At 51.7% G+C, this 69340-nt stretch overlaps 2 protein-coding genes and 1 long non-coding RNA gene across 4 annotated transcripts in view; all 3 read right to left on the reverse strand.

Moving 5' to 3' along the window:
- The window catches only part of AVIL (advillin), a 20216-nt gene extending 3908 nt beyond the window's left edge, over positions 1-16308 (reverse strand). Inside the window, exons 1-18 of the mRNA XM_049625860.1 lie at positions 15412-16308; positions 13025-13109; positions 11651-11725; positions 10765-10961; positions 9202-9310; positions 9012-9122; positions 8543-8745; positions 7999-8077; positions 7794-7892; positions 6951-7104; positions 6747-6847; positions 6104-6241; positions 5839-5997; positions 4631-4810; positions 3068-3213; positions 2784-2928; positions 1204-1392; positions 492-560 (exon numbers count right to left, since the gene is read on the reverse strand). Of these exons, the coding sequence (XP_049481817.1) occupies positions 492-560; positions 1204-1392; positions 2784-2928; positions 3068-3213; positions 4631-4810; positions 5839-5997; positions 6104-6241; positions 6747-6847; positions 6951-7104; positions 7794-7892; positions 7999-8077; positions 8543-8745; positions 9012-9122; positions 9202-9310; positions 10765-10961; positions 11651-11725; positions 13025-13090 (2220 nt within the window). The 5' untranslated portion in view covers positions 13091-13109; positions 15412-16308. The remainder of the gene's footprint in view (positions 1-491; positions 561-1203; positions 1393-2783; positions 2929-3067; positions 3214-4630; positions 4811-5838; positions 5998-6103; positions 6242-6746; positions 6848-6950; positions 7105-7793; positions 7893-7998; positions 8078-8542; positions 8746-9011; positions 9123-9201; positions 9311-10764; positions 10962-11650; positions 11726-13024; positions 13110-15411) is intronic.
- Positions 16309-19272: 2964 nt separating this feature from the next.
- Positions 19273-40462, reverse strand: CTDSP2 (CTD small phosphatase 2). Of its 2 annotated transcripts, none has more exons than XM_049625864.1 (8): positions 39884-40462; positions 25940-26088; positions 24048-24086; positions 23528-23656; positions 22867-22923; positions 20767-20859; positions 20425-20610; positions 19273-20225 (listed from the first exon to the last, which is right to left on the reverse strand). In XM_049625864.1, the coding sequence occupies exons 1-8, from the start codon at positions 39945-39947 to the stop codon at positions 20100-20102; spliced, it is 843 nt and encodes a 280-aa protein (XP_049481821.1). In that variant the 5' UTR covers positions 39948-40462; the 3' UTR covers positions 19273-20099. The 2 variants fall into 2 exon arrangements, with proteins under 2 accessions (XP_049481821.1, XP_049481822.1); XM_049625865.1 differs by having other exon boundaries at positions 23528-23629; positions 39884-40459.
- Positions 40463-50255: 9793 nt separating this feature from the next.
- On the reverse strand, positions 50256-54028 carry LOC125919267 (uncharacterized). Its single transcript, XR_007456697.1, has 2 exons — positions 53773-54028; positions 50256-50893 (listed from the first exon to the last, which is right to left on the reverse strand). It is a non-coding gene; the product is annotated as an uncharacterized LOC125919267 (long non-coding RNA).
- Positions 54029-69340: the final 15312 nt, after the last annotated feature.

Genomic DNA, 69340 nt, shown 5'->3' on the forward strand with positions numbered 1-69340 from the left:
AAATAAACAAGCATTAAAAAAAATAAATGAATAAAAATATGTTTGTTTTTTTTAAAGCAGCAAGTCTCTTCTAAATTCTGGAAGGCAGTAAAATGAGGGACTTGGCTTTGAGACCTGCTTTTCTGTTGATTAAAACAATCCTAAATCTGGGGGCACCTGGGTGGTTCAGTCAGTTAAGCGTCTGACTCTTGATTTCCCCTCAGGTTGTGATCTCTTGGGTTTGTGGGTTCGAGTTCTACTTTGGGTTCTGCGCTTACAGTGCAGAAACTGGGATTCTCTCTGTCTCCCTCTTCCTGCCCCTCTCCCACTTGCATCCTCGTGCTCTCTCTCAAAATAAATAAACTTAAAAAACACCCCAACAATCTTAAATCAAAATGGACCACTAGAGCGATACTAAGAAGGACGAGATAGGGTTTTGCCCACACGACGTCTGTAGCATTTGCGGTTTCTCTCGGGCTCTGCTTGCTTCTCCAAGAGTAAACCCAACTCACTGCGGTGATTCTTGTGATAGCAGCAGTGTCTCCCAGCTCTTCTTTTAACTGTTCATACGATTTCCCTGCCTGAAACAGATACAAAACAGGATGCGGTACTGTTTCTGCGGGGAGTGACACCTCAGGCCTAGGCTGTACCCTCAAGGAGAGCAAACAGGTGAGAGAATCAGGGAATCAGAAGACATTGTGGGGGGCGGGGGGAGCACAGATGAAAATTCCCCCTTCTGGTCAAGGCCAGGCTGGAAGGTACTTAAACATGATCTGCGCTCTTTGCTGGTGTTTCCTAATCCTCTGTATGAGACTGAAGACAGAGAGGTCGGCTAGGAGTCAGAAATCCTAGCTTCTTCCTATTGGTTAATAGTGACTTTAGACAAAACCCCTCTCCTCTAAGCCTCCTCATTCATAACATGGGAAACAGGTTACAAATGCCCCAGCTGTCAGGGTGGCTGTGAACCTCAAAAAGGTGATGTGTGTGGATAAACATTATAAACTATTGCCTCCACGCACTGCTTATTCCTGAGACAAGCTGTGAGTTTCCCTAACTGGTGGGTGGAAAAGAGAAGGAAAGTAAAAGCAGGGAGTGGGGAGGGGGCGGGGGGAATGTGGTCCTGGATTTACTCAGCCCTTAAGTCGGGACCCCACTTTCCCCCTGAGCTACCAGCGCTCAGCTCCCAGGCGGTAGGGATATCTCGCCCATGCTCTCTGTTCTTACACTCCACATATGCGAGTCCCAGGCCAAGAACCATCCTGTGAAGGTGGGAGGCTCAAACCCCTGTTTAATGATCAGGATCGGTGTGTCAGCATCTCGGCCACTGGGGTGAGTGTGCAGGTACTCCGCGGCCGTCGTGAGGGCTCTCTCCCTCTCTGTGGCATTGGCCTCAGCCCCGATCCACAAGAATACCTGTTGGAGAGGTGGAACATTCATGTGCTTATATCAAGGACAAGGTACCAGACCATATACCCTGCCCTATCTTGCCCCCTCAGCAAGTCACAGCCTCAGAGAACTTTCCCAGCTTGATTTGTTCAGCAGAGAGAAAAGTTTTCCCAGAATTCTAATTGTACATGTATCTCCTAGATCTCGTTAAGCTTCAGCTTCCTGAACCCAACTTCTTGCAGGACCCCCCTCATCGTGGTCTCCGAGCACCTCAGCTACAACACCCCCAAAGGCAGCTCTTCTCTTCTAGACTTGGGTCTGTGTCTCCATTCTTGGTGAATGGCATCCATTGGGTCACCTCGGGCAGTGCCCCGGGAGTCATCCCAGATGCCCCTGTATCCGGCATTTGGCAAATCTGTCACCATCCCACTGCCCCTGTGCAGCTTATGGTGGCTCTTACTTGACTGTTACAATACTCTCCTGGCTGGCTTCCCAGTGTGCAGTGTTCTGTTGTCCCGTCCCCCCCGCCGCCATCCCTCCTCTCCTACTTTCCAGAATGATCTGTTGAAAGCACAGTGACCATGTCACTCACCTGCCTAAATTTCATTAGCTTTCCAGGATGAAATTCAAACTGGGCCTGGTGGGTACGGCAGGTAATCTACTTCTTAGCTTCATCTCTAACTCCTTAACTCTATGGCTTGATGGGATATCGATGGTAGTTCCCTGTGTATTAGACTCTTACGTGCCTTGCTTTTACTTGTGCTGTTTCCTTTGCCCAGGATGCTCCCTCTACCTCTCTACCGAGCCTACTTGTCCTTGGAGATTCAGCCTGGGAGCCATCTTTTCTAGGGAGTCTTCTCTGAGCCCCTAAACGGTGTTGCGTGCCCCTAATTTGTGCTCCCGCGGCACCTCACACCCCCATCATAGCAAAAGGATGTTTCTGTGTCCAGCTCCTCCATCGGTCTGTAAACTCTGAGAGCAGGGGCCCTTCACCTTGGTGACACTACACCCACCCCAGGGGCTGGCATGAAGGAGGGGCTGAGTATGTGTGCTGAGCTGAATGTCAGGGAGGGGTTGCCCCGAAGATATCCCCTTTACACCCCTGTATTCCCTAAAAGGCCCATATCTCCGAGTGTGGAGCCTGTTGGCGGAAGAGAAAGGAGCGCATGACGATAAGATGGCCTGATTTTCCCAGGGCAAAGTGGGAAAATCCCCAAGGTGGCAGTTCTAAACAACCTTCTGATTTCTCCATCCCTGGCAAAGAGTGGGCTCTTCCTTTGGTTACCCTTGACGAATGTTTGGTTGACTCGAGGGTGGGCCAGAGCTACCCTGGGTTTATCCTTGACAGGGGAGGCACTACACAAAAAATAGCCTCAACTGTGGGGATCTCTGCCACTCGTTCTCTGGCTGCGTCTTACCTGGTCCCAGGTATCCAGGAGCATCACATCACCTGGGTTCAGGTCATCCTGGGTGAAGTCTGTGATCTCAGTGACAACGAACCGCCCTGTCTTATTGGAACATTCAAAGAGACGGGGCTGCGCGTCTAGGATTTCCTGCTGTAGTCTGCAATACAGTCCGTTCAGAAGGAACTGAGCGACGTGGAAATCAGGTTTTTAAAACGGAAAGGCATCCTAGAGTTTGTGCAGTTCCCAAGCCTGGGCGGCAGGGGGAGCCCAGACGAGGGGGCGCTGTGTTCCCCTACCTTTTGTCATTGGCGTAGGCAGTCTTGCCTCCCAGCAGGTCCCAGAACTCAGCCGGCTCCTGGCCCTCGGCCACAGTGTCCTCAGTGCCCTCGCAGAGAAGGCTGGCCAGCTCCTTGGCCATTGCCCGCTCATCCCCACTAGACCCCTGAGTGGGGTGAGGAGAGCACAGGGGTTAGTCATACATAGATGCGTTGATGTAGGGGGCGAAGCTACACTGAGAGTGTCCTGGGATCAGCTACCAAAGCCACAGCACCTCAGGAGGGGGAGAGGGGTTTGTTCTAGTGCTGGGAGAGGAGGGGCGGGGGAGAGGAAAGCAGCGTGGTGGCAGAGAGCAGGACTGGACTCTGAAACCCACACAGAAGTCGGCAAGAGCCCCCTTGGTTTTGGCTTCACTTGGAATTTTAGCACCGACTTCGGATTCTTTTTTAAGAGAAAAAAACTTAAATTTGAAAAGTTACTTATTCAAGAAAATTCACTCTTTTTGGTGTACACTTCTATGAGCCTTGACAAACACACAGAATCACGTTACCACCATCAAAACGGAAGGTCTAGAACATTTGCCTCAGCCCCGCCAAAAATTCCCTCGGACTACCCCTCTGTGGTCGGATGCTCCCCACGTCCCTAACCTCCGGCAACCGTCTGTTCTCCATCACTACACTGTTGCCTTTTCCAGAATGTTACACATGGAATCACGCACTGTGTAGCCTTTGAGGCTGGCTTCCTTAGCACAGCGCATTTGAGATTCAGCTTTGTCTTGAGTATCGACAGCTTTTTTCTTTGCGTTGCCGAGAAGTATTCTACTATGAATAGTAGTATGAATATACCACTGTTTTCATTTTCTAGTTGAGTTGCTTCCAATTTTGGGTGCCAGTGAATAAAGGTGCTATGCCTATTTGTGTGAAGGTAGTTTTATTATCTCACATGGGTAAAACCGGGCGTGGGGCTGCCGGATCGTATGTGTGTGTTTTATAAGATTAACCGTCAAATTGTTTCCCAAAGGCCGTATTTGCACTGCCAGCAGCAATGCCCACGAGTTCCTGTTGCTCTGTGCCCTCATCTGCACTTGATATTGTCTACTTTTTTTTTTTCTTTTTTTTTTAGCCACTCTCCTAGCTGTACAGTAGCATCTCTGTGGTTTTCACTTGCACTTCCCCGGTGAGTGTGGCATTGAGCATCTTTCCCAGCTCCGTTCTCTTTTGTAAGTGTTAGTGCTTTTTAACGTAGATGCGATCTGAATGGACAGAATCGCAGTTCTAGCGCTTTTGCTCAATGTTCATGCCTGTCCTGTTACATTCCACCAGACCGGTGTGGAAAGATTGGCTTATCCAGTCTCCGTCTGTGTAGAAGCTTATGGAATGTCTCCTGGGTGTGAGCAATGTGGTCAGTGAGTTTCTAATTGCAAGAAACACTCGCAGTCCCTTTGAAGATCCTTTAGGGAAAGGCTCATCTTCTTGAGGACTGCTCCGGCCTACTGTTTAGTTCCTCTGGGCTCGCTGACGGGAGGGAGGGCCCAGGGCAGGGCTCCCAGGGGCTGGTGTGTCCACCGGGGCCAGACGTCTTACCTTGCCATACCACAGGTAGTGTTCTGCTTGGGCCCGCAGCAGAAAGACATCATTGGAGTTTAGGGAGGAGGCCAAGGCTGGAACCTCCACCGCTTTGGTGTTGGATTTGTCATTTCCTTGAATCCGGAAGAGCCTCACTGGAGGGTCGGGCTCAGCGTTTCCCTTTCTGGAAGTCCCACCCTAGAGAGGAGAAGAGCAGAATCTGGTTCTCTGGAGCCCCACGTGAGCGGAGCTCTGGGGTCGCCGTTGTAGAGACTGTGGATGAATTCAACACTGCTTTTGCCCACTGGGAGCTGCCATGCACACTGGAAGAGGTCAGGTGAACTGGCATCACTGAGCCAATAATATTAGCTCCCACTCTGAGACTTTTATTGTCTGTTAGGCTCTGTGGTTAGCACCTCACCTACATTATTTCACGGAACCTCAGAATAACCATGTGAAGTAGGTATGATTATCCTGCAGTACAGATGGGAAAACTGAGGCTTAGCAATCTGGTTAATAAATGACAAGGCTAGGACTTGACCACAGGCTTGTGTGATATCAAGCAAATGACATTACACATTCCTGGTGTTGCTTCGGCCAGAGCTTCATGGAGGAAGTGGGACTTGAGTTCGAAAGGGCACATCCAGTGGGGGAGGGAGGGTTGGACATGGCGGGGCTGGACGCGTGGCACACGTGAGGTCTCATGAGGAGACTCACCTCACTAGAGTGAAGTGTGTAGGTTAGGGAGCTGAGGGTAATACATCTGCAGAGGTAATATGGGTCAGATCATGAAGGACCTTGAACATTAATTGGGCAGTGGTTTGGACTTAAAGTCCTAGGCAGTTGGGATTCACCTGAATGGCTTGGAGAGATTAACCCTCTTCCCCTTCTTCTTCTTTGTAAAAAATGTTTATTTTTGAGAGAGAAAGAGAGAGAGAGAGGAGAGGGAGAGAGAGAGAACACGAGCGGGGGAGGGGCAGAGAGAGAGGGAGAGAGGGAATCCCAGGTAGGCTCCATGCACTCATTGCCAGTGCTGAGCCCGGCATGGGGCTCAAACTCATGAACTGTGCTGAGCCACCCAGGTGCCCCGAGATTAACCCGCTTCTTGTCTGTGTCTGCCCCAAGCCCTGGTCTCCCTCCCTCCTCTCCGATTCGGTAGCCTCTTGCTGACCTGCGAGTTCTGGGCATTCCTGCTCATGGTGTAATCTTATCTGAGGGGGTCTCACCTCAAAGATAACGAGCTTCCCTTTGAAGATGGCCATGAAGTGGCGTGGCTCCTTCCCCATGGTAACTCGAACCTGCACAGGGGCCCCAGCAAACTCCTGATCCACCTCCACGGCCTGGTATGCCGAGGCTGCCAGCTCATCCTTTGAGGCGTGGCGGCCCTGCGGTGGTTAGAGGGGGAGAAATGGGTCCCCACCACCCCTTGCCCCCACTCAGGGGCCAGAGGAAGCATCAGCAGCCAGAGCTAAGAGCCTGCTTCAGGCCTACCTGCCAGGTGTACAAGACGTAATGTGGCTTCCCATTCACCTCGTACGTGTAGAGGACCAGATAGCAGTCTCCCCCATAAAAGAAGCCATACCACCGATGCTCCACAGGGACCAGCTCCAGGTTTTCAATTCTCCAGACCTGGGCGCAGAAGGAGACACAATTTCCCAGGGATGGGAAATTTCCCAGGGATGGGGCTCCTGTTCGAAGGGACAGCTGCGGAAGGGATTGGGCCGTACTCAGCAGAGAACGCGGCAGGAAAGACACTAACGTCCACTGAAAAGTACACCTTCCCTCCCTGGTTCTTCTTTCCTCGCCGTGAGGGCTTTTCACACTTGCAGGATCCGAATCCCGAGGAGAACCGGATCATTACCGCTCAGGTGCATCCCATCACGGCTCGGGGATGATTTGAATCTATCTGCCAGGTGAGTTATTGACAGCACACTGGGCTGTCAGCCTTTCACGTCCCTGAGGAACTGTGGGAAAGCTTTGCAGACTCAGACACCTCTTAGAGACTGCTCCTGAGGTGCCAGAGGGGTGCCAAGGCAGACACGGAATCACCTGCTCCCACCTCTCCAGCAGAACAGCTGGGAGGGCCGGTGCCTCCTGCCCCCCCACCCCCCCGAGGTGTGAATCGCTGACTCACCTCAACTTTTCCATTGCCATCATCGACCATCCTTTCCTGGGCAGCCACCTCTGGCTTGGCGTGCAGCAGGGTCACATCAAATTTCTCCTGGAAAACTTTAGCTGCAGAGAAGGGGTTGGGAGAAGCCGAGTGAGTGAACGGCACCCGTGGCTGCCTTTCTAGAGAGTCCCAGCCGTGAGAAGGCGATCTGAGGAGCAGCCTCACCGATTTTGCCAATGCCAAATGTTTTCCCCAGGCCGGTGGTCTGGTCCTTCACTGACCACTTCTGGAACAACTGCTTAAACATGGCCGACTCGGCACCATCATTGACGGTCTCCACGTTGGTGCTGCTGGGGTAGCCCTTCATCTGGATGAAGCTCTGCAGACACCCCCAACCCCGGAAGGCAGGCCAATCAGGGAATACACTGGGTTCTTTGCTTGGCTGCTGACTCACCCCTTTGAAGCCAGTTGATAGGACTGCTCCCTGCTGGGAGTCAGAATCAAATCCTAACTCACTTATGTGTAGTGGCCAAGTTACCTGCCTCAAGGGAAGGACAGAGGGAACAGTCCCAGTATCTCTTGATTGGCCTGTCATGATTATGACTAATTTTTTTTTTTTTTCAAGATCGTCTATACTATGTGCTTGCAGCACTCACGTACTCCACTGATTTCGTGTCAAATTCGTTTGCTCGTTTACTGCTTTGTAAGTGCATCCTGCTGGGCTCATCTGCATGGGCCTGCACGGCATCATAAGCTTCTTGAGGACAGGGCTGTCAAGCGTGATGGGACATCCCCTTTGATAACAGCAGCCGTATTTTCTGAGCAGGGGTAGGGGCCAGGTACTGTTCTAAGTGCTTTGCAAATGTTATTTAATCCTCAGAACCCTCAGAATCCTCCGAATATACCGGAGATATATAGCAAACCTGGATTTGAATCCCAGTTTGTCTATCAGACTGAAGTTCACATACGTGACTGTGATGTTCTATGCCCCGGTTCCGAATATGGCTACATGTCTGAAGTGTTACTACCAGAATTTTGGGGACAATAACATATGCCTGTGGCTCCTACCAGGGCTTTAGACATGGCTGTCTGTTTCTCAATCTTTGTGGCCCCTCTTCCTTTCCACACGTAGATCTTGGTTCCACTTTGGTCTAAGATGTAGCAGTCCTGAAGCAGTCGGGGATAAAAGTGGTTACTGCCACTGAGGAACATAAGGAAGATCTCTAAAGCCAGGGCTGGCCCCAGACGCCAAGCCCACCCAAGCTCTACTTACATCATGGTTCAGTAAGTCCTGGACCAGTGGTCTTGTTGCTACCTCTGTGACCGCCAGCTGCCCAGCTGAGTCTGAGACACTGGAAAAGGGGAGAAATTAGCCTGTGCTTTCTCTTCTACAAAGCATCTTGTAGTCAATTTGGTATTTTTGCTGGCTTTTAGTGTGGAGTTTCTGGATAAATTTTGACTTCTTATGACAGGGGTGGCTTAAATGCAGACAAGAATGTAATGGACTCTGTTCTCTAGAAGACTGCTGTGCATCTCTCTCCCAAACATTATCTCCTCCACCTTCCGGGGCATGTATAGACTCAAGTAAAGGAAGACCTTCCTCAAGAGACGAGGAAGGGTTGCTGACAAGAATAGACAGTAGCTGCCTCCTTGGGTGGGGAACACTGAGCTCCGTCTAGAAGCTGCATATGAAAAGGGTTAAAAGAAAGCCAGACGCCTGTACCCAAAATGAGGAGCCAAGCACAGGTGCTTGGTTTTCCAGGAGACATCGTCCCCCTACCCCGGCTTCCAGCCAGCATGTAGGTTTAGTTACTCACTGATACAACATGACGTTTGATTTCTGCTGCTGATCTATGATCTCATCGGGGACTGCAGGCTTGATAATGGAGCGTTGGCCGAGGGTGTCCTGAAGGACCTTCATCAGCTCCGGACTCGCTGCCTCCTTGTCTCCCTCGATCACACCTATTTCAGCACGGCCCCCTCGCTCTCTGTCCCGAATATCCTTTGCCAGAAGCATAGCCTATCAAAGAAGCCCAAGGAAGCAGTTAGCCCCACCGGGGCCCCTTCTGCACCTGCTGGCTTTGGGAGGAGCAACCCGGGTCCCAGACATAGGGGTTATTCTGATGCTTAGGACCCTGGAGTGAGTCACAGACTCACGCACTTGGCCTGTCTCTGAAACAGATTCTACTCAAAGGCAGAGGTCTGTCTTGCATCTCAAGGGAAGAGCCAGTGGAAGAAAGAAAAAGGAAAAGGCAACTGAGAGATTGCAAGCCCCATGAACCACACCTTCAGGCGCTCTCCGCTGTTGCTCTCTGGGCCATTCCATTGGATGATGACCTTCCCAAGGTCCAGCAAGAAGACATCACCTTGGTTAAAACTGTCCCAGCTCATTTCCACCTGCAGATGGGAAGCAGACATCGTTCAGGAGGAATTCTTAGGCGCCAGGTGGAGCAGACAGATGGTGGGGAGGACTTACCTCGGTGGCCCTGATGTTTCTTTTCCCCTTCACGTGTAGCAGCCGCTTCACATCATAGGTGTTGGTCTCCACATGCTTCATCCCGGAGGCCACACCCCCCTTCTTGTAGCTGTGGGAATATCCAAATAACAGCCAGTTATTTACCGAGCACCTGCCACGTGCTGGGTACTGGGGGGGACTGTTGTAAACTACACAGCTGCGGCCTCTGCCTGTAGGGGCGACGACAGGACATAAGCAGGTAAACATGAGTGATGGTCATGGCTGCCACAGAAGTAGACTGAGTGACAGACTTTTTGACAGAGTGGTCAGAGCAGTCTTCTCTAAAGGAATGTCAATCAAGCTAATGTATTAAGAGGGATAGGAACCTGCCAGACAGAGGGCTAGAGTTCCAGAGGGTTCATCATCAGTGCGGAAGACCCTGTGGCATGAACTTGCTTTGTTCTAGCAACTGTCTGAAGATCAGTGTGTGACAAAGAAAGGGGCACAAGTCGGGAAGCAGCAGAAGCATCAATGACACTCGGGCCTTAAGACAAATCCTCTCTCCAGGAATCAGCCCTCCTATCCCTGGTGTTTGTCCCAACCCGGCCTCCATCCCAGGGTCCTCCACCTGAAGGGCATGCAGAAAGCCACCCCGGAGCCGAAGGTTTGTCTTTGGGCTCCCTGGTGACACCTTGTGGTGCTCTGTGCCCAGCAGGTCCCCAGTCAGTGGGGACTGCCAGCCTGCAAGAGGCGAGCCTTGGACCAGCCTCAGATTTCTCCAGCTCGTTTGAATTCCTCTTGTTTTTGATCTCAAGTGCAAAGTTTGGAGTTAATTAAACTCCTCCATTTATGGGACATTATCAGTACTGTCCTTTACAAGACCCCCTCGCTCGTTTTCAGTATTTATGTATTCCCTTTTATCTGCATATGCTCGCCCATTCCTCTCCCTCCCACAGGCATCCCTTCCAACAGTGGAACAACTATCTTTTTCTTTTCATCCTGATAAGTGTGTCCTGTTGTTTGGTGGGCATATATTTTTTAAAAACAGAAACTGGCATTGTCACGTAGTTCAAGTCTGTGTCTTTGTTCAGGAGCACCATGGATGTAAGACCCGCCCACACGTTAGGCGTGTGTCTGACCCATTTTCTCCAGCTGCCACACAGTGCTCCTTGGCGTCCTGGAGTATTTCTCCTGTCCAGTCTCCCAGGGGTGGGCACTCTACCTGGCCTACAGCTTCCTGCCACCACTAATGGCACTGCTGTGGACATTCTGGCTCACGAGCTCTTGCAGACCCGGGTATATGAGAAGTCCTCTGAGTCATGCCCCCAGAAGTGGGATTTGCCTCCGCGGAGCAGACTGCTCTCCAGAACGCTATGGCGGTCCCCCTGCCAGGGCGGCACGAGGGCTCCTGTTTCCCCACGGCCTTGCCACCACCCGGCCCTCTGATCCGGCCTATTCCGACAGGTGGAAGTGATAGCTTTGTTTTGATTTGCATTTCTCAGACCCTTCACGTATTTATTGGCCTTTGTGGTTTCCTGCTGGGTAAGCTGCCACTTATGTCCTTGCTCTGGCGTAACTACTCACACGATGCCCTGCTTGAAGTAGCCGTGGAAGGTGTCAGACTCATGGTACTGGACCTCTCGGTGCTGCACGGGGCTGCCCCCCAGGTAGTCGTCCAGCTGTGTAGTGTAGATGGCCGCACAGCTCTGCTCATCCTGGGAGGAGTCCTTCCCGATCCAGAAGTGGATGTCCTGGGAGAGGAGGCTGCCCACTCTTCGTGTCTGGGATGTCCAGAGAGATCGCGTCGGGGGCCGGCTCACCCACCCCGCCCCTGCTCTGCTGCTGGCCCCTCCGGTGTGGGAGGGACACGGCATAGGGTGGCTCGTGTCCCGCCCTAGGGGGGCTCGGGGCCTCTCTCCCTTGCGGCAGTGGCCTCTGTGCAGACCTGCTGTGTGGCCCAAGCTCCAGCAGCCCACATTCCTCCCACCTTGGGGGCAAGTTGACAGCTTACTGTTCTCAAACTACATGGAGACCAGTGAGGATCCTTTCCAAGGCAGGGGGCAGACTTACCTTGCTGCCCCCTGCCCTTACACAGCTGGCACAGCGCTGGTCTGTCCATCTGCGTGGCTCTGTTGGCATCGTTCTTTGGGATATTGTTTCCTCAACTAGAACGAGCACTTTGAGGCACGGCCTTGTATTTACCTGGCCTTCCTCCACACCACTTTAATGTGGGGTCTGAGCCCCGGGAGGGAGAAGTGATGCTTGCGGGCTACCCGCTGAGGTTCAGACTGAGGGCTCCATCCCCTAAGAATGGCCTTTGAGACTCAAGCTGGAGGCCTGTTCTGTAAAACACTGAGGAAAGACCAAGACGGATACCAAGGACCTGATTAGCGTCAGCAGCAGATCTCAGCGGAACCGGGGAACTGGCTCTCAGGGGAGAAGTTCTTGGGAATAAGGAGACGGTGCTCACCGAGAGGATGACGTAGCAGTCCCCCTCATAGAAGTTGCCATGGGCACTCAGGGGCACCAGCGCCAGCTCCAGTTTCTGGAAGGACAAGGGGTGTGTGTAGTCTGCAATCTACCCCACCCCTCCAGCCTCCCTCTCCTCTCCATCTTTTGGCACATGTGGCAGGGGAGAGGTAGGGGAGATGTCACCACTGATCCTACGGGGCATAGCGGCCGGCCACAGGATCCAGGGGGCCGCCCCCCTTGCTTTTGCTCGGCACTGCCTGCATGGTCCCAGCTCTGAATCTGGGTCCCCCTCTTCACCCCGTCCTCCTCCCCACCACCTGCATGGTCTCGTCTCACTACACTGTGAGGAGCCTTTGCAGGCTTTGCAGGCAAAAGAGCTGGATATAAGCTGACAAGTGAAATCCCACCTCGGAGCAGCCGCTCCAGTGCCTCCAGCACTGTTCTCCAGCCCTGACCGCCCAGCGCTGGCCAAGGTCTGCAAACGGGACGTGGGGATACCATGGGGCTGTGGGAGGCGAGTGCCAGCAGGTGCAAAGGGGCTCCATGCCCGGTGTTCTGTATTGCAGCCTGGGGTGGGGGCCTGAGCTGCCACCTGCACGCATGGCTTGCCCCAGGAGAGCCATGCACCTGGCCTCACACGTGCATTTCCATCACTCTCGCCAAGTGAGGTAAACCTGAGTCATACTTGTGTGTGTTCTATGTAAAATGTGCGTGTCAAATGTAAAAATGCTAAATAGACCATACTTTTGGTAACGTTTAGTACCTAAATTGAAACGAACAGGTAGCCTTAAGTGCTTTGGGTTTTCTGCAGCAGCCCCTCTCTGGGCTCGGAGCAGGGACGTGGGGGCTCGGGGAGGGGGTCTTTACATCTGGCAGGTGGAGCTGCCCCGGGGCCAGGGCTGTTCCCAGCTACAGACTGTTGGAGCTGGAGCTGGGCGGGAGAGGCGCCCCCCCCCCCCCCGAGGCAACCACGCCCCCCTACCTCCGCTACCACTTGGCTGGAGCCAAAGTGCCCTGTGGAAGACAGGTTCTGGTTTTCCCACAGAAGCAGCCAGGAGTCGCAGGTCTCCAGGGTGGGCCCAGGCCCCACCCATCGCCCCAGGGCATTTACGGGAAGTGCAGACTCACGGAGCAGATGGCGGGATAAAGGGCAAGCTTATTTTTGCTTGGGGCCCTGCTCTCCAGGGCTAAAAGCGTTTCTTCCACCTGCCGCCACCTGCTTTGAGCACCCAGGAGGGGTCAAGGATAGGAAAAGGTGGCTCCGAAGCCGCCCCTTGCTGTTCCCAAAGACGGGAGGCTCGGGAGTGCCAGAGGGCCGCCAGAGCCGTGCCCCGCGGTACAGGGAGGAAGGTGTGCCTCCGGCCCAGCTCACCTCGATCCGCCAGGTGATGATCCCAGGCTCGTCGCCCACGGCCCTGAAGGCGCCGCTCAGAGACATGGTGCTGGTCTTCGCAAGGCTGCCACGGCACAGAGTGAGCAGGGGAGACGAGGCCCCTCACGGGGGGCAGGCACCCACCCAGCTTTTCTCCTAGGTCATTTCCTAGCTTCTCATCAGCCATCCTGCCACGTCCTTGTGGTGCGCCCTGCGGCTCCACGGTGCGGGGGCGGGGAATGACTCATCGGAGTTCTCGAGCGAAGCCTGGCTGGTCTGGGGGTCCCCACCCAGAAGGTCTGCTCCCCCCTTGCCACTTCCCTTGTCAAGAGCTCTGGTCAGAGTCACTGTCATTTACTGAAGGGATCATAAATATGTCAAGCCCTGTGTTGGCTCACGTTATGTCACTTAATTCTTATAAACGGAGTATATTTTATCTTACATTGCAGGCGAGTTGAGGTTCAGAGAGGTTAAATAATTTGCCTAGGGTCACACACTAGAGCGAAATCCGTATCTGACCCTAAAGCCTGTGCTTTTTAGTCACTTCGATGTCGCGTAACCCTTCCTAAACGCACCTTCCTTCAGTGGCTAACGGGGAGAAAAGCTTACGTCGGAATATTTCCAAGCTGGGCTGCCTTCTCTCACTCATTCCTTCCAGCTCTTTCCAGAGGTCCTGCTTGCCAGGTCCTCTGCGGGGTCAACTCTCTTTCTCATTGGGCTTTTACTTTCCAGACTTTTCTAAGTAAACTATCCTAAAACTTGAACAGCTTGTCTTGCTTTTGTCTGATGACTAATATGTTCTCTGGGCCTCGCAGAAGAGGGAAAGTAAAATGGCAGAGCCTGGGCAGGGAGAGGGGGAACAGAGTTCAGGGAGCCAGCAGGGAAAGGCTGGGTGGCCGGGTCTTCCTGGGGGCTGATGCCCTCCTTCCCCCTCTCACACAGATCCACAGGAGCCAGTGGTTCAGTGGCTGCCCACGAGGCAGGGTGGGGAGAGGGAGGAAGTGGTGAAGAGAAGTCCGGTCCCCACCATCTGTATTCAGGGCGTGTCCAGGGTTATCAAGTACTTACACACATGCATGGTCACCTAGGGGCTTTGTATAAATAAAATGCCTGCCTGTTGTCTGGTTCTTGCTCTCAAGGAGCTTGCATTCCGATACGGATAACTGATGAATGTTCTCAAGGGGCAAAGGAAAAAAGATGTGCTTGATGGATTTACAGAAGCAAAAAAAACCAAACCAAAACAAACAAACAAAAAAACCCCAACAAAATAAAAACAGAAACAAAAAACAAAACATGAAACAACCCACCCAGAAAGGGCCGTATGGAGTTTTGCTACTTGGAGGCATACTGTGCTTGTTAAGAGCATGTCTGCCCATTCTATCCTTGAGCCTTGGTGGATGAAGCCAGGTTTGGAGAGCTTGTGCCATTATGTAGTGTGTGGACTTTGGCAAAAAGCGCAAAAGAAACAAAAAAAAACAACAAAAAACCCAGACTCCCTTTGTGTACTGCTGGAGCAAGACTAAAGCAGGGCACAGACCCGGAGTAGCCGGCGTCTGAGGATTTCATTGGATAACTCGTGCTGCCCCACCCTACCTGGTGCTGCTCAGAACTGCCAGGAAATATTTGTTCAAGTTCTCTTCAGACCCTAGATTTCATTCATTAAACGCAAATGCCATGACCCAAATAGGGGAAGGGGACAAGGGCCAGTGAATTCATTTGTTGAAAATAGACAAGCTTCCACCTGGTAGAATCGGCATTCATCAGGGCTGTGAGTCTGAGAGGCCAAAAGCAGTCCCATTTCCCAGCAGGGACTTAGCAACAGGGAAGGAGCTCACTGGGCCAAGGTCCCCCACTTAAGGAGAGGACATGCTCAAGGAAGGGACTTCCTGCCTCCCTGGGACACCCAGAAAAGTTGATGGCAGCTGTGACATCAAAGTCCCCCAAAGCTCAATCTCTTCCTCCCTCTTCTCCAAGTCCTTAATTCAGCACTTTTGAGGCCCCTGCAGAAACCCTTGGGGTGGGGTGTTTTGGAGGCCCAGGCTAAAAGCCAGCGGCCCTTAATTCTCACAGATCCCCCTGTGAACGGAGCCCAAGCAGAGGAAGCAGTTCTAACCTCCGCCTTGGCCCAAGGCGACGTGTGAAAGGGGTAGTCTCCACACTTCCCAGCTTTTGAAAACAGTGCTCTATCTTTTCAGTGGTTTCTAACAAGGGCCTTAACTTCGCAGCAGGAAGTTTGCACAACTCGTTACAAACTCCTGGTTTAATCCTTTAAAAGCCTCATCCAAGAAGACAAAGGCACAGAAACGTCGATCTCCTCTTCCCTTGTTTCTTCCTTGCTCAGTAGGATTGCTCTGCTGATGGACACCCACACACCAAATAGACCTTACCTTGCCTTCTCTCCCACCGGTCTTCCAGGTTTTCTGGCGAGAAAGTAGCAGCAGTTCCGGAGAACCAACCCAAAGCAGAAGGTGCCAGGTTCCGCTGCCTTAGCCTAGTAATGGCTGCACAGACACTGCCTTATATTTGCTTGTGTTTGCATCTTAACCTCATTTTCCCAGTCCTGGCCAATCACCGCCAACCTAGCCCTGGGCTTGACTTATTCAAACCAGAGGGGAAGCTTTATCTGTTCCTATTCAAAACAGCAGAAAGAAGTGCAGACTTTTAAAGGCTTCTTTTCTCTTTTAACTCCAGCTCCACGCCCTGATCTAATTGATTTTTTTTTTTAAGTGCATCGCCCATCAATAATGCAGGGAAGAGGGTGGGAGGATATGAAATTTGCCATATTGTAGATATGGATGCATTATGCTGATGACAGGAGGCAGGGGCCAGAGCTGCCCCCTGAGTGCCTGTGATGTCCAGGCTAGCAAATGCCTCCCTGAGAAGCTTCTGGGCATTTCTCAGAGGGAGGGAAGTCTAGGATAGGGGCGATCAGGTCATCCTGTTTTGCTCCTTAGGGTCTCCTTTGGGGTCCAAACATTACTGGAGTGCCTATTATGTGCCAAGAACCATGCTGGACTCCCAAGTTCTAGGGATCCCGCTTTGGGAGCATCAGTAAGGAACATGGGAGAGTGATGACTCCCAGTCCCTCGGGGCTTCCGGTTCGCCCTCAGAAGTCGGTAGGACACCAAGTATATGATTATTAAGCACCTGGATGGCAATGGAGTTGGTTCCAAACAGGGGCCAAGAAAGAACTAATGCAGCCCGACTTCTGTAACCTTGAGCAGAAGCCCAGTGCTGAGTCTGCAGCTGGTCTCCCAGCCGGAGGCAGCCGCTTGGCCAGCCTGGGTGCGCCAGCTTCATCGTGACAGAAGGGGCTGCAAGGCAAGACGAGTGTGCCTGCTAAGTGCCCAAATGAACAACAGCAAGGTCAAGAAGCAGCTCCCATTCCTGGATGGGTTTTTTAAAACCCGCTTTTATTAATTAATTGTAAGTAATACAAATATTCCAAAAATATAAACAGACACTTAATGGCGTCCTACATTTCAAGTTTTTGAATACAACAAATTTATCAAACCATGAATCTGTAAGCAAGGTAGTCAGAGTCCCATAGCCCAGTCACAGTGGGGAGCAGATGCCCTGCCCTCCAAATGGCATCTTGAGGGGGAAAGTGGCATGACCTGGAATGTGTCAAACTTGGGATACTATACGCAAAGCTCAAGGGGCCCAAAGAGGGTCTGCTCTGGGGCCGACCCCTACAGCGGGCACGGGACACTGGGTCAGACCTCCGCCTTCCCTCCCCTGCTCGAATGCAAATATTTATTGGCATTTTAAAAAAGAAAAAGATAAAACGAACTCCATTTTACAAAAAATGACTGAGGAACAAGAGTGGTAACCGATTGAAGACCTGAAGGGGGAAATAGGCTTACCTTCCACAGACACTTGGCCTGGCTGGGAATGGGAGGGAGGACAGCCTTCCCTGGGGGCTGCCCTACTGAAGGAGGCCTCAGGAACAGGGTAGGGGGAGCAGATTTAAATGGGATCCATTTCCCAGGGAATGACTGCCTGTCTACACTTCCCACGCTTTTAGCACAAAGATGCTTCTGGGCCACTGTTTATAGAGGTGAGTTTATACATTTACAAAATGGTCAAAATCTTTGGGAGGCAGGAGGAACTAAACGGAAGGTCCCAGGTTAACTGAAGGCAAATGTACTCAACCTCTCTATAGTAAGGGACCCCTGGGCCTACAGAGCGTCCCCTCTACAATGTGCAGAGTGACAACTCTTACCTTGACCGTTTCCAGACTGGTCCTGTGTCCAAAGCTCCCCCTATGAGAGGGACACGAACATCAGGCTTTTGATTTAGAAGCCCAATCAGAGAGACACAGTGTGTCCCTGAAGAGGCACCTTAAAGAACTGACCCTGGCAGTTGGGCAGGTTCCTGGCATGGCTTGGACGGGGGCTGACCAGGCACAGCGGCCGACTGCCTCCTGAAGACAGTCTCGGACAGGAAGGGCTGCTGGGAAGCCCCAGAACACATCCTGGGCTGAACTGGCTCCCTCCCAATCCTGCCCTCCTCCAAAATGGAGTCTGGCCTGATTCCTCTAAGGAGCGAGTTTTGCAATCATCACTTGCCCCTAACACACTGTGGAACTGGAAACCAGACAGCAAAGGACTTCAGGTTGGCTCTGGTCCACACGGACGGACCCTGTTTAGGCTTATTTGGCTGAGCTGCTTCTCCGCAGACGGCAGGAGAAAGGGGACAGTGGGAATATGGTATTTCTGTTGAGGAACTGCAGGTGGGCGGGGCTTCACATAGAAGCAGCAGGGACACCCCTCACCAAGCTGACCGGGGGCTCTGGTCATGAGTCACACTCGGGGCATTTGGATAGGCCTGGTAGGAAAGGGGGAGGCACAGGCTCTTCCTTCACCTGGAGAAACATGGGAGACCCAAAGGAGGGCAGAGAGGGACCGAAGAACTGGATCAGCTTAGAGCCTCTTATTGCTTATTTAGTCAGAAAAGCTTGGCTGGGCCCAGATGGCAGATGTGGCCCAGGGGCTAACACTTAGGGTGGGGCTTGGGAGAGAGACCCCAAGGCATTAGGGTAGAGGCCGAGCCAGGGCCTTAGAATCAGAAGCTCCCATCTTCCTTCAGGAGGTACCCCTCCCTGGCTAGCACCGGAGCCCTCTTCCCCTGCTTGCAGTACCCCGGGGGCCCCGGAGAAGGATACTGACGGAAAGGGCCACATGAGCTTTGGGGACCTCTGTTCCACTTCTGTGACACCAAAGGGAAAGACCAGGCCCTTTGGCCTCGGGACGAGGAGGGGAGGTGGTAACAAACAATGCTGGAGAAAGACGCTCGTCAGCCCAGTGCCACTCAGGACACCAAGCTGCTGCCCTACCGCCTGCTTTGCTCAAAACTGGTCAATTCCTCAGGCCGGACCCAGTGTGGATCCAGTGTGGACACTGCAAAGGGTAACAGGGCTAAGAGTCCTGAGTGGGGGGGGGGGGGTGTCCTCATACCTGAAGCAACTCACAAAGGCTCTGTGACACCTGCCTCCAGGGAAAACAGAACTGGGGAGGGGAGAGGAACTCCCTCCTGCCCTAGAAGGAGAAGGGAGGGGAGGCCGTGATTAAGGCAGTGATGCTGAGGTGGGGCTCAGCTCCTGAGGGGAACCCCTTGTGCTCCCAATTCCAGCAGTACTTCCTTCCCCTTTTGTTTTCCATCCTCAGGAAACTTCCATTTTGTGGCTATTTTTTGTCTTTTAAAGCATTCACTACTGAGAAAGTCTGAAAGCTGGGGGGTGGGGCGGGGGAAGCAAAGTGCAGGTGTGTCAAGGGCTCACTCACACCTGTTACGAGAGGCGAGCGGCGCGTGCATTATGTTGGCAAATGAAATGACGACAACGCCCGTTCCCCTCAGCCCAGGGAAAGCAGGAGTGCCTCTGTGGCCCTGGAGGAAAAAAAGCAACAGCCAGAAGGGAGGAAGACAGGAGTAGACTGAGAGAGGCACAGGCCAGGCCCAGGGAAAGACACAATGGGAAAGAGCCCTGCCCAAGAAGTGGGAGGGGCCGGGCCGGGAGCGCCCTTCCCGGACTTTGGAACACAAGCCCTCGCACCAGCACCAGCAGAGAATCCCTGAAGCACAGACTTAGGGACGCAGTCCCATACTCAGCTGATCTACAAGCCAAGGGGACACACACATTCATGCTTGGGGGGGGGGGTCTTCCTCCTCCCTGCACCCCCAGAGCCTCCCACATTCATCACAGGCCCAGGGCTGCAGCTCTGTCAGAAACAAAACAGGCCCAACACTCCATGTTTAGAAAGAATTTTAAAACAGAGTCGAAAGAACGGAAATCAGTTATCTGTCCTCTTCCAGGGCAGGGAGAAGACCTCCTTCCCCACAGGTTCAAGACTATGGCTGGGTAGTGAGGAAGGCAGGCCCGGAGCCCGAGCCTTGGGGAGACACAGAAAGGGCCCGTGCCAGGCACTTGGCTGGAGGCGAGCGCAGCCCTCGGACCACAGGACGTGATGGCCACTGGGGCTACCGGTTCTGGAAACAAGCTTTCATCTTTCCAGAAACGTTGTCTTTCTGTATGCAGAAAGCTGGCTAGAGAAAGGTTTCAGAAAGGTGTGTGCCTGGGACACCAGACGGCAGCCTTGGACTCCCTTTCTCCTTGGCACGAGCTTTACAACACTGAGGAAAGGCGCTGGGTTTGGCAGCAAAAGCCTTCAATCGTCTTCATCCCTATCGAGCTCAGTGGCTCCCAGGGTGACCGGACAGGAGACAGACTAACTCCGGGAGTCTTCATCTTTCAGTTTCTCCCTCAACGTGAAACACTTATATCCCGGGGCCGCAGTTCAAGGGGAGACACACATATACACACAGACACACACAGACACAGACACACACACACTCACATCTGGGAGCCCAACTCAGGGAGCAGGCAGCTCTAGGTGCTGTCGGTCTGGGACGTGCCTGCTTGGCATCTATCCTGTCCTAAAGCTCTTTCCAACCACTTCTATTCCCAGGCCCCGTTTGGTGAGATGCTCCAGCTTCCGCTCTGTCAGGCTGGTCATAAAGGCACAGTGTAGGAAAGTCCCCTACTGGGATGGCCATTGCTCGGAAGCAGGGAAGGCTAAGGGGCCCGCAGCTGCCCGAGGCTGGTGTAGACATCCTCTGCTCCGCTCAATTCCTCAAAGATTGGGATTAGGTTCAGCAACTCAGTGTCTGCCATGTCATCAAACCAAGACTGCACGGGCACCTAGGGCAGGGAAGAGGCAGCGTAAATCTCCTGCCAGTTCCTCCCTCCCTTGCCCCAAAGCCCCAGGAAGCTGGCTGGGTACACCTGGGTGCCATGCTCCTCTGGAGAAGCCCGGGCTTCCGATGCCCACTCCCTCCCCCCTCTGCCCGGGACTGGGGCTCCCCAGTCCCTGCGGTGTGGCTGTGTCCGGACCACTCACTGCGTTTTCTGGGTGGAAGATGTAAGAAGCAGGAGAGTTGTCCAGAATGAGGGTTTTCCTCAGATCCCTTCCCAGGCGGCTGAGGTCCTTGACATAGCAGCCTTGGTGGAACACACAGGACTCCCGGAACAGGCGGGCCCGGAACACCCCGCACCTGTCCAGCAGGTCCGTCACTGGGTCGGCATACTAGAAGAGAAGGTGCTTTTGCTCAGATGCAGTCCTGGCTCCCCCCGCCCCCACCACCGTGGCTTCCCGTGGCCCAGGAAGGGGCTGTGGGACGCCCCCGCCCTGAGGCTGCCACAGCCGCTCTTGGCGCCTGACTTCCCTTCCGCCCTCAGGTACCTTGGCCAGGCTGGCAGTGAAGAGAACACATTCAAAGAGCTCCCCCATTCGTCTCAGGAACTCATCCACGTAAGGCCTCTTGAGCACATACACCTGAGGAAAAGCAGAGAGGCTTGTTGGAGGCAGCCCCGTGAGGGTGAAGCACTGCTCATGTGTCAACGTCACCACGTCCACAAAGACCGGCAGGTAGGTTCACACCATTCCTGGTCCGGCCCCTCCGCCCCAACCTCTGGGGCCACCTGGCTGGAAACCTTCTGCCCCCCCCCCCCCCCCCCCCCCCCACACACAAGGGCACTGTATCACCTCCTCACCAGGCTTCTGCGGGCTTAGCGGCCCAACCTTGACCCAGCTCAGGAAGAAATGCACGTGCCTCTGTCCCAGAAGCCATCTCTGTTTCGGGCGGCGAACCATCAGCTGCCTCCAGAAACAAGTAATCAAGAATAGGCCTCACAGACGGAAACAGCCTATCCTGGATTACTTGAATCCAGCCACAGCCTCAGTGGGAGCTTCCTGTCCTTGGCTCTGGCAGGACACTCTGTCCAGGTCACCATCACGCGAGCCTTGGTGGAAACCAAGGCTGAAATCACACGCCCTCACACAGCTTCTCTGAAATGCGCCAGGGAGAAGGGACTTCTCTCCGTCAGTGACCAGGTCAGATGCTCTGTGTCTTGCTCAAGCCCCACACCTGTCTGTGCTTGCTCCAGCCAGCCACCCTGAACGCTCATGCCCACCTTTCATCATCTCGCACGTTTCCGCCTGAAAGTCTCATGGGCCACATGTACCTCATCGCTCTGCATCTACCGCTTCCCTGCCTCCGGGATCTCCCTCTCCCCTAGCCTTGATGCTACCAGAACCATTCCTTCAATGCTCTTGTTATCCACGGCACTCCCTGCTCAACGAGCACGTGCCTGCCATGACTCTCCCTCCTTGGAGGTGGCCCGAACCGGCCACTGACTCACCACACCGCTGGTGGCTTTGCCACAGGAACCCTCGGCTCCGAGCAGCCACAACTAGGTTCCCCTGGATTTGCCGTTTCTTCAAACTTCAACAAGTCCCTCCCTCTTCCTGGCTGTTTATCAAGCCAGGCATCCCCCTGCCCCTCTTCTGCAGGTAGCCGCGCACCAATTTTAATCTCAGCTGTTTTTCACGATTCATGCTGCTCCTTGTTAATCAGGAGTTCACAGTGCATATCTGCCCGTTTGCAAATATGCCTTCGTCTGGTCTCTGTGGGTTTTGTACATCTCCACACGTGCAAATGGACCGTAAAGGGTAGCTGGGCAGAGGCTGACCAGTCCAAGGGCAGAGGTGGTGTTAGGGATGAAAGCCTCTAAGGGACAGAGGACAGTGGTGACTTGTCAGGGAAGCCTCAATCCCCTCCTTCTCTACACATAAGTCTTCTATTTGACCAGGCCATGTGAGCAGGTATCAGGGCAACCCGGGCGTTGTTCCTGGTGCTTCCTGACGCTCAAGCAGGTCTTCTGGGCAAGCATTTGGAGTAAATGCTTTTTCGCTATCAACACCTCATGATCCTGGACTGAGTAGGCTATGCAGGGCCAGAGCCTAAGCTTACTTGGATTTAAGTGCTCTTTGAATAACATTTACTGGGGGAGAATCCAGTGTAGGGACCCAAGGGGAGGGGGAGTAGAAAAGCTTCACAGAGGGAAGTGGAGAAGCCAGGGCTGGGGAGGAAGAAATTCCTTAGCCAGGAGGAGTGGGTGGGCCCGGGGAGAACAGGAAACAGCTAGTACTGGCTTCCTTGCCTGTTAACAGGCAGAGACACCACCTCTTCAGGATTAGAGGAAGTATCATCGTTTAATAGCACTGGCCACATTGGCCAGGAGGTGGTATTCAGTAGATCACAGCTATTACTATTATTAAATGATACTTTAATTTTAAACAGCTTGGCTTCAAAGCAAAAAAAGACAGCTGGATGGAGATGAGAAGCGGATTTTTTTTTTTAAGATCAGAAAGCCTGGAGTGTGAGAGGTTCCGATACAGAAAGGAGGCTGAAGTTGCAGGAGAGGGACCACTGACGGAGCACACCAGAGGGGTGGGGGCCCTGAGGCCTCTAGGCTGGCTGTGGCCTGGCAGGCAGCTCACCTGGTGAGTGGTCCCCTCAATCTCGACAGGCACTATGAAATCGGCGTTGTTGATTGGCTGGAAAGCAGAAAAGTTAATGAGGTCAGCATGGTAGGAGGGAGACAAAAAGCCTCGGCCACACCCCCACACGCATGAGCACACGGTCCCTGCCACAGCACCACTGCGCTGTCCCCTGGGAGGGGCGGGGAGAAACAGGTCTCAGAGACTCCAGGAAGCTCCTCCCACCACCCTACTAAGAAGCACGCACAGTATCCCCTCCAGGTTTTCCTTACTGCCACCACCCCCAATTTTACCCGAGCTGACAGAATTTCAGGACCTTCTTGAGTTAACGAACATCCTGACAAAATGGAGGGGGGGCAAGGTCCAAGGCTGATTCAAACCCTCTTATGTAGGCCTGCCCTGTACAGAGCCCTGGTGGCTCTCTGGGCTGTGTGACAGACAAAGCCCGTTGGCAGTGACTGGGTGGAGCAGGGATTCCTATTCAACATTCTTCCGTGTGGCCCCCGAGTATGTGTGATGCCAGTGTGGCCAAAATGGCAGAGCCCCCATCCCTCACCCAGCTCCCCTGCCTCATCAACTTTATGCTGCCTCCGAGCACCTTCAGTTAGACGGGCAAGACAGCCCGAGATGGGCGTAGGGAGGACTCCAGATACAGAGTTACCTTAAAGGAGCTATGCACAAGGGTTTCATCCAAGTCGATGACCACGCAGATCCTTCCTTGATCTTCCTCTGTCACCTCTGGGAGCAGGCAGGTCCCCGGGATCTGAAACCAGAGCCAGGCTGCCGAGGTCTGCCACCAGGAAAGCCCAAGTGTTCTCTTCAGCAGAACTCTGGGAAGAACCAGGCTCATCGAGAACACAGAAGACCCCCGAGTTCGACCCAGAAGAGGTGCCGTTTGAAGGCCAAGAAGTACACAAAGAGATGGAGTCAGCTCCTCGGCTCCAGCCTCCCACTGGACTATGGAATGATCTGGACACTGAGATGCAGGCCAGGGCGGCTGTGGGACGGATGTCAGCTGTCCCCCTCAAAAGCTAATGTCTTTGCAGAGTGGGCCCTCAGCAAATATCTGGGACAAATGGCTTCCCGGGGTGGGGCCAGCCAGGCACTGAGGAATAAGGGCGTCACCCAATGTGATCACAGGGTCTGGGGCTTTTGGGCATGTACCTGTCAGATTCCCATACCTGATAAAACTGGTACTGGAGACAGTGGAGCAGATCCGACTGTGGGAGGAAAGGAAGCAGTCAGTACCGACCGGCCAGTGCCGTCCTACCTGAAGCCCACTGCTTCTGCCTCAGGCCTGGTGGGTAAAATTCTCCCCAAGTTCCCAGCCCCCTGGAACGTAGGGCATAACAAAAGTGACTTTTCTTTCCTTCCCTTTCCATTTATTCTGAGAGAACAAGCATGTCACGAGTAGGGGGAGGGGCAGAGAGAGAATCTTAAGCAGACTCTGCGCCCAGCACAGAGTCCTACCGGGGGCTCAGTCTCCCAATGGTGAGATCATGACCTGAGCCGAAATTAAGAGTCAGACGCTTGACCCACTGAGCCACCCAGGCGCACCTCTTTTTTTTTTTAAAGTAAGCTCTACACCCAACGTGGGGCTTGAATTCATGACCCTGAGGTCAAGAGTCACATGCTCTGCCACTAAGTCAGTCAGGTGCCCCAAAAGTGACTTTTCTTAAGAGCTGCACAGGAAAGGGGAAAGGCCAGAGCTGCCTTTCAACATCAGGTCTGATGAAGGATGGAGAAGGCAGTGTCTCAGTTGGACAAACCGAGGGACGGGGAACTCAGTGGCTGATGCAGGGACACGGGAATCAGACACAGAACCAAAATCAGAACTCCTCACTGTAGTGGTTCAGCGTCTTTGTGAGTCCTGGAACCCAGGCTTCTCTTTGAGAACATGTGTTTTCTATACTCTCTTCTGGGGGTGACACACGGTGCGGGGAGGGCGCCAAGCCCCTAAGATACATCAAAGTATGCCAACGTGAGCCCACACTGTGGGTCCTGAAACGTGAGGGGGGGGTGGAGTACAGAAAGGTCAGAAAGGCTTCCCTGGCCTTTTGCTAATAATAGAGATGTTGTTATGACTGTAAAACGTGATACCTTGAGGCAACATTAAAATCCTAGCATTTAGAAAAAATTCACGTTGGCATTTTAGTGTATTTCCTTCAAGTCTATTTTAGCAGCCCTTCCCCCCATAATATGTAATTTCACATTCTGCTTTTAGACTTAATGTTGCAACTCAATACTTTTTCCGTGTTACTGTGAACTTTGTAAGAATCAATTGCTAAGTAATACTGTCACGTTGCACTTTATTTAAGTGCACTTCCGCCTACTGAGTAATGCACTGATGCATGTCTTCAGCCTGGTTTTGAGAGAGGAATGGGACAGCTAGACCTTGGTTATGTCGGAAAGAAGTAACCAATGGCATTGGGGGCAGATGGGTTTTTGGTCAGGGCTGTGCCTACCCTTGAAATGCCAGACATACCTTCTGTTCACTGGGAGGCTCAAAGACACCCATGAATTTCCCAATGTCCCCCCAAGACAGGTGAGAGTGCTGGAGTGTGGCAGAATTTCAAGAAGTCAAGTAACTTGGAAGACAGCTTTGCATAGTAAACAACAACAACAAACACAGGTGTCACAGCCAGAGAGATGGGGGCTTGCACTCTGATACTACTTACTATTTATTAACCACTAACTCTTCGGGGGCTACACAGACCCTCTGGATCTCTGTTTCCAGGTGTGTAAGTGGGAAGAGCCTGTGACCCTCCCTGCCGGGCTGCCGGTTGCACCACATGAGACAGTGTATGCAAAGCGCCTTGTATGGTTCCTGGAACATGGGAGGATCTGGACCAGAGGGGCTCTCAGAGACCACAGGGGTACCTGCATGGCCCACATTGCAAATGGGAGCCAGTAGAAAGAAAATGGGCCACTCTAGGAAAGCCAGAGGAGGGGCCTCTGAGCCAGAGGTCTTTGAGACTTCAGGGAGGACTACCTTTGCCCACATGCCACGGCTGCAGGGGCCCCCACTAGCAGTCCCCTCCTTGCTGGCGTCCTGCCACCCTGATCTAGCTACCTTAGCAATGGTGTTGGCTTCCTCCTTGTATGCGGAGAGCTCAGTGGAGGAGCTGGACTGGCCAACATGCTGGGCGCGAAAACAGCAGAAAAAGGCCTTGAAGATGTTCCGTCCACGAGGTTTCTTAGGAGATGACTTGGAGACCAGGCCTAGGGCAGAGGGAACGATGAGGCATTAGCTACCGGGTGGCTCTGTCCACAGGTGGCCCCGTGCCCGTATCCCCTCCAGTCCGGAAGCCCCACCAGGGCACAAGCCACGTGCTGGGCAGATCACCAAATACAGTCAACACTGAAACACACACGCTTATTCTGACGGTTCTCTAAAGCAGAGGCAGGAATCCCCACTCTCTGGTTTAGGAAATGAGCTGCAGAGGATTCGGTCTTCACTCCCTGGTTGGGGAGGGGCACCAGGTATCGAGTCCAGGTGTCCTGCACTCTGGAAGCGGCACACTGAAGGAACCCTCAGGAGTAAAATTCACCAGCGCAAAAATCCTCCTCGACCAACCCCAGTTCACAGAACTAGCCGTTCTACACGAGGGAGAAACCTAGGCCCCTGCAAGTCCGTGGAGCTGTGGTTCTGTTCAGGGTCAGCTTCCCTAGAAGCTGGGTCAGTGGTGGCAGGACTGAGGCCAGACTGGAAACAACAGGCTAGAAAACAGAGCAGCTGCAGCCCAAGGAAGAAGCTGTGCTCCTCCTTCAGTGCCCCAGCCACTGTCCCTGCTGCTCTCCCCTCAAAGGCACGAGGCCTGATCCGTAAGCACAGGCACGCTGACCCCTGGGAAACACAACTGGTGTCGCGTTCTAAGCTAACGGCCTTGCTTCTAGACCAGAGCTGCCCCGTCAGTCTTGCCTTTGTAACTCAGGCTTTGGATATACAAAGCCATGTTAACAGGACGCTCAGCAAGGCAGCCCCAGAAAAGCCAAGCTGATACAAAAAGCTATGGGCATTACAGGATCAACCAGAAATGGACTTCAGGGTATCTTTCCAGTGCCTCTTGCTTTTACAGGAACTATTCTGGCAACTGTTCAGCAAGTGTAGGAAGACACGGTGGGTCCTGTGGCCAGGAGGTGGCGCCACATAACTGCTGCCAGACTGGTCCCCAGCCACAGGTCTCCACCTAGGCGGGAGGGGCTGAGGATTAAACCCAGCCCACTTCACCATAAAGCATGGGGCAAACTACAGTGCAGGAAACAAAATGAATCTGGAAACGCTTGTCTTTGTGGGGGGTTAAAAAGGCAAACAGAATGTGGCACCAAGGACAACCCTCCTCTGGCTGTTCCCTTTATGAAGGGAAGGGGGAGGCAAGCAGGTGGGGCCCACCCCAAAGCAAGGTAGGGGTTAGTCGTTTGAGCACAGAGGCCCTTGCAGAGAGGCGGTGGGACAGCCATTTAATACCCAGTTGCGGCCGCCTGGAACCCTGCAGAGGAGAGAAAACCAAACTCTATTCCCCATGACCCAGGGTGAGGAAATGGCCGCTGAACAGCAGTCAGTCAAGTGGTAGCCAGCACTGCCCCGGCCAACCTACTCCCTCCGACTCAACAGAAGCAGAGGGCTTCCTGCAGGTGCAGGCTGGCATCTCTGTCCTTCAGAGCTCGCTCTCCCTCCCTGGGTGAGGCCAGACCCCCTGACACTGGTATGATCATTAGAAACCTTCCAGTAAGTGACCAGGCCTCCCTGGCAATTCGCCTACATACCCGCGGATCACTCTTGAGCTCTTGGCCCCAGTGGAAAAAGCAAGATTTCCAGGGACTGGGGATTCTGTGATAAAAGGAAGAAATTGCACTGGGGCCCCCTCACCACGCCCCCACCAAGGCCCCTGTATCAAAGAGACAAACCTCAGAGCAGAGCCCAGTACTAAAGAGCAGGATGCGTGGCTCCTTGGACTTTTTCCTACTCTTAATAATCTATGCAGGAATCAGAGGGCAAGGGCGGCTTCTCCACCTGCCTGTATGGCCCACATTCAATTCCGAGCCCGGGGACTCCAGCAGACGCTGACACAAAGCTCCAAGACCAAAGCTGAACCATCACTTTTCCTTTGGTTTATGGTTTCTTCACGCAGAACCACATTCAGAGGCTTAACCCGGGCACGGAGCCTTTCTTAAAAGGCCACACAGCCTGAGCCTTTCCTGAAGAGAGGCCGTCAAGAACGCAGTCAGCATCTTAGTGACAGACGATGTGAAGGCTGAGTAATCTTAAGAGGCAGGGGGGTGAAAGGGGCAGCTGGCTGGGGCCACAGAGAGGCCTGGTCGGTGCCCACTGTGGGAGGCCCAACAGGCAGAGGCGCTTGGGCCTTAGACGCAGAGCTTGGTGGGGTGGGGGGCAGGGCCCCTCAGCTTCATCTGGACTCAGCAGGGGATGAAGGTCTTCTCAAAAACACAATGTGACCAGGCAGCCCCTGGGCCTCAGGGACCACAAATGCCTTGACCTCGGGGGCAGGCGCCTGGAGCAGAGCACAGAGCTGTGGCGCCTGGGGAGGGTATCCCAGGCCAACAGCAGCAAGGTCAATACCCTGCATGCCCCTCTGTTGGGGCCCTACCTCCCTCAATCCTTCTCCAGCCTGTCTGTCCTCCTTATATTTACCAACACTGCCTCTGAGAATCTATCTGGGCCTCTTTAGCCTCCCCTCAACATGGCTGCCTCCTGACGGGGCCTGTAATGGCCTTGGCCGAGAGCATTCACCAGCCTCTGGAGCTCAGCACAGCAGGTACTCAGTAACTGTAACTGGCTCAGTGAACGACTGCGGGAACTCCAGGGCCCTGGGTGTCACTACTACGGAGCCCGGCCCCGTGGAAGCCTTCGCTGGTTTGCAACAACCCGGAAGACTTAGAAACAGAAAAGCATTCTCTATGTGAGGACAGTGAGGCAGGCACTGGAGGAGCGGAGCACCTGAGGCAATCCCGTTCGTCGTTCCGTGCCTTAGTCATGTTTACCACGAACTGATGACGTGCCAGCCCTTTCTTAGGACACTTGACACCATTACTTCATTTAATCCTCACTACAAACCCATTTGTAGGCACTAATGCCCCGTTTTACAGAAGCAAGACTGAAGCAGAGAGGTTAAGCAACTACTCCAGGTTACACAGGTAGTATGAGAGCAGAGCCATTGAACCTAGATCTGCTAACCCAGTGCCAGAGCTCTTACCCACTACCCCACAGGGCCCCTGACAGGGGGCATCGTGTACATTTATTCATATGACAGCAGGGATGCTTGTTTGTTCTACTCCTCTCTAGGCTAGGATGGTAAAGGATTAGTTTGGGGCCCACGCCCCTCTTTCACTGTCCTCTTGGGCAGGCCATGAAAGGTGCAAGGCTCTGGGATTCCACCCCAGGGCTCGCTTCACCCCCATCCCAGTCCTGCACCTGCGCTGACAGATACCTCTGGGAAATCAAGAGGACAATGGCAGAGGGAGAAGGGTAAGGGCTGGAGACAGGGCCTCTGGACTGAGACCTGCTTTGTTCAGTGGGTTTAAGGGTAAGGGGGAACACTCATCAGAGTGGGATCTGAAACTTGTGTCAAAGAGTCTTTCAGAAGCTCCTTTCAGCCGGCACTCAGTATTATGCCCCTGACGGCCAGGGGCCCCTAAACCCCTTTCCGGGGCCGGGAAGATGGGGCACGAGAGGACTTCCAGGTCCCTGGGGATTTCATTGCACACGGTCTCCCAAACAGGGAGGGCAGGATTCCAGGGGGTGCCATGGAGCCCCATAACTAGCTGCTATCCCTCATTCATTCCTCCTGCTACCTGCTTTGTGGACACCCAGCCTTCCTCTCCTGCCCGGCCACCGACCCGCATCTGCTCTCCCTGCTCTAAACATCTGGTGCGGGCCTGAGCGTCAGAGAGGACCAGCACAGACCTAATGAGAGGACCTCTGGCTTAAGAAGAAAGCGAGCAGGTGGCTGGGAACAGGGAAGCCAAGCCACTCCTCCAGTTCACTGGTGCAAGGCTTCCTGCCAAGGCAGGGTGTGAAGAGAAGGTGGGGTATGGCAGGGACCCCCGCTCCGAGTATCGCCTGGGCTGGAGGCCAGACCCTGCCAGTTACTGACTCTGACGTACAGTCTCTTTGACCCTCAGTTTCCTCATCCACTACCTGGGATAACACCGAGACCTCCCTCCTGAGTGAAGGGAGAAACAAAACCTGCCCTTCGCACGGCAACGTGCCGCGCAAACTCTACAACTCAATGCTGTGCTCGTTTTAATCATCTAAAGGGAGATGACCACTAGTGAGCAACACTGTGACCTCACTGCGGGAGACCGACAACAGGGGACCAGGGGCCCTCCCGCTCCCAGCATGTGGCTGAAGCTCCAGAGGAGATTTGTGAGCGAGGTGCCAAAGGACCCTGATCGTGAGCAGGTTTCACGAAGTCTAAACAGCCCCTACCTTCTTCCAAATCCACTACAAAAGTTGTTTCCCAGCTTGCAAACACCCTGGCTAATATTCTACAAATAACAGGAAAGCAGGTGAGGCTGCTCCACTTGAAATAAACAGTGCCCTCTCTCCGTCTGTCTACCACCGCTGCCCCCAAGAAGCACCAGATGGGGACACTATTTGCCTCTGCCTCTTAAGAAGCTTGTGCATGTACAGGTCTGTGCGCACACACACGCGCACGCACACACACACATACAGATGAAGATTGGCTTTGCCAGGACAACACTATTTATAACCCTCTTCTGAAGGTCAGGTTCAGATATCACCGTTGCCAACAACACAGCTTCGTGTCCCAGCAAAGGAACTCCTCACACATCCGCCTAGGAGTCGGCAGAAGGCAAGCTCTCAGGCAATCGGGTTTTAACAAGCCCATTCACGTAGAAGGATGCTTTCTTGGTTCCCTCAGAAGTACTTCCTTCCCCACCATTTCCCATCCCCCCATAAGCAAAGGATTTAGTCTGGCTATCACTATAAAATGGCCTCTCTGAGGGGCCTCCCTCCCCTTAGCTATTGGAGGAAGGAGAGTATTTGGAGCATTTCCGGCCCTTCTTGGCCAGCTGCCTGGGCCCTGCAGCCAAGACACGTCTGATTGGGGCTCCCCATGGAGAGGAGTCCTCCCAGGTCCACAGCAAGGGGCTCCTGGGCCTTGGCTGGGGATAGGCCCTGAAGTGCCAGGTGGACGGAAGGGCTCCTTGGACCAGCAGGTGAGTCGGCAGGGGAACAAGAGGCTGAGAGATGCCTAGACATCCCCCACACAGAAAAGACTGGAAACAATGGGGAGGGTATACCAGTTTTCACAATGTCAATTGCTGACACTGTTTTCTGCAGGTGACAAGGCAGGCAGGGTTTCACGCAGTTCAGCACCAGCTCCCGAAGTTCCAAAGAGCATCTGTGACTGTGACGGCACAGATTTTTAAAAGTTGTTTTAGGGGTGCCTGGGTGGCTCAGTCAGTTAAGTGTCCGACTTCAGCTCAGGTCGTGATCTCGCGGTCCGTGGGTTCAAGCCCCGCGTCGGGCTCTGTGCTGACAGCTCAGAGCCTGGAGCCTGTTTGATTCTGTGTCTCCCTCTCTCTGACCCTCCCCCGTTCATGCTCTGTCTCTCTCTGTCTCAAAAATAAATAAAGGCTAAAAAAAAAAAAAAAAAAAAAAAAAAAAGTAGTTTTAGCCAGGCTCTTTAGCTCACACCAGCATGTTCTATGCTGGTGCCCTCCCTGCCCTCCCGTATCCAGGCTGATTTATTCATGTGGTGTCTCTGTTAGTCCCCTTCTCTGAGCGGGACAGCTCCTTGTATCTCCGTTTCTTCTAAGAAAGAAGAGCTTTTTTCAGTCCCAGGTCTTTAATGCCACCTGTAGGGTGGGGGTCACAGGTCACTAGCTATTCACCTCCTGCCCTTCCCCCTGCCTTTTACCCCCAACAATTTGGTCACCGATCTCAACACAGGGCCTCAATTTTAGGGACCTCCCTCAAGAAAGACAGTCTTAGGAGCAGAGGATTCCTGGTAACTTCTCAAACATGATCAAGATACTCTACCAAGCAACCTTTATACAAGTCATGGCCAAGACACCCACCTAGGCAGCTCTAACATACTTTAAAACCACACTGGGGTGGGGCTGGGGTTCCCAGAAGCAGCAGCAGGTCCTGGACTAGGGCCGAAGAAGCCGTTTCCTCACATAGGTGTCAGCGGAAGGCTCAGCCCCCAGCCGCACACCAGAGGGCTCTCAGTGGACAAGCGAGCGATGGCCCACAGTGGTAGCTGAGACAGACAAGAGATACCATCCGGGAGAACCCAGAGAGCTGGATTCTGCCCCTGCCTCTGCCGGAGGCCTCGCCCCACGCACGCCAACTAGGGCAGAGATGTCATCGTGGGGGCCTGGAAACCACCCTTGCCCACCTTGAGCCTCTCTCTCCCCGTGGAGGTGCTGAGCAGGCCCCTGCGGGAGGCTGGGAAGCTAAGAGAAATCTGCCCAGCAGGACAGAAACACCTTGGTGGCTGTTTCAGCCCTGGTCTTGGCTCTCTGGCCGACTCCTGGAATGCTGGATTTGGTGGAAGGCCCCGAAGAACCCGGTGCCTCTTCCCCCCAGCTCCGTAAGCCCGCCTTCCGTGACATACGCATGAGCGAGCTGAAGAGCAGTGAAGGCACAGGATAAAACGAGGGACCCTCAACCACCTTTCCTCCGACGGGTGAAAAAGACAGTGGTTACCCAAAGGGCCACGGACTTGGGTTTACATCCTGGCTCTACCACATATAAGGTATGTGGCCTTGGGCCTCAGTCTCTTCATCTGTAGATGGGAACTAACTACCTATTCCACCGAGCTGTGAGAATTGTAAGGAGCCTGGGGTGTGGCCTGGCTCTAGTGTCAGCTGCTAGTCGTTCAGGGTAAGGCACTTTCATATCCTAATCTCGATCTCAAAATGTTCCCACTGACACAGACCATAGAGATTTCTTCTCATCCCAGAGGTCACACAGAGGTAGTGACAGGGCCAAGCCTGGGAAGTGGCCTTCTCGGGGACTCCACAAAAACCAATCAGTCTCTCTGTCTCTCTCACATACACACACACACTCACTCACTGAGGTTGACCAACCAGTTCCTTCCTTCCTCTAGTCGCTTGGCCTCTGCAGAAAGACTGGAAGGAGTCTGCCAGGGAAGGACTGCCAGGGAGTCTGTCCGCCTCCAGGGAAACTCACCTGCTCCTACCACACCCCTTGGCTTCACCTGGGATCAGCCAACCGGTATAGGTGTGTCCAACTGAGAAAGCACTGAGCTAGAAGTCAAGAAACCCCACCCCACTTCGCTTCTCAACCAGCTTTGTGGTCTTGCCTGAGGCGCAACCTCTCTGGCTCAGTTTCCTCCCAGGTCAATGGGAAAAGGTCGACACTACAGGGTCCCTTACAAGGTGGCTTCAGATTACCTGAAACTTGTGCTTTTAGAAAGTGGAATGCACAATGCAAATAAATGAGAGGCAGTGCGGGTCATGGTTAAGGCTTGACTCTGGAGTCAGGGTCCTGGCTGACACTCACTAGCCGTGTGTCCTTGGACAAGGTGCTTCAGCTCTCAGCAGAGTTTTCCTCATCTGTGAAGTAGAGATAATTCCTATCTCTCATCTCCCAAGTCATTGTGAGGATTAAGTGAGATGCTAGATATAAAAAACCAGGAACAGTGTCTGGTCCATGGTAAGTACTCTATAAATCTCATCTGGGATCATTACTCTGTCCGTTCACACTCAGAAAACTTTAGGATTCCCCTTTACGAGCCACCAGATCTTTAACAAACAGCAAAACTGGATCCCTCCGGGGGACTCTTCCTGCTCAGGGCTAAGCAGGCAGTTGGGGCCATTGCTGTGTTTACCTGGCTCTTCTCCAGGGACACTTGTCAGAATCATAGGGAGCATTTGGAACACACACATGCCTGGCCCACCTGCTCATGCTCTGATTCGGCAGGACCCAGGTGGGGTCTATATTTTTAGTAAGTGTCACAGGAGATCCTGATGTGTGTCCCTGGCTGAGGGACAATACCTAAAGGTTGCCAGTGGTCCTTGACTAACCCTTCCAGGACTGGAGGATGATTCAGCCAGCGGCCCCTTGGTCCCTCTTCCCACCATGTCTCACTGGCTCAGTGTCTCCGCTATCTCAGAGGACTTGTACCAGTGGGGTCTGGTTTTCCTCTCTAGGAGTACTTGCTCTATCATGGAGTCAAAAAGCCTGCTATCTCTTTTTGCAGACCCCTGTTCCTGTGAAGGAGGGGCCCCAACCCCATTCTGCTATGGAAACAGAGGAGCTGGGACTCACCACACTGGGAAGGCGCTCCCACAGCCTGTGTTGTGCCATTTGAGCCTTCCCATGAATATGCCTGGCTCTCACTAGGAATGGGGCTACACTTGTTCCCCGAGAACGGTGCAGGTGGGGAAGAGCAAATTCTACAGGATGCAAAAGCTATTCGTTCCTCAAGAAACGAGAGTAGCTATAAAGACAGAGTATGAGCAAAGTCTCAATTTTAGGGGGCAAAAGAAGGACTAGGGGCACCTGGAAAGGGAAGGCAACTGTCAGGAGATGTACTCAGAGATCAGGTTCAGGGCTGACCCCTAGAAGAGGTGACCAATAAAACAGGACATACACACCTACTGCCTAGAGGGAGGCTGGGTGCTCCCTGGAGTACTCATTCTGTAATAACAGACCTGATGCAGGCACACAGACCTGAAAGGGCTGGGCCCTTTGCTGGACAAAGAAACTCTGTTCTAGTTGGTTTCTGGTCCAGAGAGGCTTCTAGTTCTAAGTCAATGTCTCCACTTTGATTTCTACTGGTTCCTTCATAAGGGTTGCACATTAATAAGCTCATCTATAGTTCCCAGTTGGGAACTATGCCTCCATTTCAGAAGAGGGAGGGAATTATGTCAGGGCCACACCCAATCCCATGACCCCAAGACAAGTGAGTTAATTCTGTGCTTTGCGAGCAGGCTGGCCTGAGATAGGATGAAAAGCAATTTAAGGCTGCTTTTTGTGCTTTCTCAATGCTGTACCCCCAAACCACAGCAGCAAAGACACAGCTTAAGAGCATCTATTTCTTTCCGAAATCCCAGTTTTTATTTCTCTCCTTGTTACTAGAATTCCCTAAAAGAAATGTGAATCTCACTGCGTCCATTAACCTTCCTACAACGCAGCACAGAGTTGTCCTAAGTGTTCATTATATCCATTTCTGAGAGGCTGAGCAACTGCTCAGAAGGCTTGGACTTCAGAAACTCTTCACAGGAGGGGCATGGCTCCCTGGCCTCCCATCCCCAGATGCCCAGACGCCAGGCAGAGCGGCAGATGCCCTAAGGCACACGCTACTCGCATTAGTGCAGATAAAATCCCATTCCAAGTCACACAGGCACAAAGAAGGGGTCTATGCAGCAAGGCTGTTTGCAAGCCTCAGAGGTTGATCCTTCCAGAAGGCCCAAGCCCCCACATCAGTGTCCCCTCTGACCCCCAGCCACCTGTCTTTAACAATAAAACTCACATGACCCTGTGCTGTTTGCACTCTGTCCTTGGGGGAATGGAGGAGGAATGAGTAGTGGTCTGGCTGTGTAAAAAAAAAGGACATTAATGTTTATCAATCATCTCCTAAGTACTAGGCATTACAGAAGTATAAATATCAATATTCCTATTTCACAGATAAGTCACTCAGAACACTAAAGTGATTTGTTAAGTCTCACTGTGAATAAGAAAAGCAGGGATGTGCACCCAGGCCTGAAGCAAGGAACTCTGCTTCTGGAACAATTCTTTTTTTTTTTTTTTAATTAAAAAAAAAAATGTTTGTTTATTCTTGACATAGAGAGTGTGAGAGAGCAGGGGAGGGGCAGACAGAGAGGGAGACACAGAATCTGAAGCAGGCTCCAGGCTCTGAGCTGTCAGCACAGAGCCCAACGCAGGGCTCAAACCCACTAACTGTGAGATCATGACCTGAGCTGAAGTTGGACGCTTAGCCAACTGAGCCACCCAGGCGCCCCAACAATTCTTTGAAGTAACAATGAACACCTTGCTGCCCCTGCCCTCCACCCCTTCCCATTTCACCCAACACAACAAGCAAACTTCCCAAGATGGGAATAAAAGACACTATTCCTAAATGACCCAAAAGTTAGCAGGAAGAAAGCTGACGAGGAAGAGGCAGGGATATACATTTGCATATAGATATGTATACTTTTGCATATTGTCTGTCTTTCCTTTTCCTTTCTTATAAATACTGCTATTATTTAATTCTCCACCGAGGGGCTGGGAGCATCAATCCACCTTGGCTAGAAACGTTACTTCTACAGTATTCACCATCTTGACAAAGCCCACGATCATAAAAGATGTGGCCATTCCCACACAGGACGAAACAGCATCTCCACTGCCAGTTTCGGTAAGACCCCTATAGCGGAGAAGGGAGGAGACAGAAATACCACCACCCGTGCCATCTCTGAAGGGTGTTTCACAGCAATTCCGAAGTCCTTCTCCACAGAGAGCTATGCCAGTCAAAAGCAGCAGCAGAATGGCAAACTCCCAGCCTCAGGATGTTAAAAATTTACAAACTTGGTTGCGGAGTTAGCAGCACTCTCCTGGGCTATTCCAGAGGGAGCAAACACAGTCTTTAAGTCACCACACAGGCCCCTATCCCACTCCAAGATGGAGGAAAAACTCCAAAGGGAGCCTCAGAGCCTCAAAGAGGCCAAGACTGAGAGTGGATGGGGACACATGCATCCCGGACCCACAAAGAGCAAACTGAGGAAGAAAGCCCCAACGACATTTGTTCGGAGCTTTTCAAGTGAAGGGCCTGCCTCCGACATGAGAAGTGTTTGAGCTTTTTCATGAGAGAATAGGGCAGAATTTCCTCCTTATGGGGAGAAAGCAAGAGCTAGAAAAATGTGCCACCGTCCTGATTCTGGGGGATGGTCAGCTACCAGAACCTGTGCAGTTTCTCATGTGAGAAGACAATCCCCACACTCTCCCTGAGAGGAAGGGTCATTAGGTCTCATGGAAAACAAAAAAGGACCTGATTCCTCCCTGGCCCCCCTCCCCCCCCCCCAACTGTGGGTCACTTTGAGCCCTGGAAGAGGCTGCCTCCACTCCCTCCTCTTACACGGAGAGGTGACAAGTTTGGTCCTGTTTCCTGGGCTTTTCCCCCATCTAACTCTAAAGCCCCATGGCACAACCTCCCAGCAGCAGGGCCTGCACTCTCGTATGGGGCTGTAATAAATGGCTGTTCTCTGGCCAAACTGGTATTAACTTTTCCTTTCTCCTTTTGATGTTACACACAACCCTGTCCTTGCTGTACCAGGAAGCCATTTCACCCATCTGGCTGGGAAGATGATCCAATTTTGGTCCTTTTATCATCAATGCTTTCAGTAACTTTTTTCTACTTCCCTTGCTGTAATTACTTTTGAATCATCAACACACCCAGCCAGCCCTAAAGCTCCAAGAACAGAATGCTAAAAAGGAAAAACACACACACACACACACACAAACCTAAAATCCTGTAATGGCAAACAACCTCACTAAAAAGCCACCCAAGCTGAGAGCAATTTAGTTTTCTCCTAGAAATTTACTTATTGATAAACTGCATTACACCCCCTCCCCTTTTTTTCAAAGGAGGCAGGAGGGCACAGAGATGGGATGCTGGCAGAAAAGGGGCAAGGAACTCATAAAGGAGAAAATTAAAACATCTTCTCCCCACCCCCACTTAAAAAAAAAGGGATGCAGGATTTGTAAATAAGGAGAGACTCAGAAAGTTGGCTTGCTGGTTGCTGGGTGCCCAGGCAGCCCAGGAAAATAGTATGTCTTCTCTGGAATGCAGTCCAATTACATGGAGAAAGACCCATGGTTGCTGGCTTGGGAATTCAGATTCCTCCAGGGATAAGTCTGAAGGACAAACCACACACAAAAAGGAAAACAAAAAACGTAACTCCAAGAAAATCCAACCAACATCAGCAACCCAACACTGTACAGAAGCCAGCTGCTCCGCTTCCTGCTGTCATCTATTCTGTTCCCCAACACAGGCCCTTGTGGCTGAAACGGCCAGCTGGTATGTAAGATGCCCCTTCAGCAGTCCTGCTCTGTCTCACTCCTGGTGTGATTCCCTCACCAGGAAGGCACCCTCCAGAGCCTCTGCAAGAGGAGGACCAGAGCAGGGAAGCACAGGGTGGTTCTTCCCAAGTGTCATTAACACAGACCCCTATGGAATCCTTCCACACCTAAGCTCTTCACTTATGGCTACCTCCTGGGATGAGACTGGGACCAGACAGGAGTCAAGTTCTCAACCCAGAAAGCCTCCACTCTTCAGGCCTCAGCACAGCTGGGCGGCCAGCAGAGGTGAAGTTGCCCCTGGGGTCACACAGCCTAGTTAGTGATGCAGCCAGGAGAGCAGGGCAGAGGGAGGCAGGGGTTTTTCTGGGGTTGGGATCTGAACAGGCAAAGCTCTCCCCCTCCCCAGGACAAGCTTAATTTAAAGAAGGCCAGAAATTCAGGAAGCACACAGTGCCCCCTCCCCAATCCCTTCCACTCCAGGAAATAGGGAAAGGCTGACACTAGCAGCCCTTGCCCCTAGGCAAGTTAGGGGAGCTCCTTGGGACTGTGAACCCCAGGAATAAGTGACCTGCTGACTAATGTTTCCAAATAGGGGGGATGTGGGCGACACCGAGGCACCACAGCTGGCCACCCACCAGGGTCTAGGCCTCGATATGTTCAATTGCAGTACTGGCCCTGCACGTCCTGTTCTGGGGGGGTCAGAGGAAGGGCAGGAACGCTTCAGATTTGGTACCAAGAGCGTGCTTTCCCCAGTCTCAGGGCCAGGTGGCCTCAGTCCGGGAAGTTCTCCAGAAAAAAACAAAAACAAAAACAAAAACCCACAAAAAAAACAAACACCCCAAAAAACCGACGCTAGTCCTTACTCCCGGCAGAAATTCTGTCCACTATTTTAGACACATTCCTCAAGGCTCCAGGAGGAACGTGGGGGAGGGGAAAAAGAGTTTCGGGGCTTCCAGTGACCGAACTAAGAGATTCCACCCTCGGGCCCGACCTTTCCCCGCCCTCGGGAGAGGCCGAGGCCTTACCCCGCTCCGATCGCCAAGACCACCCCAGAGAGGGCCCGCGACCCCCTCGCGTCTGCACCTGACCCTCAGGAAGGCGGGGGCCGCGAGCTGCTGCCCACGGAGAACTCGCACTTTTTCGCTGCGCGATTCAGAAACACGCCGGGTCTGATGCCATCCGGCGAATTATGTAACCAGGGACACCGCTCCCGGGCTAAACAAACGCGGCTCTGTGTGTGCAGCGGCGGCCCCGGGGAAGCGCACCGGGGCAGGGAGGGGCTCTGGCCGGGCCTCGGGGTCGGGCTCGTAGGCTCAGCAAACGCGGCAGGAGGCAGCCCAGCCGGAGCGCCGCGCCGCCGAGGTCCCGGGCCCAGCGCAGGGCCGCGGGCGGGCCAGTAGATCCCGCAGGCTCGGCCCCTCCCCCACCGCGGCCGCCCCCGCCCCCAGGCGGTGAACTTGGTCCCAAGTCCCGCAGGACGCCGTCACCGCCCGCGGCCACCGCGACCTCGGGCTTAGGGAGCCGCTGGGAAGTGCTGGACTCCAGTTCCGGCTCCATTCCAGTTCGGGACCCCTCCGTCCCCCTTCCCACCCCTCTCCCCGCCGTTCTGGGGCGGCTGCGCGCCGTCGTGCGGGAAAGTGACGACCCCACCTCCCAACTCAGGAGGGGACGGACGCGGGTGACTCGCGCTTCGAGCGCTACTCCTCAGTCTCTCTATACGGGGGGAGGGGGTGCAGGACGGGGTGACAGCTGCGCGGATGACGCCCCTCCCCCTCGGGCGCCGGGAGCCCGGGCCCCGCACCGCCCCCATGGGGGTCTGAGTGCGGACAGAGACGCGGGGGCGGATGGACTAGGGAGTCTGGTCGGAATCTAAGGCTCTGATCCCCGGGAGGTCAGGGGCCGGGACTCGGGTTCGGGGCTTGTGCTAGCCCCCCACCCGCCCGGGGGCGACGCAAAGTTTTGGGAAGTTGCTGCCCCTACCTTGCTTGGTGAGCACCAGGGCGTCTTCCCTCCGCGCCTGGGTGATGATGGAGCCGTGTTCCATCTAACAATCCCGCGGGCCCGGGCTGGCTGGGCGGGAGGACCGGCGGGCGCGCAGGCTGGGCTGGGCTGGGGGGCCTGGGCGGGGGCCCGCTCCGGCTCCCGAGACTCGGACTCCCACAGCTGTTCACATCCCTGCTCTCGTTCCCTCCCTGGGCCGGGAAGGGAGGCGGCCTGTACGGAGGGCGGGCGGCCCGGGCAGCGGCTCCCCGGTTGCCCCCGGCCCCGATCCCCCGGCAGCAGCTCCGGGCTCCTCAGTTTGGGTCCAACATGGAGAATCCGGAGCGAAAACAAGAGGAGGAAATGGGACACGGGGCGGTTTCCAGGCTCCCCCCTCCCCTCCGTACTCCGGATAAACAACCCGCGGCTGCAGCGCCCACCCCCGCGCGCCTCCTGGCTCCGGACCCGGCCTCTCCACGGCCGGCCAGTGCCTGCCGCTTCGGAGCACAGTCCTAGGCCCCAGGACCCTTCACCTGTGAGCTGCTGGGGCTGCGGAACATCCGGAGCTTTGCTATTTTATCACGGAAAAAGCGAATCCCCGAGGGGGGTGGGGTGGCGGGCGGGCAGGCTGGCGGGGGAGACTTGAAACCGCTCCGGCGCTCCAATTGGCCCTCCTGGAGAAAAGGGGCGTGGCCCCTCCTTACTATGCGGTGCGAGGACCCAACAACATTCCAGTCGTTGCGGCCACGCCCCCGGGCCACTCCCCCCCTCGCCCCGCTGCGGCCTCCCAGTCTCCTCGGCCACACCCCCTTCCCAACTACTTAAAAGGACACTCCAAAGCTCACGTTTCCCTACTCGGTGCTTGTGTGTTCACGTCTGTGCATCTCTTCTCGGGTAACCAGGGCAAGCCGCGAAGCCTAACCCAGGTTGGGTCAGGATGGGAGGGTTCGGGGCAGTTTTCTTACTTCCTGCTTGGCCCTCGAATCGTGAACCCCCAGTTTCACATAAAAGAGTACAACCATTGAATACCGAAAGGGATGTGTTGGGGGGGGCGGTGAGGGGGAGGCGGACTCAGGATCCCAGAATATCAGAACTGGGACTGATCTCGGGACGGTCTCAGCCCCCCCCCCCCCCCCCCCCCCCCCGAGACATGAGCTGCAGGGCTTTGCCCAAAGCCCCTCACTCATTCCCATTCAGGGCTTACTCTCCTCCCCCCACCCCCCCTAACCCGGTAGTCCCAGCCTCAGTTTAGATGGATAGAGGTCTCTAAGGGAAGAGCTTTTCTCAGTGACCTCAATGCTGCCCTCCCTCTTTGCTCTTAGGCCTCAGACACCCTCCCTTGGCTATGGCTCCTGGACTTTCAAGGCTGTAGGTGAGGGACACACACACACACACTTGTTCCCAAGAGGCTCCAGAAGGGCAAGTTTTAACTCCATATTAGATCCTTCCCAGTGAGCTACATCTGTCCACAGGTGATATGGGCTGCCTTGGGAGGAAGGGAACCATTCAACACTGGCAGGAGTGATGTAGGGTGAGATTGCACTGGGTGACTTATGAGCTATTCGAACCCTAATAGTACCTGATTTAATGGAACTCACCGACCAAGGAAGGGGCTTCCAGAAGGTAAGGACTTCTCTGGTCTCTGGCAGCTGGGAGCAGCTGATGGCCTTCCCTCTGCAGTTCCCATTGCCCAACTTACACCAGGTCTCACTAGGAGGTGGAGGACAAGTAGGTCATATCTGAACTCTCCAGGTACCATCAAATACCTGACCCCCACAGTCCCTCCTTCATGAGGACAGGTGTGGTTGTGATGTGTATCAGCCTGTGTGCCTTAATAGTGCTCGTGTGGGCCTGTTTCTTCTGTTCCTACACACACATTGACAAAACCTTTTTATATAACACTATTTTAATGGAAATGCTGTTTTTCCAAAATGAGAGCTGTTACAGAAGATCTGAATGATGCTTATGTAACTTTAAAAACTGAGTTTGGGGAGATCTTAATTTGTTAACGGAAGGGGAAAGGGAGGCGTTCTTGTGTATTTATCTCCCATCATTATTAAAAGATCACTAAACCAATAGGATTCTCGAAGGTAAATCTTCATTAGTTAGGTTATGATGGGGCCTTTTTGGGCCCTGCCCCCTACACCTTTGCAAGTTAGTTCAGTTGATGGGAGGAGGGAGAGTGCAGGGAGGAGGGGAGAATTGAGGATTCAGAGGGACCTGCTACCCCCACCTCTGTAGTGGTGGACAGGACACTACATCTCTCTAGACTTCAATTTGCTCATCGGTAGAGACAATCCCTCCCTCATTTATAGTTTATAAAGTACTCACACAGACACTGCTTCTTTTAATCTCTCATGTCTTTGAGGTTGACAGCAGTTTTATGCCCATGTTGTAGAGGAGGAAACAGGGTCTGGAAAGGTTAATTGACTTACCCAAGGTCTTTCACAAGCTTAGTAAGAGGAGGCAACACTAAACTCTTTTTTTCTTTTTTCTTTTTTTATAATTTCCTATGTGTAGAATGGAGGAAATACTAGAACCTAGTCACTGTCTTTTCTTGCTAAGAACTCTAATTATATCACCTCCTCTGGGAAGTCCTCCCAGATACCCACTCTCACATCAGGGTTTTACAGCTTCCTACATACTCCGAGCACTTAACATTTTGTCTTGCAACTGGCAGTTTGCTTATTGGCTTCCCACCCAGAAGATGGATTGAGATTAATTGAGACTCATGAATAATGTATTATTTATTAGTGTGTCTCTTGTACCTAGCATAGTACCTGCCACAGAGCAGGCAGCCTTATGTGTTTGCTGTATGAGTCTTTACTCTATGTCTTAACCCGTGTTCTTTTGGACAGGGGTTCAGAGACCCATGGCAAGAAGCACATTTTATACTGCAAGATAACTAAAACAATTTTCTATTGTATTCTATTTCATGTTTTTAAGGTGCTGTCCGTGACCCACTAATTTGATTTCATGACCCACTACCAGGTTGTGACTTTTGGTTGGCACAACACTGCTGTCATTTTCTGTCTGTTGTAGATGCCTTCTCTGTGTACTGTTGAACTGTCCCTAATAGATGCAGAGGATATGGTGCTCAGGTAGCCATTGTTATGAGGTCAAGGAAAGGTTTATATATATAAGAAAACAGAAACCCTTCCAAGACTAGAGAGAGGCACAAGGATGCAAACAGAAGCCAGAGGAGGGGGAAGGGATAGATGAGGGAAGGTCTCCGAGAGGCCTGCTGGGAACCTTTGTGCCTCCAGAGACTAAAAGGCAGTGCCAGCTTTACTGGAGCCTGGAACCCCAAACACGAATAGGCCATGGGACTCTTATTGATCTGCCCCCAGAGTATAGGTCTCCACTCCAGAAAGCTCTCTGTTAAGGGGGTGGGGGAAGTGAGGGGTAAGTGGACATTCCACTTCTGCCTAAAACAGCCTCTTCAATAAACCTCTTGCCTCTAGGCCAGTTGCTGACTATGTGACTTTGGGTAGGCTGTTTAATTAGGTTCAAGGTTGAGGGTTGAAGCCAGGGCTCTCTGGGCCTCACAGCTCTCCCAAAAGAAAGCTCACCTACCTGTCCCATCCCTATACCTCACCGGGAGGGCTGGTGAGAGGCAGTGTGAAAACAGAAGCACCCCCACCCCCAACCACCAGCAAGTGCCAGAACAGTGGCATGGTGAGGGTGGGGCTCCAAGGAGCCGCTGTCCCTGTCCGTCCCTGTCTGGTGGCCTGGACTGGGTGTTCCTGAGCCAAGGTTTGGGAAAGGGAAACAGAGCTGGAGGGGCCTCCTCTCAGGGAGATGCCTGCTGCTTCAGAACCCTGCCCCCTTCACCACAGAAAATAAACACAGGCTTGGGCCAAGGAAGACCTTTCATGACCTTCTGATGTCACCGAAATGTTCCATTGAAAAAAAAATGTTTATTTTTATTACAAACGGAACACATCCATTTTCTTGTTTTCTCTGTTCCCGCAGAGTCTCAGTTCCGTTTTGTGTTGTAACTAGGAAGGTGGGGTCTCGGCACCAGGGTTTGAGAGCCCTGTGCCCTCTGGTCAGTCGCAAGGCTTGTTTAGTCCTGTCCTGGCTGCTCAGGGCAAAGTCCCGAGGGGGACGTGGGGTGGGTTGGGATGAAGGAAGGAGAACCAGTTACCGTGACTGAACAGTTGGTGGGGGTACCAGGTACTGGGGGCTGGGGAGGAGCTAACGGTAGTGGGCATAGCTTCTCTGCAAAGTAACCTGGGACCCCTCACTGGGGCTTCAGATTTGGGAAGATGAATTCTGCAAGGTGCAGGCATGCTCACATCCCAACCCTACCACCTAGTTACTTAAACTTTTGACTACCTTCCTCATATTAAAATGCGGCTAACAGTAGTACCTACTTCATAGGTCATTGTGAAAATTAAATGAGATAATATGTGAAGTGTTAGTGCCTGAAACACTAGAAGTGCTTAATATTACTCTCACCATCATCCACCTTTCCTCCAGAACTGTTCCTCCTGCATCTGCCCAGTTCCCCGAGCCAGAAACCTGATGTCACCCATGCCTCTTCCTCCGGATTCATGTCCCCGCCAATCAGTCCTGAGGACCAGTGACTCTTCCCTTCCCAAGTATTTGTCAGGATTCGTTTAAAAAATTTTTTTAGGGTGCCTGGGTGGCTCAGTTGGTTGAGTGTCCGACTTCAGCTCAAGTCATGATCTCACGCTTTGTGAGTTCGAGCCCCGCATTGGGCTCTGTACTGACAGTTCAGAGCCTGGAGCCTGCTTTGGGTTCTGCATCTCCCCCTCTCTGCCCCTCCCATGCTCATGTTCTGCCTCTCTCTGTCTCTCAATAATAAATAAACATTAAAAAAGTTTTTTTTTTAAATTTTTTTAATGCTTTTATTTATTCTTGAGACAGAGACAGAGCATTAGCAGGGGAGGGGCAGAGAGAGAGGGAGACAGAATCTAAAGCAGGCTCCGGGCTCTGAGCTGTTCGCACAGAGCCCGATGTGGGGCTCGAACCCATGGACCGCGAGATCATGACCTGAGCTGAAGTTGGATGCTCAACCAACTGAGCCACCCAGGCGCCCCAAAAAAGTTTTTTTTTTTTTTAACGTTTATTTATTTTTGACAGAAAGAGAGGGAGACACAGAATCCAAAGCAGGCTCCAGGTTCTGAGCTGTCAGCACAGAGCCTGACACGGGGCTTCAACCCACCAACTATAAGATCATGACCTGAGCTGAAGTTCGACACTTAACCGACTGAGCCACCAGGCCCCCCAGGCCTTCCTTACATTCCCTGCTGGTACCTCAAGCGTGGCCGACAACAGGCTCCTAATCAAACTCTCTCGGTTCCAAATTTGAACCCTAGCACTGCTAGAAGATGCAAATCTCATCCTGTCTACAAGCCACTTCCAAATGGTCTTCAAGATCTGGCTCCTGGTGGCTTTCCTACCCCATCTCCTACACCTTCCACACACCCACTCGTGCTTGTGTCCAGAGGAACTAAACACTTGTGACACCTTTTGCCCCATACCTTTGCATGGGCAGCTCTCTGCCTAGATGCCTTGCTTCCCCAAATCCTCCCAGTTCTGTCCTAGATGCTTCTCTGTGCTCCTATATTTCCATTCTGGTATCCTGGATTGTCCCCCCACCCCCACCCCCATCCCCTCCAGTATAGGTTCCTTGAGGGCAGGTACTGTCTTTTTTTTTTTCCCCTCTACACTCCTAATGACTCTCACTGAGCCTGGCCCACAGTAAGCTAGGTGGCAAACCAGTGCCAGTAGGCATCTTCCTCCTTGGGCACTGCTTATCTCCTGGGGCACTGAGCCAGGAAGGCGGGGAGGCAGGGTGCTAGCCTCCTAGGCTCTTTCTCTACCACCCAGGAAGTGGGAGTCCCGGACCCAGAGTGGAGCCCGGGAGCCTGACCACCAGCACAGACACAAGAGCCTAGGACTTCGGAATCCTATTTGCCCCGGGATTTGAAAACTGGAGGCTTGGTGAGACTGACAGACACACCTGGCCCAGGCAGTGGAAAAGGGCTCGTTGGGTGGGCGGACCTGCCGCAGGGCAGATCCTAGGCCTCCCCACCCCACGGTCAGTGTGCAAGAGTGTAAAATAAAGACAAATGGTACTCTTTGGGGTGGGGGCGGGCCGGCCAAGCCTGGACACCCGCCTCCTTCAATCCAGGTTCCTCCCGAGCACAGCCTCCCCCCATCCTTCCCCATCACTCAGTCCTAGGTGGCCACGTGACCTGCGCCCCCAGCAGCCACGGATTGCCTGGCTCCAGACCTCCTAAATAGGGAAGGGACTGAAGCAGATCGAGTTTCTCGGCCCGCATTTACAGGTTCCCTAGACGAAGCCAAACCTCCTCCTTCCCTCGCTGCTCCCCCGACTCGGCCCCCACCCCCCCCCCCCAAGCCCGCCTGGCGCGGTGGGGAAAGGAAAGAAGGGGCCCCTCCTGCGCCCCACCCCCACCCCTCCACTCATTCCGGCCCGGGGACCGCCCCTCCCTCCACCGCCCCTCGGTCGGCCCCTCTGGGGGCACAGCTAGGGTCGCCACATTCCAAACCCCGGGCGGCCCTTTGAGGTCACGTGGCGCAGTGGGGGTGGGGCGGCAGGACGCCCCTAACCCGGCGACCTAGAGGCTTTCCAGTGCTGCAGATTCTGGTCCCTTCTCCCTGGACCTAGCGTAGGCCAGATTTGCTTTGGCTTCTAGAGCCCGGTGAGTGATGCACGGCGGGTTTTTACCCTCCAGCGTGTACTGTGTGTCTGGGCCACACTGAGCACTCAGGTTTCTTACCTCCAGCCCTCCCTGCACCCCAGGCATTGGCCGCATACCTTTACTACTGGAAGACACTAGCAGGCAATAGCCAAGGGAAGCCAGCTCAAAGGGCTAGAGTCTCAGCTCTTGGCCTGCAAAGTGGACACGGAGGCAGGAAGGCTGGGTCGAGCCAGTCGCCGAGTTTAGGGCACTCTCTATCCTTGTTAGGCAGGCGGAAGTCAAGAGCTCACCATGTTCCCTCTGGTTAGCCTGGGTTCCAGACCTCTGAGAGCTGTCCTTTGGGTCCGGGGACAGGGACACTAAGAGGGGATGGCTTTCCTTATGGGCTGGGCAGATAGTCCCTAAACTGTTCACTCTATTCTAGTGCCAACTCAGATAGAAAGCCCTATACTGGAGCTGACCCTGGTCACACCAAGGCACCTTGGCTTCTTTTGAGGTTGAGAGGGGAGTGAGTGGATTGGAAGGTGGGGCACTGGCCACAGCCAACCTGCTGGAGACGTATGACCTTGTAGGAAGGAGAGTAGATGGTAGAGTGGACATGGCAGAAAGGGAGGCATATTTTGGGTGGAGGGAGAGGGCTGCATTTTCTGAATCATTAATTCACTCATTCGACTATTTACTGAGCCCTTACTAAATGTGAGTCATGTATTCAATCATTTGCAAAATCATTGACTTGCATAATCAGCAATCCGTCCTGGGGCTACTGTGAGTAAGACAGGATTCCTGTCCCCATAGAGCTTACAGTCCAGTGGGAAAGGCAGGCAAGAGAGGTGCATTCTCTGGAGCTGGGAGCATCGTAGGAGCAGGGTTGTGTAGAAGAGGAACACTTCACCCAGATTAGGTGGGGGAGGAGGCTCCCTAAAGAGAAAGTGTTATCTAAACCGAGGCCTGAAGTATAAACCATCTTTAATCTGTTGGGCTGAGAGTAGGGAAGGAAAGAATAGCCTTCCAGGTAGAAAGGCACAGCGCATGCAAAGTCCCAGAGGCACATTCTGGAAATTGCCGGTTAAGTAGGGTTGGCATACAGCCAGCCACTTGGGTGATGGCTGACAGAACAGGAGGAGATGGAGAGATTGCATCTGGGAGAGGAGGAGGGCTGAGCTGGTAAATAATGCCACCCGCGAATATGGTCCTTGGAGTCCACGCGGGGTGCTGCAGGAATACTGTAGGGGAGGATGTGACGCCCTCCTTTTATAGTTGCTTTCTGAAATCAATATTTATTTTTATCAAGATGCTACATACACATAGCTTTAAAAATCAAATAGTTCTAAAGGGCTGTACGAAAACAGAAGTCCCCTGGCCTTTTTCCCAATCTTTATCCTACGCCTAGGGGCAACCACTGTCAACTGTTTTAGCTGTTTCTTCTGCTATTTCCTTCCTTATTTCTAAATAATATACGCACTGCCATTCTGGATTCATCTATCTAATTTGTTGACTTCTTGTTTTGGTAGATGAGGATTTTGATTCTCTTAAAGTCTCCTCTTCCCCTGCTCCCACCCCACCCCCTTTATGTTTATATCATAATTTATGGTTAAATCCATGTTCAGTGATTTCATTATTGAGTTTGTAGATATTATTTACTTTTGAGGCAAGTATTCTGGTTACATTTCCTCTTCTAATATCACTTTTTGTTGTATGCTGTGTTTACATTTCCTTTCTTGTACAACTTTTTTGTTTTTCCTGGAGTTAATTGCCTCATTTTTTTCTTCGCGTGGTTTTCTTTGAATCTCTGGCTCTGTCTTCCCACACCCTTCAACAGTTCTGTGAAACGCCTTCTCAGTACAATTTTGCATATGGCCAAGGCTGTCATATAATCTTACCGGTTCTGTTTTGTTTTTCCTTGGAGACATTTGTCCTGGGGCACGCCATCCTTCCGCTTCTCTCTGGATGCATTGCTCTCCAGGTCTGTGGCACATCTGTCACCCTCGGACTTCCCTTTGCCCTTTTCCTCTTTCAGGGACTCAATGTCTTTCTCTTTCTCTGTTTACTTCCTTGTTTGGATGAAACACATCTTCCAGATATTCCAGTAGCTTCTTGAGAGAGTGCCTGGGAGGTATAACATTTTAGAGCCTTTTGCATACGTCAAATGGTTTTACTCACCCTCACTTTTGATTAATATTTTTGGCTGGGTATAGAATTTTAGGTTGAAAATCATTTTCCATCAGAATTTTGAAGGCCTTGCTCCTTTGTCTTGCAGTTTCTAAATGTTGCAGTTGAAAAAAAAAATTAAAAAATAAATCAGTAAAATGTTGCATTTGAGAAGACTCAGGTTATTTTGATTCCTGAGACTTTGAATTCATCTCCCTCCCCCACCCTGCCTTCTCAGATTTTCTCTTTCATCCCTGATACATTAAAACATCACAGGGGCACCTGGGTGGCTCAGTTGGTTAAGCCTCTGGCTCTTGGTTTCCGCTCAGATCATGATTTCATGGTTTCGTGGGTTCGGGCCCCACTTCCGGCTCTGTGCTGGCAGGAGTAGTCTGCTTGGGATTCTCTCTCTTCCTCTCTCTCTCTTTCTCTGCCCCTCCCCCACTCACACTGTTTCTGTCTCCCTCCAAATAAACAAACAAACAAACTTAAAAACAAAAACGAAAACATCATGATGTATTGACATGGGCATGTTTCATGGAACTTGATAGGCCTTTTTAATGGAACAGTGGTTTTCAAAGTGTGGTCCCCAGACCAGCAGCATCAATACCACACGTGGGAGGGAACATGTTAGCTATGCACCTTGTGAGCCCCACCCCCCATCTAGTGAATAGAAACTCTGGTTAGGTCCCAGCAATCTGTGCTGTTGTTGTTTTATTGAGAGATGACCGACATAGAACATTGTATTAGTTTCAGGCGTACAACGTAATGATCTGATATTTGTATATGCTGTGAAACGATCACCCCAATACGTCTAGTTAACATTTGCCACCTTACATAGTTACACATTTTCCTCTTATGATGTGAACTCTTAAGATCTACTCTCTTAGCAGCTTTCGAATATACAATACAGTATTATTAACTGTAGTCACCATGCTGCACATTGTGTCCCTGCAACTTATTTATTTTACAACTGGAAGTTTGTCTCTCTTGACTCCCTTTCCCCACTTTGTTCACCTCCACCCCCTGCCTCTGGCAACCACCAGTCTGTCCTCTGTGTCTCTGAGCTTGGTGTTTTGTTTGTTGTTTAGATTCCACATATAAGTGAGATCATACAGTGTGTGTCTTTCTCTGTCTGACTTATTTTACTTAGCATAATGCTCTCAGAGTGCATCCCTGTTGTCACAAATGGCAAGATTTCCTTCTCTATGTGTTGAATTGGCTGAATAGTTTATATATTTTATATTAATATCATATATTAATATATACTTATACATGATAGGTGATATATATAATCTGGGTTTTAACAATCCCTCCAGGTATTTTTGTGCATATTAAAGTTTAAGAACCTCTGTTTTAACAGGGTAGGCCTTTTAGTTCTGGGAATTTCTTTGTTATTTCTTTGGAATGTCTGTAACTCCTGCTATTTGGATACTGGACCTCTTGGATTGATCCTCTGATTTTCTTATTGTTTCTCTCTTATTGGCCATCTCTTTTTTCTATTTTCTGGGAGATTTCCTCCATGCTATATTCCAATCCATTTACTAAGTATGTTGTCACGAATCCTTTTCTTTTCTTTTAATTCTCAAGAGTGCTTTCATGTTCCCTGGTTTTTCTCTTCTTTTCTTTTTTGCGTGGTTTCCTGTTCTTGGTTCTCTCGATACGTGCAGTACCCTCTCTCCGAGGATATTAATTTGTTCTTCTCTCTATATTGTCTCAGTTTCCTCTGATTTCCCATTTTCTGCTGTTTTGATTTGTATCTCACTGGAGCCTTTCCACAGATGTCTGGTCTGCCTCGGCCGTCCTTTCGTATTTGAGAAGGAGGCACTGGATGGATCTGGAAGTGCTCCGTGTGGGCTTACGGTAGGGCAGTTAGGTGGCTGGCTGGACTCTTTCACTGGGGAGCCCCAAAGGTCAGTATCGATGGCGCAAGCTTGGTTTTTTTCTGGAAAGGTCCTTGAGTCTAGTCTCCAGCTGGAAGCCCACCACCTGCCTGGAGTTCTAGAGCTGGGTGTAGCATTGGAAGTGGGGAGCGGCATGTGGCAAGCGGGCTGAGGAACACAATTCAGAATGCTGACTTTTGCTCAGTGTTTGTTCCCACTCCTTCTCCACCTCCTCCCCCAGGAAAGTTCAGTATCTCCAGGATCCATCTTCCTGTTTCCTGCGTGAGTGGGGAAGGGGACACAATAAGTCATTTGGTTGTGTTGGGTACAGCGGACTTTCCTGACTATCGAATTGCTCTTTAAATAGATCTTGGAACAGGCCCCCAGGTTTTGGACCCCTGTCGTCTAGTTTACCTGCAACTTCCAATTCCCGAGCTTCTCTAGGGTTCTGGGGGAAGAGTTGGCTTGCTTCTTATAGGTATATGACTCTGGATGTTTTGGGCCTGCCTTTCTTAGTCATTTGTCACTTTCCCATCTACTTACTGTTTCCATATGATGTGGTCCAGGATTTTAAATGTCTCCTAGTTTAGTTAAAGATGGAGTTTGGATTTCTATTTCTTATTCTCCTTGTCATTTGGGGGGGTGATTTTTTTTTTAAGACTTAAAACTTTTTTAAATGTTTATTTATTTTTGAGAGAGAGAGAGAGAGGAGGAGAGAGAGAGAGAGCCAGCAGGGGAGGGGCACAGAGAGAAGGAAACACTGAATCTGAAACAGGCTCCAGGCTTTGAGCTGTCAGCACAGAGCCTGACGCAGGGCTCGAACCCATGAACCGTGAGATCATGACCTGAGCTGAAGTCGGATGCTTAATCAACTGAGCCACCCAGGTGCCCCAGGGGGTGATTTTTGAAGGAAAAAGGTGATGGAAAGAGCTTTACTCCGCCATCTTGTGACCAGAGGTCTGAATGTCTTCTTGAGGTAGATAATAGTGATGTCTGTGCCCAACACTCTTGCTCCTGCTGACAAAGAGGGCGTGGGTTATTTATAGGAGAAGGGCGGGCAGGGAGAGGAGGGGAGGTTCAGGAGCTTAGGAGAGCTGCTTCAGGAACTTGACTGGAAACCTCCCAGAGATGACAAGGATTACTGGGCGTCAGGGAGGTCTAGCTGAGGTGAGACAGTGAGAATCAGTGGTGAGACAGCATGGAACAAGGATGGAGGTAGTGAGCAGTGGGGAGTAAGCCTCAGCTCAGAAGAAGAGAGTGAGAAGGGTGGGGGACATTCTAGAAGCAGATAAAGGGGCAGCAAAGGGGCTGGCTTTGAGGCAGACTATTCACTGTGAGGCAGAAGAGGATAAGACGAGATCGACAACCACTAGTCAGATGTTGGTTGTGTGCCAGGAACTGGACCAAGTTCTTCAAAGCAGGCTCAGTGGTGGGGACGGTGGGAGGAGGGAATGGACAGGAGGAAGGGAAGGAGTTTTAAGGTCCCAGCAGGAAGGTCTGACTCTCAGATTGGAGGGTGGGGCAGGAGTGATGAAGTGATGAAGGAGTCTTATGTCCAGAGGGGGGATTGCTGCTCAAGAACAGAAGCACAGAGCAGCATGTGTGTCCGCCATGTCTGTGCAGAGAGTGAAAGAGGAGGTGGGGGAAAGGGCTCAAGTCTTCTGAAGGGAAGGCAACGGGTGGGACAGGCCGGTCATCTAGATGCATGGCCCCCTGCACACCAAGGAAGGATAGAATTTTAAAAAGGGAGGGTGGTCAGGGCGCCTGGGTGGCTCAGTCGGTTGAGCGTCCCACTTTGACTCAGATCGTGATCTCGTGGTTTGTGAGTTCGACCCCCCGCGTCGGGCTCTGTGCTGACAGCTCAGAGTCTGGAGCCTGCTTCGGATTCTGTGTCTCCCTCTCTCTCCCTGGCTCTCCCCCGCTTTACACTCTGTCTCTCTCCCTGTCTTGAAAATAAATAAACATTAAAAAAAAAAAAAGTTTTTTAAAAGGGAGGGTGCTCACTTTAGTCTACTTCAGTATCTACTGAACTACTGAAGGTACTGAAGCACCTTCCCCAGGTCACAGAGCCTCGGGGTACAGTCATAGTGAGGTTGCCTGAAACATACAGCCTCTGACTCTGAGCTCTGACGACCTAGCTTTCAAAACCCACCAGACATTTTCTCGGGTTTTAGGGCTGTTTCACATCTTCCATCTCATGGACATGTGCTGTCCTAGCCGTGCTTGCTGCTCCTGTCACTCCTCACTGCCTAACCCCAGATCTGCAGCTGCCCCAGAATTCTGTGGTTACAGGCCGCAGAAACTAACGCTGGCTAACTTAAGCAGGAAAACAATTGATTGGAAGGTTATCAGACAGCTCATGGATGCGACGGCACTCCCTGCCTTTTGTCCTGTGCTGGTACGCTTTGATTTTATTCCTGAAAGTACCTGTCCTCTATCCAGGCCACAGGAGAGGAATGCTGATAAGTCTACGCAGCCAGTCAGGGTGTTTCTGCCTCTTGGCCAGCAGCTGGTTCAGGCCCAGACATGTGATGCTACTCTAGCCAATGAGACACGGGGGAAGCCCACTAGGCCAGGGATCCTGACACAGTCACAAGCTGCCTGGAAGTTTGAGTGGAGCCTCGACTTTATTGAAGGCGGAATTAACCCTCTTTGCCTCTGAAAAATGATATACTGGGGCGCCTGGGTGGCTCAGTCCATTAAGCCTCCGACTTCAGCTCAGGTCACCATCTCACGGTTTGTGGGTTCGAGCCCCGTGTCGGGCTCTGTGCTGACAGCTCAGAGTCTGGAGTCTGCTTCAGGTTCTGTGTCTCCCTCTCTCTCTGCCTCTCTTCTGCTCTCTCTCTCTTTCAAAAATAAATACATTTTAAAAAATTTTTAAAAAATGATATACTTGCTGATTGTTTAAGCCACATTTAGTTGGCTTTCTATTGCTTTCAACCAAGAGGTTGAAACTATCACATAAATGCCAAGTATCTTCCGTGGGTGGTTGGTGGGGCGATGGAGGGGAAAATAAGCTGACGGCTGAAAGGGTAGCATTAATAAGATTTCAAAATAAAGGAGGCTGATGCATCTTTTGGAGACACAAGAATTACCTCATAGATAATAATTGACTGAAAATGCTAGCGAGAAGAGGAAAACTCGGGGAGGAGCTCACCATTCATTAAGTAGACACTTGCTGTATACCAGGCACTGTGAAGGGGGCGAAGATATAATGATGACAGAAGACAAGATCCCTGCTCCCTGGAACTTTCAGTCCAGCTGGGTTGGGGAGACATTGAGCATGCAAGTAACAAAATAAACAGGATAAGATAATGGAAGGTCATTTTAGGGGAGTGGTTAATTTTGGTAGATGGTAGTCAAGGAAGTCCCCTCTGAGAGACCCAAAGGGAGAATGAGCCAGCCATGTGAATAACAACACGGAGATTCCCCCAAAATGTCTCAGGGCAGAAGTTGGCTCTGTCCTGGCTGGGAGTCCAGTGCTCATTCCAGAAAGGGAAAGAGGTGGTAACAAAGCTGGCCTTGGAGGCTCAGGCAGGCCAGGGGTGACAGAGTAGCTGGAGACCTCCCTCTGGCAGGACAGGCTAAGTGTCATTGACTTTCTAGAGGCTGGAAAAGTTTGAATGGAGTATTTGGAGGGAGAGCCTGTGGGTTGAAAGAAAGACACTTGGGGCCAGCAGATGACCCTCTGGTGTCTGAGTGCCCAGCTACTTCCTGTCTCCCCTTGCTCATCCAGTCTGGACTTCCAACCTGTTCCCCTGTTTTAACATGTCTTGATGTGGGCTGCTATAACAGAATGCCACAGACTAGGTGAGAAATATATTTCTCACAGTTCTGCAGGCTGGGAAGTCCAAGATCAAGGTGCTGGCAGCTTCAGTGTCTTGTGAGGTCTTGCTTCCTGGTTCATAGATGGCTGTCTTCTGGCCATGTCCTCACATAGAAGAAGGAACAAGAGAGCTCTGGGGTCTCTTTTATAAGAGCATTCCATTCCATTCATGAGGCCTCATGGCCTCATCACTTCTCCCAAAGGCCCAACTTCCTAATACCATCACATTGGGGGTTAGGATCTCAACATATGAATCTTGTGGGGACACAAACATTCGGTCCAAAAAAACCCAGCTCAACCAAATCAGTAAGCACCTCCAGAGTGTTGGCTTTTTGTGTGGCTTCTGCTCAGAGTTTGTGTAGGGTGGATACAAAGATAAGACCCGACCTCAAGGAGCTTGCTGGTCAAGGATTCAAGAGTACTGCATCTGAAAAAATTATCCGCAAAAAAAACCCAAGGACACCCCACAGGGTTAGAGACCATGGGTGGCCATTACAAGCCGTTCTCACTGCATTGGTCACTGCATTGGTCACAACCTCCCAACCTAGCACCAATAGCCCTCTCCTGGCCCACGGGTCCCTTCTTCCCCTAGGGCTAAGGGTCGCCTGTGTCTTACTGAACCTCCCAGATCCCTTTAAGAGTAATTCATCAAGTTAGAGCCCGACACATGACTTCTGCTCATTCTGTGATGCCTTCCTCCAGTCTCCTGGGGATGTGAAGGAGGAGGAGGGAGGGCCAGTCAGCTGGACTAGGACTCCTTCGCCTAGAGGTGACATTGCCACAGTGGGCTTACCCGGCACAAGGTCCTAGTTTTGGGGTCCTGTAGCTGAACAAATAAGGAAAATGTTGACTCCTTACCATATCGGTATGTCGAAGAGGCAGACCACTAGCATTTTTCTTGTATTATCTAATTATATCCACACAACAGCCCTACAAGGTGAGGACTTTATTCCACTTTACAGAGAGGTAGAGTCACCTGTCCTGGTCAAACAACTAGTAAGTGATGCAGCCAAGATCTGAACCCAAGCAGTCTGACTGAAGCATCCCGAGTTGACGCCATTGTGCTCGCTGCCAAATTGGCTTATTCTAGGAATTTCCCTTCTTGCCACAACATTAAGAACTGAGCTAGAGGCCATTCTGAGCAACGCGAAGAGAGGGCTTTGGGATCCAAGAGAAGAGGAATTCCGGGAAAGACACTGCCATTTTGGCTATTTTTTCCCTCATGTTCCCCAGGCAGGGAGCGCTAACTTTTGATTTGCCAGGTGTCTGTCTGTTCTTCTAATTAACACCAGAGTCCGCCTTTAGTCAGAGCCTCCCTATAGCTGGAATCCATAACCCCATAGCTCTGGGGCCAGTCCTCCCTGAGAGCCAGGGAGGACAAAGCAACTCCCAAGTCGGGGTGGAGTTTCCTGTGATGACGTTCCCTTTGCCTGTCTATAAAAAGCTCCAGTATGATCTACCCCATTTATGGTGGAGGCCAGGGGGGCAGAGTGCGCTGGAGGAGGAAAAAATCAAGCTGAAACAGCTCCTCTTTGCCTCCCTGGATTCTCTTCCAAAATGCTGTCAGCACTGCCAGTTGGAAAATATTTTTCTCCCTCCCTTTGTCTTCTTTCTTATTTAAAAAAAAAAAAAAAAAAAAAGCCATCTGGTGTCAAATTCACTCCTGGCACATCATAAAGGGTAGCACTAAAAATGTCCCTGAAAAACTAAAAGCAAAACCACAGCAGTACACATGGGATTTAATCTCAGCATCCTAGAGTTTCAGAGTTGCCAGGGGCCTCAGAGATCAAACCTTTCCTTGTACCTGGGAGGAAACTGAGGCCAGGCGTGGGGGTGGGGTTAGGCCACTCTTTTCGGAAACGTTTGTTGAGGGCCTACTATGTTCACAAGGCACTGTTTGGCGTGGGAGATTAATCGTGAACAGAAAAGACAAAAATCCCTGCCGCCTGTTTTCGGTGGGCGGTTCTTGCCTGGTCCTTGGGCCCTGCCTCTGCCCCGCATTCCCGAACGGCCGGGCGGGGGTGGGGTGGGGTGGGGGGGGTGTGCTGGCTTTGGCCGTCTTCCGCCGCCCCTCCCCCCCCCGTGGTTGTCACCTCCAGGCTGCGGGTCCGCGGGGGCCTCGGGCGGCGCCGCTTCCCGGGCCTGGGCCGCTGTTTACGTTCGGGCGAAGTTCGCCGCGCGCCGCCCCGGCGCGGTCCCCGGCGGCTGTCGTCGTAATCTCCCGCCGCTTCCTCCCGCCGCCGCTGTGGCTCCGCATTCCTCAGGGTTGAGCAACAACTTTCCCTCCGAGGGCGGCTGGGCCGGGGCCAGGAGGGGCGCGGCCCGGGCCTCGGTTCCTCCGGCGGCACCCCCAGCGCGCGGGTCGGGTGCGAGCGCAGCGCGGCGCAGCGCAGCCTCGACTCCCTGCCCTGGGAGCCGAGGCCGCCGCGGGGCGGGGGGCGAGGCCGTGGTGCCGCGCCGAGCTCCCCGCGGCCGTGGCCGGATTGCCCGAGCGCCCGGGTGGGGGAGTGGGCCTGACCCTGGCCTTGATCGTGGAGCTGGCGGTCCCCGCTGCCCGCCCGGTCTGGTGGCCCGCGCGGGGTGAGCATGCAAAGTTTTCTTCGATGTTCTGCTCCACCTTCTGAGGGTTCTTTGACGGCGGAAGGAGGAGGGTTTGTAGTAACTACAGAAGAGAGCTCCTAACCCAGTTCTTGGCCGGAATGTAAATATTTACAGCAATCATATTAATACAGGCACTTGAAATACACTCTCATGCCTAGTGAACTTCAACGTATCTCTGGAGGGATAAAGTTGATTTCTTACTCTTTCCCTTATTTCAGGAACTGGAAAGCCCAGGCATGTAGTTCCATGTCTAGTCAGGAGCCAAGAAGGAGTCAGGCCAACGGGGAGCACCCTCCCTGGAGCCTCCTCAGGTCTCCTGACCTTCCTACACCCTCATGGGCCCGGGAACTGGCCGCACTTGTTCCACTCAGGAGCTGAGTGCTGGGGCCAGGAGGGTGGAGTGGGATTAGATAATATCAAGCTGTCTACCCACTAAAATATAAACTCCAGGAGGGCAGGGATTTGGCCATTTGTTTACTGCGGTTATCTTTGGCTCTGAAAACAATGCTTGGCCCATAATAGATGCTCAATAAATATTTGTTGAGTGGATGAATGACCATAGTCCAGGTCTTCAGATTCCTAAGAATTCCTCTTGCCCTTTTACCTTACCTTTAAACTTATGCTTTCCTTCTCTTCCTGCCTTTTAAATCTTGAGCTAAAGGTTTTAAAGGCTCTGTGTGTTTTCTTTTAGTTAATTTGGAATAATTTTAGACTTACAGAAAAGTTGAAAACACAGTATAGAGAGTCTCCACATACTCCTCACCCAGCTTCCCCCAAAGTTAATATCTTAGGTCACGTCACTGTGGTACATTTGTCAAAATGAAGAAATAACATTGGTGCAATACTATTAACCAAATGACACCCTTTATTTGGATTTCCTGTTTTTCCACTCGTATCTTTTTTTCCGTTCTGAGACCGATCTGGGATATCTCCTTGCATTTAGGGCTGGAAGCCTTTTAATATGTAATCCAGATCTCACTGTGTAAAGTCTCTGTCATTGGCAGCGACGCAGGAGGCGGTGCCCCTGGCACTGGACTGAGCTTCCTGTCCTGGGGGCCTGGGAAACACCTTGAGCCCTGGATCTCCTGAGAGTGATATCAAGGGATCACTCCTGGGTCTGCTCACTGGTTCTGGTAGCATCTGGTACGAATCCAGACCCTGAGGCCGACACTGGGTCTCCCCTCCCTGCCCTGGTACCCTCACTATGCCTATACTGGAAATGGGATGGATATGACATTGTGGGTGATCTGACCCAGGTCTGCATTTCCTTTGGGACCTGACTCTTCTCTGTGCCCCTCATCACCTGGCACCCATTCCTTCATCTTCATAAAGGACAAACCCCATTCACGTCTCCCCTGCCTCACTCTCTGTTTACTCCATTCTGGAATCATCCTCCAACCTGAAATCCTCAGGGAAGCAACTTCTATTTCGGGCGATGTTACTTGCTCACAGCGCACCATTGAGCTAGCCTTGGGATTGAGTGGAGATGAGTGAAGTAAGGGACAGCCTGCTTATGCAATTGGCGAGGATTTATTGAGCCTGTTTGGGTCACAAAGACGAACAATTCTGATCCTTGCTCTCCAAGGTCTTACCGTGTGGAGGAAGAGGCAGGTAATGTGAACGAATAATCAGGGGACAGCCTTTAATAGAGATAATGTGGGCACACACTTGTGTGGCAGCACAAAGGGGCAGAGCCTGCTTGTTTGGGCTGTGGAGGAACATTGGGACAGCTCCTGAAGTCATGCTTGAGTTGGGTCTTGAAAGATGGATAGGAAGTGGTAAGTGCCCAGGAAGGGGGCAGGGAGAAGAGAGAAGGAGGGCTCTCCCAGCAGAAGGGAAACCAGGTGTGAAAGTGCAGGCACATCTGAGAGCAGAGCATTTAGGGGAACTGGAGGGTGGCCCAGTGTGGCTGGGACTTGGGGGCGTGTGGGAGATGGCGAGAGGGAGACGGTGCCGGATAAGTAGACTGGTCAGGTCTTAGGTTCCACAGAAAGGAGTTTAAACTGTGTTCAGCCGATGGGGGAGCCTGGGCTCCGGGCGAGAAGTAATGGGGTCTGAAACAGGGCGGTGGGGTTGGGGCAGAGGGGACAGACACCAGAGAAACTCAGACGCAGGGCCTGGTGATTGGATAGTGGAGTGGGGTCACGGGTAAAAGGAGATAGGGTGACTTTGGAGTTCTGATTTGGAGGATGAAGAGGAGAGAGACTGAGGGGGAAGTGGAGTGAGCTAGAGTTGTTTTCTCTACACACGCATGAGCATCCTGAGAAGGGGCGAGGATGGGTATTGTGCACGTGGTGTGGCTGGGCCCCAGCCTGCTCACCCAGAGGACGGTCTTAGGGCAGGAAGGCAGTTGCAGGACAGGCAAGTGAGGGTTGTATTTCTAGGGGGAACTGGCCTGGGAGACATTGGTGGAGAAGTGGGGAGTGGGGAGGCCAGGGTCTGGAGAAGATGGGGTGGGGAATGAGAAGGGGAGCAGTTTGGTTCGGGAAACCGAGTCATTCCGGATTCAGAAGCCAGAGGAGGCCTCAGCGCCCTCCCCTAATCTGGGCACTGACTAGATGGGACCAGGTGGTCCACGGGGCCCCGAGAGAACACTCAGAGCTGAGGAGGTTAGCAGGTGCAGCGGCTCCCCTGTCTGTGGGCATTTCAGGGCCTGCTGGAATTCTGGAAGTGGCTGAAGTTCACCTGAAGACTGCTCCCTCTGGTTGTGGAAGGGCCAGAGGCATCTGAAAACACCACTGTGGGGGTGCTTGGCTGGCTCAGTAAAGAGCAGCATGTGCCTCTTGGTCTCGGGGTTGTGAGTTCAAACCCCACAAGGGGTATAGAGATTACTTAAATAAATACTTAATTAAAAAACGAAACAAAACCAAGCACCTATGTGGATAGTTCAAGTAGCTAGGAAAGGACTTGTGGCAGAGTTTTAGTAATCATCCCTGCAGAAACCTTGATTCTTAGCTGGGCACTGTCAAAAATTATGAATATCTGCAATTTTATCCTATTTAGAAGCTAACAAATTGGCCCATGTCATAGCTGCTGGCAGGTGTGTGCGTGTGTGTGTGTGTGTATGTGTGTATGTGTGTATATATATATATATATGTATGTACATGTATATCTCCACATATATATGACCCAGGAGCTGAGGCTCCTGGGTCAGAGATGAGGACATGTTATTGTTCACAGCAATAGCAGTAGAACAGGGTCAGCCTCAATTCCCACAGGGCCTCACAAAGAGGGCCAGGTGATGCCTGGACACACGTGGGTTGCATTTCAGGAGAGGAAGGCAAACTTGGGGATATGAAATCTTTTAGAATGGGCAGCATGCCTGTCCTTTGCTCTGGAGGAAGGCACTATATACCTTCTATGGGTGTTCACTATCCTGGAAATGATAGTCAGGAACAAAGGACAGTCAGTGTTTCACTTCTAAGACATAAAGAAATGGAATAGAACCGTGGAGAACAGTCTGCCGGCAAACACATGGCCATAGAAAGCAAATGATACATTTCCCAGCCTCTCTTGCACCTAGGTGTAACCATCTAAGTCATGGTCTATTAAGCGTGAGCTTTGGTGTGGCAGCTTCAGGGAAACTGCAAAAGATGGCTGGCATGTTCCCCGGGCTCCTTCTTCCCATCTTTTTTCCTGATGGCTGGAATGTGGACATGATGCTGGAGTGTGAGCAGCCATGTTGGGCCAGGAGTGGCGTGTAAGGACTAAGGATGGCAGTGAGATGAAAGAAGCCTGGGTCTCTGATGGTTTTGGAACCCACAAACTAGGTCTGTGCTGATTATCTTCAGATTTCTTTAGGCGAGAGAAGAATAAACTTCCATCTTGTTTTAATTTTTTTTTTTTTTTTTTGGTTTATACAGCCAAATTTGATTCTAACTGGTAACAGGGCTAGCACAGAGGAGGATGGTTTAAGGGAGGGTTAAACCTGTCAGCAGAGAGAAGGGTCAGGGGCACTTTTCCCCCTTCCCCTCGCCTCAGCCTCGGCAGTGACAGGGGGAGGGAATGGGGAGTCACCTCTGGCTTGTTCACCACCCACTGGCGATGCCCCATTCACAAGGGGGCCCAAGCTGGCCACGCGACCCAGCAGCGTCCATTTGAAGGCAGCAAGCAACAAGCTGGCTCCATTCACAAACCCTGTCCTCCTTTGAAAACCAATCACCGTGCAAAGCGTGACTGGGTGGTGGCCAGCACTGGCCCATCTGTCACGCCCTTTCAGAGAGCCAGGCGAAGGCAGCCGGCCTGGGCGAGCCAGCCCCTTCCCTTTGTACCCCAGGGACACGCACTGTAAGGAGATCACAGCGCCTACTGAATTATTCAGCGCTGCCCTGAGTGTCAGTTTTATTATAAACATGCAGATTGCTCCGGGCTCCAAACTTCCAACCCTCCAGCACCGGCTCCCTCCAGGATTTTTCACTGGCTGCTTTGTGCCTGTGATTCTAGACTCCCCAGGTCTTGCCGGCCTAATTTGCCTTTGACTGGTTCCTACCTGACGCCAGGCAATGAAGGCCTCCGTGCCCTTTAGCCTCGGCTTCTTCAGGCCCCATTCTTTGCTCCTGGACTGTCCTCACCGCCACCTCAGCCGTCCTGCCTCTTCCCCCCGTCTCCTCCTGGCTTCACCGCCCAAGCTGGTGACATCAGACTCTCCTGAGTGCCTGCCTGTTGGGGACATGCTAATAACAGGATCCCCCACTTCTGTGGGCCTCCCTCTAGTCCCCGTCCTGGTGAGCTTTCCCGTCTCCCCTCCCATCCCCATGTTCTGGCCCCACCTCAGCACTCTCCCCTTCCCCACAGGCCCCAGGTTCTCTCTGGAGCTGGTCTGGAGAATACCCCCCCCCCCCCCCCCCCAGCTGGTAATGAGGCAGAGATGGTAATGCACATTTAAGAGTAATGAAATGCAGTGATATTTCAGGCCTGACAGACCTATTTCTGGCAGCCTTAGAATTAAAGTGTGAGGCTTTGTACTGCAGCTGCTACTAGGAGCCTTCAGAGTTTTTCTAAAGATGTGAATAAAGCTTCCAGGGTTTCGGCTCAGATCACTGGGGCTATTTATCCTGCTGCTGCTTTCATTGTACCTTTTTATTTGAAATTTTAGAGCTTTTAGATGAAGGAAACACAGCAGCAAGTGCAAAGCATACAAAATATCCTGGTAGGGGGGAAATGTCCTGGTTTTTCTCTGCGATTGTCCACGCGGCTCTGAGGAAGAAGGGCTTCCTAATGTGGAGAGCGTTGCTTCTGTCTCCCCTTTGAGTGGGGTCCTCCTGGATTCTTGCCCCGTGGCAGCAGGGAGTGCGGCCTCTTGAGAAAGCTCTAGGAGGGAGTCCATGCCACCAAGATTGATGGGGCTGGGCGTGGGCTGGCCCTCCCCCACCATCTCACTGCTCTGAGCTGAGTATATGCAGTCTTCGGTTGGGGAATGTGGTAGAAAGAAGTAGATCCACTCTGGGCCGACAGCAAGAGCTCATTTCCCAGACTTCAGCCAGAGAAGCCAGCCTGCTAACTCCCATTTCTGTACCCAATTCCATCCCCCCATGGCCACCAGGAAGATTGGAACCATCCACTAGGAGAGGCCACGGAGGGCAGTGGTGCAAGGCATGGGCTTCGCCATCACACGAACCTGGGGGTTCATCCCGGCTCTGTGCACCAGCTGTAGTCCCCAGGGCAAACCGCTTACCCTTTTGGGACTTTGGTTTCCCCACCTGTAAATTGGGGATAATGATGCATCATTTATTGTCCTTGTGATGTATGTAAGGTACCTGCCACATATGAAGTTGCAACGTCTATTATTTAAAAAAAAATTTTTTTTAATGTTTATTTGAGAGAGAGAGAGAGAGAGAGAGAGCGCATGAGCAGGGGAGGGGCAGAGAGAGAGGGAGACACAGAATCGGAAGCAGGCTCCAGGCTCTGAGCTGTTAGCACAGAGCCCCATGTGGGGCTCAAACCCACGAACCGTGAGATCATGACCTGAGCCGAAGTGGGGCTCTCAACCGACTGAGCCTCCCAGGTGCCCCACAATGTCTATTATTAATAGTGAAGTTGTCACTGGAGTCAGAATAGCAAGGCTTCCTTCTTGGCATTGCCCCTCATGGGTTAAGTCCCTTCTCCCCCGTGGAGCAGTGGAAAGGGAAGGTTCTTTGGGGTCAGACAGAGCCATGTTCCAGCCCCAGCTCCACCATTTTCTGGCTTTGTGAACATGGGTAGGTTGCTTAACCTCCTTGATCCTGGTTTCCTCATCTGACAACACAGTGATAATAAGCACTCACATCAAAGAGTTGTGGTGAGTATTAGATGAGATAATTTTTATAAAGAATCCACACAGGGGTGCCTGCGTGGTGTAGTTAAGCATATAACTCTTTAAAAATTTTTTTTTAATGTTTATTTATTTGAGGGGTGCCTGGGTGGCTCGGTCGGTTAAACGTCCGACTTCGGCTCAGGTCATGATCTCATGGTCCGTGAGTTTGAGCCCCGTGTTGGGCTCTGTGCTGACAGCTCAGAGCCTGGAGCCTGTTTCAGATTCTGTGTCTCCCTCTCTCTCTGCCCCTCCTCTGTTCATGCTCTGTCTCTCTCTGTCTCAAAAATAAATAAACGTTAAAAAAAATTAATGTTTATTTATTTGAGAGAGAGAGAGTGTGAGTAGGGAAGAGGCAGATAGAGAAGGAGACACAGAATCCGAAGCAGGCTCCAGGCTCTGAGCGGTCAGCACAGAGCCCAACGTGGGGCTCAAACTCACGAACCACGAGAGCATGACCTGAACTGAAGTTGGATGCTTAGCCGACTGAGCCACCCAGGTGCCCCAAGCATCCAACTCTTGATCTCAGCTCCAGTCTTGATCTCAGGGTTGTGGGTTCAAGCCCCATGCTGGGCACCACGCTGGATGTGGAGCCTACTTAAAAAAAAAAAAATTCACACAGTGCCTGGCATATAGTAGATGGTGTATAAATAATGGCCACCTTCCCCCTCCCTTGTCCTCTCTCTGTTTCTGTTCAAAGAAGGGAAGTTTCAGATCCAGGCAGTTCACAGGAAATGCAGGAAGAAGACAAACATGTCAGATGATAGCAGGGGGATACCATTGGTAAAATCTAGAATTTGGGAAATTCCAGAGGAGAGATGATCCAGAATCTTCAACTAGTATGTGACAAGACAGAGAAAGAGGGAGAACCACATGGAATGTGTGGACCCTGTTTGGATCCTGATTCAAACAAACCAACTGGGAAAAAATAAGAGACCATTAAGGAAATTATGTGAATGGCTGGATATTTGATAATGTTACGGAATTGCTGTTAATTTTTTAGGTGTGATAATGATATTGTGGTTATGGTTAAAAAAGTATTGTTTACATTTTTTTATTGAAAACATTTTAATGCTTATTTATTTTTGACAGAGAGAGAGAGAGCATGAGTAGGGGAGGGGCAGAGAGAAAGAGAGAGAGAGAGAGAGAGAGAGAGAGAGACATAGAATCTGAAGTAGGCTCCAGGCTCTGAACTCTCTACACAGAGCCCGATGTGGGGCTCGAACTCACGAGCCTCATGAGCTGTGAATGACCTGAGCTGAAGTCAAACACTCGACTGACTGAACCCCAAGAGTATTTATCTTTTAGAACACATACAGAAGAAATTACAGATTTCTGGCGATTGGGATTTGCTTTAATCCCATATAGTGGAGGGAAGCAGGGTCTGGGGCATTGATGAAGCGACATTGGCCATGTGCAGAGAACGATTAGAGCTGGGTGACGGTAGATGGGGGTTTGTTAAACTATTTCCTGTACTCTTGTATGTGTTTGAATATTTTCATTAAAAAAAAAAGGCAGTGATCCTTTCTAGATGGGAAGTATCTTCTCCCATCTGTTTCTTCCTCGGCATCCTCCCAGCCCCGCCCTCGGCTCTTGCCGCGTTATCCTTGCCTGGACTGTCTGTTATGACAGCCTCCTATCGCCTCCCAGACTTTGGTCTCTCTCCCTTCCCGTCTCCTTCCCATTCTGCCACCAAGTTATCTTCCTAAAACACAAATCACATCAGGTTACCTACTCGCTTAACAACCTTTTGGTAGCTCCCTATTGCCAATCGTCTATTAAAGTGTAAAATCCTTATTATTATGATATTCAAAGCCTCTCACAGTGTAAACTCGGCCTTTCTGCCTCGTTCCAGTTCTGGCCCAGTCCTCGCGCCCTCACGAAACCTGGCTTTGGTCACACTGGTCAGGCCTCTGTGACTTCTCTTATATGGCTCTCTATTTGGCAGGGCCTCTCCCTTGCCCCTAACTTCATTTATTGAAGACTAAAATATTTTTCAAAGCTCAGTTCAAATGTCATTTGTCTTCATGCTTTCTGGAAGTTTTTACACTGTTCACCAGATATCTCTGCCTCTCTGCCTTCTGGCATATCTTCTGGTAGAATCTCACTTCCTGGCTTTCTGAGGTTGGATGGGGCCATGTGACCAGTTTTAGCCAATGAGTTATAAGTGGAAGTCATACATTTCATTCCTGGGCCAAGAATTCAATTGCTAATTCAAAACCCTCTGGAGCTTTCTTTCCCTCTGGCTCAGCAATATCCAGATATCAGCTGCTCCATCAGGCTGGGTTCTGGCTTGAGCATGATGCCATGGATTAGAACTTCCTGTCCACCTTGAGGGCTACGTAGTGTGGAATAAATAAATCTGAGGGGTTATTTGTTTCTCCAGCATAACCCAGTCTGCCGTGACTAATAATTCTTCCCTCTCTGATTTAGAATCAACTGCGCTATTCTCTGTACTTTGGCATCATCGTCCTGTGTATGTAACATGTTTGGATGATACAGCCCTTCGGGTAAGGAGTTCTGTTTTATGGTCTTTGCATTCTGGTCCCCAGCACTTGGCATGGAGTCCTGCAGAGCAGAGGCATGAACTGAATGCCCAACCGTCCATGGTTGTGGTTGGTATAGGTGGAGTACGCACAGAGATTAAGATGCCCCTTTCTTGTGAAGGGGCCCCCATATACTCACCATGGTTTGGAGGTGAAGCCAGAATCTGGCTTGATGTTCTCAATGGATGGAATGCCCAGCCGCAGGCAATGGATCAATACTGGTCTAAGGCAGTCATAATAATCCCCTTCCCTTGTGGTTATGATTAGTGTACACACGGGGATACGGGCTGGTTCCAGATGATGAGTTATAGGGGGAAATCTCGTTCCATCCCTGAACAACAGAAAGAGAGATGAGAGGTGCAACTAGTCTGTCCTAATTTGGATCTCCCTGAAAGCAGAGACCGAGAGAGGACTCGAATGCTAGTAGTTTACGTGGGAGGGGACCCCAGGGAGCAGGGGAGAGAAAGTAGAGAGGATGAAATGGGAAAGGAAGACAAACCAATAAAGGGTGTACTTCTGAGCTTGTTCCACGGGGGCTCAATCCTGCTGGGGACCCACTGAGGGACGTCAGAATTGTCCCTCCAAATGGCAGGAGGCAAGGGCAGTTATCTAATGACTTTCATTGGTTGCCGATTGCCCCTAATTATACTGGAACTGGATGTTCACCGGTGACTTCTCGGTGACCAGAAGCCAATGGGCACATCCAATTCCTTCTTTGCTGTGTCTTCCTCCACTTTCTGCTCCTGAACTTTCTCTTCTGTCCTGGTTTCTAGGATAGGTCTCCGTCTAATGCTTCTCTGCAGCCTCTCCGGCCATGTCTTTTTTATTTCCTTCCCAGGCTTCTTTTCCTTTTTCCACTCTGTAGATGAGATCTCCTGAATTCTATTCTGGTCTTCCCCACTTCTTCTACCCACTCTCACTGGGCAAATTGATTCATGAAATGGTTTCAACTGTTACTGCTGTGATGCCAGCTCCCAAATCCACCCCCACCCCCACCCCCCGGCTTTCTCTCCTGGTTCTGCAGGCTTGTATCTATTCATCTATCCAACAAATATTTTTTGAATGGTTTGAATATGCCAGAAGTTGGGATAAAGCAGTAAACAAACTCACCTAGGAGTGCTAGACAATGTGGAGCTAGTGAACAAAATTCAAATAAATAAGTCAGATGATTTTGGACAGGGATAAGTGTTATGCAGACAATAAAACATGTCGATGTGACAGAGCTTGAATATGTGTGTGTGTGTGTGTGTGTGTGTACTATATTACAGTGACTGCTTAAGGGAATGGCATCTGAGCTCAGATCATGTACAGGCATACCTTGGAGATATTGCTGTCTTGGTTCAACACCACCTTAATAAAAGGAATATTGCAATAAAGGGAATATCACAATAAAGTGAGTCGAACGAATTTTTTGGTTTCCTAATACATATGAGAGTTGTGTTTACACTACACTGTAGTCAATTAAGTGTGCAATAACATGTCTAAAAAAGACCCATGTGCTTACCTTGATTAAAAAATACCTTATGGCTAAAAAATGCTAACTATCAGCTGAGCTTTTGGCAAGTCATAACCTTTTTGCTGGTGAGGGGCCTTGCTTTGATGTTGGTGGCTGCTGACTGATCAGGGTGGTGGGTACTGAAGGTTAGGATGACTGTGGAAATTTCTTAAAATGAGACAATAATAAGATTTGTGGCATCACCTGACTCTTCCTTTTGTGAATGATTTCTCTGTAGCATGCGATGCTGCTTGACAGCATTTCACCCCCGGGAGACCTTCTTGTAAAACTTGAGTCAGTCCTCTCAAACCCTGCTGCTGCTTGATCAGCCAAGTTTATGTAAGATTCTAGGTCTCTTCTTGTCTTGTTGGCAGTCTTCACAGTGTCTTCACCAGGAGTAGAGTCCATGTCAAGAAACTCTTTGCTCATCCATAGGAAACAACTCCTCAGCTGGGAAAGCTTTACCATGAGATTGCAGCCATTCGGTCCCATCTTCAGACTCCACTTCTCATTCCAGCTCTTGATATTTCCACCACATCTGCAGTGACTTCCTCCACTGAGGGCTGGAGCCCCTCAAAGTCATCCTTGAGCGTTGGCGTCTCCCAAACTCCTGTGAATGTTGATATTTTGACCTCCTCCCATGAATCACAAATGTTCTTAATGGCATCTAGAATGCTTCATCCTTTCCAGAAGATTTTCAATTTGCTTGGTCCAGATCCATCAGATGAATCACTATCTATGGCAGCTGTAGCCTTTCAAGATGTATTTCTTAAGTAATAAGACTTGAAAATCAAAAATCACTCCTTGGTCCATGGGCTGCTGAATGGATATTGTGTTAGCAGGCATGAAAACAACATTAATCTCATTGGACATCTCCATCAGAGCTCTTGGGTGACCAGACCCATTGTCAACAAATTGTAATATTTTGAAAGGAATCTTTTTTTTCTGAGAAGTAGGTCTCAGCAGTGGGCTTAAAGTACTCAATAAAGCATGTTGTAAAACAGATGTGCTGGCACCCGGGTGCTGTTGTTCCATTCACAGAGCACGGGCAGAGTAGACTCAGCACAATTCTTTAGGGCCCTAGGATTTTCAGAATGGTCAGTGAGCACTGGCTTCACCTACAAGTCACTAATTGCATTAGCCCTAAGGAGATAGTCTGTCCTTTGAAACTTTGGCACTGACTTCTCCTCTCTAGCTATGAAAGTGCTAGAAAACATCTTCTCATAAAGGCTGTTTCATCTACATTGAAAATCTGATGTTTAGTGTAGCCACCTTCATTAACGATCTTAGTTACATCTTCTGGATAACTGGCCAAGGTTTCTACGTCGTCACTTCCTGTTTCACCTTGTACTTTTATGTCATGGAGGTGGCTCCTTTCCTTAAACCCTATGAGCCAACCTCTGCTGGCTTCAGACTTTTCTTCTGCAGCTTCCTCATCTCTCTCAGCCTTCACGGAACTGAAGAGACTTAGGCCCTTGCTCTGGATTAGGCTTTGGCTTAAGGGAACGTGGGGGTTGGTTTGATCTTCTATCCAAGTTGCTAAACTTTCTCCACATCAGCAAGCGGGTTGTTTCGCACTTTTATCGTTCACATATTCACTGGAGTGGCACTTAATTTCCTTCAGGGACTTTTCCTTTTGCATTCACACCTTGGCTAACTGTTTGGTGCAAGAGGCCTAGCTTTCAGCCTGTCTTGGCTTTTTGACATGCCTTCCTCGCTAACTTTGATCATTTCTAGCTTTTGATGTAAAGTGAGAGACATGGAACTCTTCCTTTCACTTGACCGCTTAGAGGCCACTGTAGGGCTATTCATTGGTCTAATTTCAATATCATTGCGCCACAGGGAGTAGAGAGGCCCGAGAAGAGGGAGAGAGAGAGAGAGAGAGACAGGAGAACGGCCGGTCAGTGGAGCAGTCAGAACACATACACAACATTTACTGATTAGGTTTGCCATCTTCTATGGGTGTGG

Source organism: Panthera uncia, chromosome B4, assembly GCF_023721935.1.
Source record: "Panthera uncia isolate 11264 chromosome B4, Puncia_PCG_1.0, whole genome shotgun sequence".
Classification (NCBI taxonomy): Eukaryota; Metazoa; Chordata; class Mammalia; order Carnivora; family Felidae; genus Panthera; species Panthera uncia.

What these genes read in the sequence shown, in the direction of transcription:
- CTDSP2 (XM_049625864.1), bottom strand. Translation starts at nt 39,947, where the DNA reads ATGGAACACGGCTCCATCATCACCCAGGCGCGGAGGGAAGACGCCCTG. An exon ending in AAGCCAACACCATTGCTAAG is followed by an intron (nt 24,087 to 25,939) that starts GTAGCTAGATCA and finishes TTCCTCCCACAG; the next exon opens with TCGGATCTGCTCCACTGTCT. An exon ending in TCACTGCCAGCCTGGCCAAG is followed by an intron (nt 20,611 to 20,766) that starts GTACCTGAGGGC and finishes CTTCTCTTCTAG; the next exon opens with TATGCCGACCCAGTGACGGA.